The 72089-nt window shown below is 39.6% G+C and overlaps 1 long non-coding RNA gene across 1 annotated transcript; it reads right to left on the bottom strand.

Moving 5' to 3' along the window:
* Positions 1 to 17397: 17397 nt before the first annotated feature.
* Positions 17398 to 43811, bottom strand: LOC140697396 (uncharacterized). Its single transcript, XR_012074393.1, has 3 exons — positions 43623 to 43811; positions 18921 to 18971; positions 17398 to 17537 (listed from the first exon to the last, which is right to left on the bottom strand). It is a non-coding gene; the product is annotated as an uncharacterized lncRNA (long non-coding RNA).
* Between the last annotated feature and the right edge of the window lie 28278 nt (positions 43812 to 72089).

The raw sequence follows: 72089 nt of genomic DNA, 5'->3' as shown, positions 1-72089 counted from the left end.
AATATTTTTACATAGATTGAAAAATTGTGGAGAAGATCCAAGGAGACTAAAGAGTTCCCTGGTTATATCCTGAGGAACACAATTGCTACTTAATAGATCTCTCTATCCACTCCTTTTCAAAACCTTATGCCAAATCTATATTCTGTTTCATTCTAAGTCATTGTCTCAAAAGGAATATGCAAGATGCAAATTTTGATGCATCTAAGGGACAACTATGTGCCTAGAATAGTGATTGGTGCCCCCTGACTTCATGGGGAAATGAAAATCTTTGCTAACTAAGTACCTTTGTAATAAGGAAACATAATGATTTCTATTATGCGATTGAGTATGAGCATTTTTTTTCAATTATAAACTGCAGTTCTTCTTTGTTATGTGAAAGCAAAACTAATTTCATTTTCAGATCAACAGCTGGGGTTTTGAGTTAATAGATGTGAAATGTTGATATAGTATAAAATGGCACATTAGGCTGCTTGAGTTTGGGAGCATCTTTCTTATCAGACCACATGGCTATGGCCAAGTTGCATGAATCACAGTAGGCTGCTGCTCTGGAGTTTTCTGGATTGTAGAGACCTTCCTGATTGAAACAGGCCTCCTGAAAAATCACAATGGGACTTTGAATAAATGCTTTCATCTCTCAGGCTTATCTCATAAAATTGGTGTGGCTCTGAAATGTGTTTTCTCAAGGGGTATAATGTGTATTTGCTTTTTGCTGGGCAGGCTGAGCCAATAATGATTGCAATCAATAAGAAACTCTTTCATCACTAGAGTTTTATGATAGCGGCTTTAAGGGTCTCCTGACATGAGATGAACTCAGTTAAGTTTTATTGGTAATTTGCCAGCTATACTTCATGAAATCTACTCATAGGGGTTCAGAATTCATTTTCATTTGTAACTATTGAAAGCATCCAAATGTCGTAGGAGACTAAATCAGTTTCCTACCTGGCCAGCATCTGAGAGTGCTAGCCTACACAACCAGCACCCAACTGTCTGTATCAGTTTTCACAGGGACATTGGCTGGCACAGATTTTCTACCCCAGCTTTATTCCTCTCTTTTACCTGTCTTTCCTCTAACTGCCTCCCACCTATCCCTGCACACATACACATTCACATATCCTATCCAACTGCCCCTGGAAGCAGGAGATATTCCAGTTTTGATAGTGTCCTAAGCTCTAGCTGCCCTCATGAAGCTTTAAAGAATCATAAAACATTCCTAAATTATTTTTGAGTTGTAGTGATACCTTAGAGCTATAAGTTCATTTACTCCTTACAATGATATTTTGAGAATATAATAATTCTTTTATAGAGGAGGAAATTGAGGCTCAGTAAAGTTAAGCAACTTGCCAAAGTTCACACCAACTGTGATTTGGTGGTTGAAGGATACTGAATCTAGATTGAACTTGACTTTAAAGCCCATAACTTTGCCAGATACCATTTTGGCTTCCAGGGAGAACTAGGTAACTGAACACTTGCTTTAACCTTGTGTAGACAGGTAAGTAGGTGAAAAATCCATCCTCTATTTGCTCAAATGAAAGGTTGTGTTGATATGATTTATAAATGCACAAAGCACTATAGTAGTATCAGTGGTTATTATTAATATGTGGTGTGGTTATTTGTTATTTGTTTGGAGGTCAACAGAGACTCCTACAAAGGCCCAAGGATCTCCTGACATCCCTTTAGGGCTTCTAGAAATGTCTTTATCCTTACTTCTTTGGGTTGGTGGGTCTGGCCCACCTTGCTTCTTCTACCCTCACCTTCCTTGGCCAGGATTAATTTATCTATTAGGCACAATTGGCACAGTGCTTAGGTTCCATGGTACTTTTAGAGGCCTACAAAAATGTTTTAATTTCTTTAAAATCAGAAGAAAAAAATGGAATAAAATCTAGCTTGGATTATATTCATCTTTATGCTAACTCAGGCATAAAATATAATTTTTAGTACATGCAATATTTTATTTATATAAATATATAAATAAATATAAATATAAATAAATATAAATATATATATAAATATATAAAATAGAAGAAACAGCCCATGAATGCAAAAGTGCCTGGGATCCACGAAAGTCATAATGTGGTGCTGACCTCCCCCTGGCTGGGGCCACTGAAGCGTCCAGGTTGAAGCCTGCACTCGAGGCCGCAGTCCCCACTCTCCAGTGGGGTTTGGGGTTTAGTTTGGTTTCTGTGAGCCAGGGTTGAGTAGCCAGTTATAACCAGTCTCAGTTGGTTTGTGGGCTCTTGTGTGTATCCCTGCTTACCAGGTATGCCCTGAGACTTCTAGCCCAAACTATTTCCTCTGTCTGGAATGCTTTCACTCCTGATCTTTATCTGCTTAACTCCTGCTCAGCCTTTGAGATAGCTTAAATATCACTTCCTTAGAAAGTCTTCCTTGACAACCTCTTCCCAATCTAAATTTTGTACCCTTGGTGTAACCTAGAGCATCCTGATTCACTTGCTACATCCATTGCTGCATTTATTTGTGTGATTCCCACACTGGCTTAAGATCTGTCTTCCTCTGTTACATCTGTGCATTTTCACTGTATGTCTCTGGCACTGAGCACAGTGCCTGATGCTTGCTAGAAACTCGATAAATACTTGATGAGTGAATGAATGATTGGTGAAATGTCTTCATAGCCAATCGAGTCCTGTATCTAGTGGTCCAGGGCAAGCTCTGGGCCATATCTATACAACCCTTCCATGCCTTCCCAGTCCATGCAATGAAGTTCCAAGACATTGAGCTCTAGCTTGCTTGGTCACCTTGTATAGCACCCCAGATACCCTGAGATTGGGGCTCACCCTGTCCCCTAGTCAGAGGTTGGACTGACACTCCCACCTGGACCAGGCAGCCATACTGAAAGTTTGCCCAGTTTACTTCTGTGGTATAGTGTCAGATCTTTGACAAGCATGACTAGCACCCTCCCTGGCCCCTGAGTGTTCAATTCCCATCTGAATTCACCCCTGTGAGCTCTGCTCCCAGACTAGTCTGCTGCAGTGTGGTTTCTGCTTGATCTCGGATTCCTCTTTCTTTTCCATGGCTTTTATGTCTCTATAGGCTTCATGCTGTTGCCCATCCTAGGATAGAACAGAAGTTACTGAAAGCCTCAGCTGAAATGGGAGAAGTTTATACATTAAGCCATTATCAACCATTAACACCAAGTGATTTTCTTTTCTGAATTCTTGCAGTTCAGGTGAAGCTGAGGAAATATGAGAGGCGTGATCAATACTTATAAAATTTTTCATTATGAATCAGTGTATATTCATAGTTGAAATTTTGTAATATAAAAATAAGGGAAAGAAAATAAAAATCATTCAATAAATTTTTGCTCATCTATATTTTCAATTTTTAAGCATTGAATATGTATTATTTTTACACTAAGAAAAAAGTTGTTTTTAATTAGAATTCAGAAAGCTATACTCCAAAATGTTAATAGGTTTTTTTTCCTGGATGGTAGGATTGTGGGTAATTTAAAATTTCTTTTTTGAGCTTTTTTCTTCCTATTTTTTCTTTTCTTTTTTTCCTATTTTTATACAATGATAACTATGTCATTTCTGTGATTGAGGCAAAACAATTTCACAATAAATGTTATTAAAATTAATTCCACCACTCAGAAAAAAGTACTGCCAATATTTTGGTGTATATCATTTAAGTCTTCTTTCCTGTGTCTAGAAAGAGTTTTTAAAAAATGGTTACAGTCATTCTGTATTGAAACCTTATTTTTAAACTTACTTAAAAGATCTTAAGCACCTTTTTACATTGTTAATATTTTTGTCTACAAAATCAGTTTAAAAGACTGCCTAGTATTCCACTGTACAGCTATAATATAGCTTATTTAAACAATTCACTGTTCTTGGATATTTATGTTGTTTCATATTACCACCATTATTAATACTAATGATTGTTTCCTTTGAGCAAATTCCTAGAAGCAGAATTGCTTGATAATTTTTTTACATGCCTGTTTTTAAGGTTTTGTATTTGTATTGGAAATCCAAAGTATAAGGTTCTGTTGGTAGAGTCACGAAAGTGGGAACTTGAAAGAAGTGGGGACCTGAGAGAGAACAGGAGGAAAATAGCATAGTTCTGGAGACCACAAGTCTGGGTTGGGAACAAGGATTGTGGGAACTATGCCAAAGTAAATACAGGTAAAGTCATGACAGACAGGGTGAGGCAAAGATTATGTTCTTACTGTGGATGCCTATACCCATCATCCAAAATCCAGAATTTATTCTTGGCTTTGACTTTTTTGCCCAGACTCTTCACTTGAGCTCTCGTCTTACACTCAGTCTCGTCGCTGTGTTTACATTACTGTTTCACTCTTGCTTAGGGCTGCACTGCAGTTTGTTTAGGTTGAATACCATGCATTGTAGGAGACACCACTCATTGTAGTTTGTGAGTGTGCACCACACAAGTGCATAACTCCTTGCAGTGGCCTTGCCCCTGCCAGTCTCTTTGTTGTGGTTCTGCCCATTTGTTACATAGAAGAGCCCTTGATTCTCAATGTTTTGTCCAGATCCTAGACTAGCTTTTCACATAAACCCCAAATACTGTTCCCATTCACTTAGAAGGTTGATGCTATTAAGAATGTATTAGAGGGAATTTATACTCTGGATGAAAGTTTGGGTAAAACATTTCCCTGAAACTCTAACTATCTAGGTTTCCTACAAGTCTTTTTTTTCATTTACCTTGGGAACCAGCTGGAATCAGAAACATTAAATATAACTGATCTTAAAATACGTACAAGATAGGAAAAAAAAAAAGATCCAAGTACCTGGTGTGCAATCCAACCATCCCCAATACTAAAACTTTATGTTCATCCATAATATTTTCCTCTTAGAATAAAAACATCTGAATGTAATAGTAAAGCAGCAGGGACTTACCAAAGAGTGAAGTTATCACCTGCCTGCAGAAGAGGAGACATTTAAAAGCACTCTGTTCCTTGCGGGCCTCTCTATTTAAAAGTTTCATGATAAATCCATCCCCAGCTAATGCCTAGGGTGATTTAAATATATGGCAGCAGAGTCTCCAGTGGTCAATTGAGGGATAATGAGTTGTAGCACAACCAAAGTGGACAGAAAATCCTCTTAGTTCAAGCTTTTTGTTCTTTCTTTTTGAAGTGATGGACACATTAATTGCAAAGGAAAGGAACAGATGAAGAGGAAAGGGAGGCAGAGCGATTAAGGGAAAAGAATGTGAGACTAGGCTTTTGTGCTTACATCCAAATAAATAACAAGAAGCGTGCTAAAAATTCTCTACAACACACAGCATATTCCATGCTGAATGTCCAGGTGGAACACTTCTAACATCTTCCAGTGTTGTTCATAAACAAAAAATTGTATTTGGCCTAAAGAAATATTTGGGTGTATTTTGGGACAGGTTCAGTGCCTGTCCCATTGCACACACATGTACACTCACAATGATTATGACTTTCCACCTCTCTATACTTTTAAATATATTAGAGGCCTTGAGGTTGGAAATCTTTCTTCCCTTTCCTTTCAGATCTCCCTTCTCCTTCTGTGAGTACAATCACCAATTATAATCAGCTTCAGAACTCATTTCCCTTGAAAACACATTGACAATGACAAAAAATTAATTTTTCACTTGTGAAATTTTATCTATAAGTGATTTTAAACACTCACCTTGTTATATATTTAGGGGTACTTGGCAATAGGCATCCTCAAGAAAAGTAGAGTAGAAGTCTGAAAGCATGAATATTGAGTATTTTACACTAGTTTCTAAACCATAACAAATTCCTCCAAGGCAAAGAGAGTATCTGATTTGTGAAAAAATTATTTCTCTATCGTATATCCTTGGAAACCAAAGAACCAAGAGACCTTATATTCTTAAAAGAAAGACAGAGAGAGAGGGAGAGAGAAGAAGAAAGGGAGGACAAAGGAGGAAAAGTAACAAAATGAATAATCCCTTAAGCATTGGTACATAGTAGGTTCCCAATAAAAGTTTTTTATATTTACCACATTATCTGAATGATTTGAAGATTTTTCTCTTTATCTCTGTTTTTAATTATGACATGCCTTGCCGTTTTCTTTGAGTTTCTTATGCTTAGGTTTTATTGAGCGTCTTGGATCTGTGGATAAAGAAACTCGGAAAAATTTCATCCTCATTCCTGTACATATTTTTTCTGCCCCACTCTCTCCTTCAGGAACTCCAGTCACATGCTTATGAGGCCTCCTGAAATTATCACACAGTTCACAGATGCCCTTTTTCCCCCTCTCTCAGTGTTCCATTTCAAATAGTTTCTATTGCTCTGCCTTTAAGTCCATTAATTCTTTCTTCTGCAATATCTAATCTGCTCTTAATCCCATCCAGTGTACTTTACGTCTCAGACATGGTAGTTTTCATCTCTAGAAACTTGATTTAGATCTTCTTGGCACATGATGTTTTATGCTGTCATTTTTTAAAAAAACTTATTTTGAAATACAGGCAAGTTCAAAGGCAGTTAGGTCCCCTGGAATGAGATCCTTTTGATCCTTCCAGGTCTTGTTTTTAAGCTTTTTTAGATAAGATCAGAGCTTCAGCCTAGGGCTAATTTTACCCACTACTGAGGCAAAACACTTCTGAGTACTCTACCGAATGCCCCATGAATTGTGCGGTTCTCCACTCTGGCTGGCAGGAAGAGGAACAATTCTTGACCCTGAATGATTTCTGGAGGAAGATTATTTCCTCTAATCCAGGTGTTTCTTTTCCCAGCCTCAGGTGGTTTCCTCACCTGCAGGCCCTACTTAAGTACTTAGTGTGAGTACTTGTTCAAGGAAAACCCCTCTGCAAATCTGTGATGTTCCCTGTGCGGTTTTCTTCTCTGGCTCTCTAACCTGTGTACTCTGGCTGCCTTGGCCTCCCTGTATTCCCAGTTCTCCCCAGTGCAGGGAGAGCTTGGGGCTTTTCCTGGGTTTCCCTTCCCTATGCCAGAGCCTGGAATCTCATCAGGTAGTACTGTAGACTGAGGTGATTGCAGGGTTCACCTCATGCAGGGTTAACCATCTTACAGGGATCATTGTTCTTCATCGTCTTATGTCCAATGTCTTGAAAACTATATTTTGCATTTTTGTTTGTTTGTTTCAGGCATTCTTGTTTGTTTATTACCAAATTGTATCTTGGCCAGAGCACAAATCTCAGTAAATTTAATAAATATTTGTTGCATGAATGAATGAACCCTGTATCCTGTCCTGTGGTTGATATTCATTAAAACATTTTTGCTGAAGCATCGCACAGGGAACTATGTTCAATATCTTGTAGTAACTTATGGTTATAAAGGATATGAAAACAAATATATGTATGTTCCTATATGACTGAAGCATTGTGCTGTACACCAGAGATTGATACAACATTGTAAACTGACTATACTTCAATAAAAATGTATTTTAAAAAAAGAACAGCAAGTGCCTGGCTCTGCCATAAATAAATGTAAAAGGCAAATAACAACAACAACAATAAAAAAAAAACCCAAAACATTTTTGCTGATAATTGTTCTGTGCCTTGAAAAGCTAGAACAGGAAAGAACAGTAATTCCTAAGGGCAAGGAAGTTGGAACTATTTGACCTTTTTGTCAGGATACCTTGCTGTAACAGATGACCTAAAACCATTTTATTTTCCTGTTCTTGTGCCCCTCTAATAAAGATGAAAAATCCCAAGGGCCTGATGGGTCCAGCTTGGACCACATGCTGTTCTCTTGGTTGACAGTCCTATTGAAGCTGCTTATTACTTCCCCTTACTATGAGAAGGTAAGGCGCCAAAAGGAAGCAGGGATGCTCTATCCAAACAAAGGAGATGGATTCTGTGCAGCCAAACCAATAAATGTGTCCTGCCATTAGTCATTTGTGAAGAGATTTATTGGATTTTTTTTCAGTACTGAAATCTTATTGGCTTATGAAACCGTGAACTTGCAGGTAAATGACTGTTGATTGCTTTTCATTGTGTTCTAAAGCATTTCTAATGATACAGTTCTCAGATAATTAATGTTTCATCTTACTATCAGGAGAATTTAGACATCTATGCCCTGCTACATACACTTGGCTTCTATTCTGAACTTCTAAAACTGCCCTTACACCTAACATATTTTGGCAGCAGGATGTCTACAAGATAGGACAAGCTAGAGGCCTCTGATCTGGGAACCAGGCCAGGTTGGGGCAGGCAGAGAGCATGATGTGAGGGTAAGAGGTTAGGAGTGGGAAGGTTCAGAAAGAATAGTTGGAAAGGGGTGTGTGTGTGTGTGTGTGTGTGTGGTGTTGGAATCCAGAGAGGATGATTAAGATCTAGGCCTGGGGTGTCTGCGGTATCCAGATCGGCAGACTGACGAAGCACGCATGGGCAGAAACAGAGACTAGGCATACAGCTACAATCCCAACTGAGCTTAAAGGAATAAGCAGAGGACTTACTCTCTAAGTTCTGTAAGATGAGGGAACATAGCACATATCAGGACGCATGGGGAGGCATACACAGCACCTTACTTGCTTGTGACTTTTGAGGTTGGGCTATTTGTTCCCCAGTGCCTGGTGGTTAGAGCACTGATGCTCTGTGGGTTCCTAACAGTTTTAGCATCTGTCATTTCTAAGTAGCTTAGTTGGTCCTTAAATTTTTGCCTGTGGTGGGATATGTGGATGTCATGGTGCTCTTTATGAAATCTCATAAACCTCTGATATGACAAAATATGTAATTTTGTGCTAAATCAGATATCCCCTTATTTGGATTCTTGTACAGACATGTAGTGATATGTGTCAAAGATTTAAGAGGAATTTGAGATTAAAACTCAAAAAATAAGAAAAACTTACGCATTATCTAGGTTTTTGTTCTGTGAAAAATGGAAAAAATCATAATCTTTTCACTTCTCATTAGTGGAATACTTTTATTTAACTTATAAAATACTGGAGTTCTATGAGCAGACATCAAGAACACAGACAGAATGGTGTGTTCCTTTCTCTTAAAAATGACCTTTAAATGGCAATATAATATATTTACATATCATGTTATTAATAGTTAATATATACCCATAGTTTACCCCTTGCACTGTGTGGACCCAGGTATTGCTCAAACCCCCTTTAAGAAAGAACTCGTTGCCCAGTTGCAAGGTGTATGGTCAGCTGACAGCTTCTCGTTGTTAATTCCTTCAGCTCTTCCCTTTTTTGAGCTGAGGTTGCTTCTCAAGGTGGCCCCAGCCAATGACTGAGCAAGACTTTTTACAAAGCCTTAGTCATTTCTACCTACCGTGGAATTCCTCCAATGAGCGAATTTTGCTGTGGAGTTCCCCACGAGCTGGCAGATTCTTTGCCCGCTCTGCCTGATGGTTGGAGATTTCTTCCTGCCAGTCCTGCTTCTCCCCTGTTCCCTCACCATTACTCTCTAATAAATCTTTTGCATCCTCTCCATCTCTGCACCTGCTTCTGATCCAGCTGAGGGACAAGTGCACATATCACAAGTATACAGCTTGATGTACTTTTACAAACTGAACACACTCATACTAGGAATAGAGTCTGTTATGATGCACCTTATGGGTGAATCTAGGTAATTTCTTTGAGATCTGATCTGAGAGCAACAAGCCTTTAGTAGGGTTTAGTAGCAACATTTAATGAAATGTTCTTAGACTATAGAATCTTACTATTTTAGAACTAAAAATGACCTTAGAAATAATCTAAAGTAAGTGCTCCCCCCCCCGCCCCCCGCACACCTTCGCAGATGGGGAAGCTAACACGAAGAATGGGGAAATGACAGATCTGGCTAGACTGGACCATTGTTCTCCAGAGGTTGTCAGTGTATTGACCTCGAATTTACATATCGTCTAGAAGGAAATGACAGACATCCGAAGGTCATCTCATTTACTTCAACATTTGAGGTTATTCTAACTTATTCCAACACGTTTCTCTGTCAGTGTCCACAAACATGCATTCAAAAATTCATCCAACCAAACTGTACTGGATGAACCAGATCTAGGCCCTGCCTTCAGGGTGTGCAGGGTCAGGAGGAGATGACAAACTTCACAACACTGTGTGAGGAGTGTTATAATAGGGGAAGTTACCAAGGGACCCTTAACCCAAACTTGAAGGAGGCTTGGAAGACAGGAGAGGAGGAGGGCACTTCAAGGAACAGGGAGAGCTTGCCGTGTCCAAGTGTTCACACCTGTGAGTCTACAGGGAAGAGCATTTTTAGATTTACTATCAAGAAAGCCAGAAAGGAAAACAGTAGAAAATTGATAACTTGATCTAAGGTGAAGAACACCACTGGGCCCTGGATGGAAAGTCTGGAAACCCAGAGAGTCTTCTTGACTCTGCTGTAACTGGCGGTATGACCTGGGCCTGTCACATAACTTCTCTCAGCCCCAGATTCTTCATCTGAATGATGAGGAGTGAGGGATGATACCCAAAGTTCCTTAGACTCTAGCTTCTAAGGATTCTATGAGTCTAGGTAGCTTTATGCACTTAATGTTTACTACACAAGGAAATGTAATGAATGAGTTTTCAACAGGAGAAATCACGTGGTGTGCCTTTCTCACCTCTCTATTTTCTTGCTAATCCATCTGTCAAAAACCCTCTCCTGGTCACAGATATTGCTTTAGTTGGACCTGCTGTCAGGCCCTCATGGACTAAGATTGACGAAACATGCTCCCTTACAAGCAACAGTGATCCTCCCAAGTTCAAGAAAGAGGCAGTTTATGTAAGAATTAACATGAATCTTCATGGAATCTATGAGTACAGCTAAAACAGGGCCAGGCCCCACAAAGTCCAGAACTCTGGTATACTTCTGGATCCAAGGTGGCCCTTATGAACCAAGGACTGGGAGTCTAAGATCCTTACTCTGGTGTTCCGTCAGTGATGTGATTCGATTGACAATCTAGGCATCTGTTTCTCTTTGTCTCTGATTACAAGTAGCTCCAAAGCTCTTATTCTTTTCAGCTACTTTATTCTTTAAAAAATGTGTGGGTTTTTTTTCTCATCATTTTGGCTTATTCATAACTTCAGCTTGCCAACATCCCTCACAGCCTTTACTCTACTTGCCTCTTATAACCCCTACACTATACTTCATGGCTTCTTTTTATTCATTCTTTAAGTTGACATTCCTTCTCCTAGTTGCCTACATTTCTCCATGTTTCCCAAAGAAAATTCCCAAGGAACTGGCCCAGCTCATCTTTCATGTGAGTGCTGTGCATCTCCCCCAACCTCCAAGCACAACCAGATCAAAAGAGTAGGCACCTGATTCAGAGAAGACAATTCATTGGCTAATCAATGACTTATGACAGGGCTTGGAATGAAAATGTGAGTAGGGCCTATAATTCTTTGCCTGCAGGCTTTTTTTTTTTTTTATGGAGGAAGTCTATGGAAGTACACTCAATCTATTAACAGGCAAGCTGAAGGAATAAGAGAATTAATGCCCCCCAGAGCAGTGCTCAACCAAAGATGGATGGAAATTTGGCAGATACACTCCTGAGTTGCTCCTGTTAGGAAACTGAGCTGTGATCCACAGTACTCCCAGGGTTCCCCAGGAAGATTGAGATCCAGTAGCTGAGAGTGGTAACTGACTTGATAAAGGCCCCTTTCCTTTTCCTGCCCCTCATGTCCCCGCCCCCTATTGGTGGTTCCTGGGATCACCTCCTAAGTAAACTATTTGTACTTTAATTCTTGACTCAGGCTCTATTTCTGGTAGAAACCCAACCAAACCAAGACCCTCCTTCACATCAATGAATATCTAATAGGCCCTGAGAAATACTGATCTAAGGTACATAGAAACCAGGGAAATGACCTCTATTTTCCTGAGATTTGTTGATAGCAAAATGAATAGCTCAGGTATTTTTGATTCAAGGTGTTATTCATTGGAAGTAATTTGACATGTATGAGGATCCCTGGATCTTAGATGTGTAACCATTCCATTTTTATTTTACCTCTTTCTTACTCTCTCACTGAAACACAATTTACATTGTATTCCTTTCTATCTTCTACATTTCACTACTAAGGAAGCCATAGTTGAGCATATTTCTTAGCATGACTATAAATCCTGATTGTGTTTTTAAGCCCGAATCATTTTGGGTGTCATTCTGGGGACTCTATGAGTTACCCCAAACATATCTGTGATGTTGGCAAGACAGAGATACAGTTTGGTCTGTCAGTATAAGAATTTTCTCCATTGTAAGATTTAGAATCATAATGGTTTTCCAAGACTACCTTTATTATCCAAAGCTTTTAACTAATAGATTTCTAATCATTTCATTACTCTTATCTCCAACTTTTTAATCACTTGTTATTATTGAAATACTGAGATGATTTTATATTGGGTCCTTCAGGTGCTTTCAGATCTAGATAGAAGAGGATTCTCATTTGGGAAAATGAAGTCTACTTTTAAGGAAGCTGGAGTGCCTTACAAATATAATATCCTATACCAGTTAGATAATTTAAGTTCCATTCAACTGGTTACAGTAAAACTTTAAATGCCTTTGAATTGAGAAATGTATCTAACCTGTTCACTCATACAAATTTTGTCAGGAGAGGACTGGCTGCAAGTAATGGAAAAATTCCAAGTCAATTCTTGTTAATAATAAAGGCATTTTATTTTCTTGCATAATTAGATTCCTTGAGGCATAGTGGCTCAGGGTTGGTGAGGCCATCAACTCACTATCAAGGACCCACCCTCCTTCCATTTCTCTGTCATTCTCAGTAGGTTGGTTTCTTCCTTTGGCAGGCTCCCCTAATGGTCATGTGACAGGCTATTCCTTGAAAGAAGGGGAACATTTCTTGCTGAGCTTCTCTTTTTAAAATCAAGGAAACTGTCCAGGAAAGGCTCCTGGTAGACTTTCCTTTGAGTGTCATTGGCCAGAATTGTGTCACTTTCCTTTTCTTAAACCAGTCACTGAAAGGAGATGGCCTGGTCTGTTCAGGCTTTACCTGTGAATTGCATAGAAGGGTGATTCCCCAGACAAAACCAGGGTTCCCTCAGCAAGGAAAGGCAGTGGAGATAACTGTTGGTCGGACACTCCGTCAGGTCTGCAGTCCCCTCCACTATTTGTCTTGGGATGATCAGAGTAAATGAGCAGCAGTTCTTAAAGCACTTTCTTTTGTGACGTTTTGTGGGTAGAGAAACATAACCCATAAAAAGATTAGCAGTGATGAACTATCATGTTGTGACTTAAAGATGACTCCTGAGCATCCTGTGGCATTCAGGAGAGGAATAAATTTAGAGCTGGAAGACCTAAATTTGTTTCATGACATCAACAGTTACCAGTCTGGTGTTAGGTAATGAATCAGCTTTTCTGAGCCTTAATTTCATCATCTGTATATTGGAGGTATTATCTACCTTACTATGTACCTTAAAGCTTGCTGTGAGGATTAAATAAAATTTGATGCATGGGAGGGTGTTCTGTAAGCGAGTAAGATCTATACATGAGAGATGTTTTAAAAGATGAATAGTAAGTTGCCATTTATGTAAGTGAAAATATCCATGCCCGAGGAGTCTCTAAGGGAAAACACCTGGAAGAATTACAGTGTCTAAGTCAGTTTTCAATGAAACAAAGCTGATTTATTAACAATCCCAACAAAGCTAGTCTCTTAAAACTTTTTTTTTTTGTAAGTTAATACATTGAGGAGGGAGTTCAGATGTACAAATGTGCCACCTGTCCTTCCAACTTCTGGGCTTAAGCAGGAGTATATGGGCCTAAGACTAATTAAGGAGCATGTTGACTTGTATTTTAACATAGGTTTAGGCTGGGAACCAAAGGTTTTCGACCATTGCAGCATGCAAGTTCTCTTCATTATGACCAAGTTCACACAAGGTTCTGTTACCTCATGAGAAAGCTTGGTCACCTATTTAAGTTCTAGCTAGATCAAAGCGGTGCACATTTCCAAATGACCTGCCAGAAAAATATTTTTTTCCTTACTAAGAAGTTACAGTGATCTCAGTTTCTCTCCCTGCACTCTCATCCCTTCAGAGCCTGAATCTTTTATCTCCAGCTTTGGACCTGAACTCTAGCTGCTCGTATTAAAGGAGGCCCTGTTGACCTTGAGCTTGAGAATTTGTATATGTTGTAATACGAATGTCATTAAAATATAGCATTTACCCGCTGAGAACAACATTATACTATTTATGAAACCGTACAATTTCAATAACTAAACTCAGCAAGATTTTATTGCTCTCTCCACCTGTAATCACAGAAGTGCTGACTCATCATTCTAGACCCACTGCTTACAGATATGCAGCTTCACCAAAATCTGCAGTGAGTCTTGTTCTTTCATCATTTCTGTGTAACTTTTTTTTTGTAATTCAACAACCCCCTTCTAAAAGGTTATAATGAATTAAAGGCTCAAATTAACATCAGGAAAACTTTCATCTCACAAAATTCTTAGTGCCTCCGTGGTTAGAAAGAGCTGTATTTCTAATACCATCATGATAAATTAAAATTCATGAATGTCTTTTAAAACTTTATAGGTATTTTAACAGTCAATTTCACTTTCTCTGAAGATATACTAAAAGATGTCTTTGATATACTGAAGTAATGATGTACTGAAGTTATGTCTTATTTCCTTATTTCTCACTCTGGCTTTTAATTTAAGTAATTTAATTTTTTCATATTTAGAAAAAATATTTTATTTATTAATTATTGTATTATTTAATTATTTTATTTTGGTGGGGGTAGGCAGCAATGATTAGATTTGTTTATTTTTAGAGGAAGTACTGGGAATTGAACCCAGGACCTCAGGCATGCTAAGCATACTCTGCCTCTTGAGCTATACTCTCCCCCTCTGGCTTATTTATTTTAAGTTATACACAGACACACACACACATACACACACGCAATTTTCTTCTAAATATCAAGTCCCTTTATATTGAAATGTCTAAGTGATTTCATATTTCTCTTAAGGTCCTTTGATGACCATTAACATTGCATTACATCTTGATCCCCTCAAGAGGGAGTGGGAATAAAGACTGCCACATAGTAATGGACAAATAGTTCTCTCAATCCCATTTTCAGTTTGAACCACAATTGATATGAATATAGCTCAGGTGAGAGGAAGGTATGAGAACAGCAGAAAAAGTTAATTGCACACCAGATACCACTATATTTATATCTCACCAACTTATTGTTAGTATGCTGAGGGCATGTGAAATGTCTTCCTGACTTCAACTGTGGTATGAGTGTATATACAGAAATGCAAGTGTTGATAAAGTTAGCAGTTGCTAATACCATTCTGATCTGTAGAAATTTTACGTCATTTAAAATTTTTTACTAAGCTAGTCGCTTAAATCATATCCTGAAGCAGTTTTTTCCACAGGTTAATGATGTGTTATATAAAGAATGATTTCCTTTTTATACGCTTGGTGAATTTGCTTTTTAATTTCATTTAGCAACCATTTTTGTCTTCCATGATGGAATGGTATAGATTTAAATGAACTCTCCAAAGACTGATAAAAATTGATGTCTGTTCGCCACACTTTGAACTATACTTCAACCTTATAAGTGAAATTTGCTATTTTCTTTTAAAAGGGAGGATCATAAAGAATATTTGATTATTTTGGTAAAGACACTCTTCTCTTTGTAAAAAAGATGGTATATTATGGAATGACATTTATAACCTAATGTTATTTAGATAAAGTGGAAAGAAAAAAAACCCAGCAAGACCTCACTGAGGGAAGCAAATCTGGAAAATAAGGAAATCTGATAAAATATAAGGCAACCATTTTTATGTTGTTTTGTGGGACCTTGTCGTTACTTGCTAGGGAACTCTGGCAAGTCTGTTCAGACAGAGGCTGGCAAACGGATTTATTAATCATTTCAGGAAAGATGAAGAATGCCTTCAGAGACAACACCCTCTCCTTGGCTTCACAGAATCTTTTAAAGTTTTACTGTTAATAAGATTAAATAAGAGATGGGCAGTAAAGATATTGGAGCAGAGTTTATTATGAGAAAAAGTACACATTAAGAATCAGACTCCCCACCACTTAGTTTAGCACTCTGTACACATTCTTCCATTCAGATTTTTTTTATTGCTGTTTGCTTGGGGAAAAAAAGTCCCTGGTGAAAGAATGTAGGCATGAGTACATTAGCTGCCTCTCCAGTGCTCTGTCTGTTGTGCGGGGCCACATGCCCCTCCCAACTTTGCAGCTCTGCTGCTAAGGGCTGTAGGCCACCACTGGCCGCAACCCAATCTTCTCCTTGCAAATAAAGGAGTCATCTGCCAGCACTGTATTTGTTGGGCCTCTTCTGAGCCAATCAGGACTGCCCTGGATGGAGAGGATGAGGAGAAGTTTATAATAGGATAAGTTTTGTTTGCAATTTGTTTCTAATAGATGCCAATAAGCCAGTTAACTAGGCTCCAGTTAATGGATATTTTATTGTTTCTCCCCCCGCCTTGCACATGACCTTTCCTTAGAAGCATTTGCAATGCCCGAAAACACGTATCTGCTGCCTAGTAGCCGGAGGGCTCTCTCCGCTCTAGAAAACTTGTTTGCCAGCCCCAGGCTGCAGACCAGGCCAAAATACTTTGATCATCCTGTCAGTGGGAAATTTACAGCAACATTCGGGCTTTTGTTCCATGTGTATTTCTCCAAATATAATATCTCCCTCAAGAAATCAATGATAAGCTGTTAAACTAAAGAGCATGGTAACATCCACAGAGCAGTAAATTAATGGTCTTTTGTGGATAGATGGTTACAGATTTCATCATAAAAAATGGATAAAAGATTACATATCACACAGAGCGAAACTTTTAATAACTCAACATGACTTTTCTTAATGGGTTTTATTCATTTTAATCATTACAGTGTCAATGATGATTATAGCCTTATTAGATTGTAGTGATTGAGGGGACTGTTTATGAGATATTGAAAATCTCAGGCTGCTCAGAATAGCCCAGCAGCCTGTGTGGGTTTGATGTGTAACTTTATCTGGAGGAGTAGGGCTTGTCAGGAGAGTTTCAATTAATACTTTTACTAAATTGCTCCTGTCTTTAGTGACCTAGGTCACAGATGACTTAAGGATTCCACAACATCAGCTTTTCAAAACAGTTGAGCTGTAGCAGTGTAAATCAAGGGAGGTTCTGAGTGAACGTGTGTGTTTAAATAAGGTAGGGCCTGGAAGGTCCTCGGACAAAAGGAGCATAAGTCCCGCCACCTCTCTCTGCAGCCAGGAGAGTTCCCATTCTGCCTTATGGTGCCTCCCCAGAAAGGAGTTATTTTGATAACAGACTATAAAGTTGGCCACAAGAATCTTGAAGGTTAAATTCTCAGTTTTTCCCTTAATGTGTGGACACATGATTAAAATGAAAGCCAGGACTCTACTAGTGATTAATAAGGTGCTGTTGCAGAGAAATGCCCCAAGACACTGTCATCCTAAGAAAATTATTGTAACAAAAGTGTCAGTGCTATTCCTTAAAAAAGAAACAAAAAGAACCCTACAAGTGAGTACCTTCAATGGGACCAGGATCATAATATCATCCAGCTGATATCCTCTTGATTTAGTATTGATTCTTCAGAATGTCTACTTCCATTACAAACAATTCTGTCACCCAGCAATTATTCCAAATGTTTCACTATAATGGAAGTCATATATAATAGGCCTAGGAGAAACAATGCATCACAGTGTCATAGTAGGAGACCTGGTGTGCATTTGGGCTACCTCCTTTAGTAGTGGGGTTTGGGGAGCAGGTGCCTTGAACTGTCCTAATCTTCATTTCTTTGTCAGTAGAAATAGAAGTAAGAATAATACTTACTTTGCTTTTCTTCTTCACAAGATGATTAAGAGAATCAAATAAGCCCACACTTGTGCTTAAGAAATACTACGTTTTTCAAGTTCATCTTTAGAGCTCCATTAAGATCAAGGGGCCAGATGACCTCGCTTTTATACAGGGTTCAGCATTAGGTAGAAAATATCAAGCGATTTGATGAAATCTGAAGAACTCAAATTCAATCTGATATAAGTGGTTTAGCCCTACTTATTAAAAAAAAATTAAAGTCAAGAGGAATCTAGAAGAGCTTATCTTTCCTTCTCTGAAGAGAGGAGAGAGGTGGATATGTGAATTAAAAAGGACAGTATAAGCTAGTAGGAACGGCTTAGGAAGCACAAGTATGTATGAGTAGTCTTCATCTGTCAGATGGGTAGAGCTGAGAATCAGCCCCAGTCTAGACCTTACCAAAAGAGAAAGGAGCCAAGGCTTGCATAGGAGAACAGTTGACAAGCAGCAAGAGGGTGAAGACTATTGAATGTTCCAGTGAAAAGGGAACACACAGAAAGGAGGGAGTTGGTCTACTGTGGGAAAGAGCATGGGCCTTGGAATCAGACAACCCTAGTCCAATCCTTCTCCACCACCATAATGATGTCCACTGCACCCACCTCCAGCCATCAGCTCTACTCAATATCCACTCGCCTGCCAAGGGACTTATGTGGGGTGGGTCATGTTTACTTCTGCTAGGGGTAGATAGACTCTACTTAGTGGTTGGGTACCTTCAAATGGCCTCAGAATTCTCTTTGTCTGTAGACTTCTATTCTTGATCTATGCACTCTCCCTGGGAACTTCCATTCAAGCCCATGGCCTCCTTATACACCAGTCACTCCCAAATTTCTGTCTCTAGCCCCAACTTTCTTCTGGGATTCAGACATAACTTTCTGTCTTGCTGGCCATCTATTTTTAGGCATGTCCGTCTTAAATCTACCTTTTTTTCATCAAACCTGTTCTTCCTCCTGAATTCCATAACTTGGTTGATAACATTCCCACTGACCCAGAGGTTATGGATTGAATGTTTTTGTGTCCCCTCACCCCCAATTTATATGTTGAAACCCTAACCCCCAATGTGATTGTGTTAAGAGGCAGGGCCTTTGGGAGGTGATTAGGTCATGAGGATGGAGCCCTCATGAATGGAATTAGTGCCCTTATAAAAGAGACCCCAGAGAGCTCTTTTGTTTCTTCTGCCATGTGAGGACACAATGAGAAGTGGGCTCTTACCAGACACCAAATCTTCCAGCATCTTTGTCTTGGACTTCTCAGCCTCTAGAACTGTGAGAAATAAATGTTTGTTGTTTCAGCCACCCAGTCTATGGTATTTTTGTTATAGCAGCCCAAACAGACTAAGACACCAGGTGATTGATTTTGGAGTCATCCTGCACTCCTTATTCATCACTCCGCACAATCAGTCAGTCACTAAGCCCCGTCAATTCAAATTCCTTACTGTGGTGGTTTTAAAATAGATTCCCAAATTCTTTGACATTTCTCCCATTGACAGGTGAGTCTATGTCTCTTCCCCTTGAAACTAGACTTCTGTGACTGTTCTGACCAATAGAGTGGAGAAAGTGACACCATGTGACTTATGAGGCTAATCCACAGAAGTGACACAGCTTCCAACTCGCTTGTCAGAACTCATCAGCAAAAAGCCTGCACGTTGCGGGGAAGCCCAAACTAGCACATGTGGAAGACCTCATGGAGAGGCCCTGAGGCTACAGGAAGAGATGGGGAAGCCTGGCCAGCTCCCACCTCCTCTGCCTCTCTGCTTTTGAGGCTCCAACCACCATTTGACTGCAACTATGATAAGACCCTGCCTAGATAGAGTGCCTGGCAAGCCCTTCCCAAATTCTGACCCACAGAAAACATGAGAGATGGTAAAAATCATTGTTGTTATGTTTAGTCACAAAATTCGGGGGTAAACTGTAACACAGCAATAGTAACTGGAACATGGAACACTTACCATCATCTCCCTCTCCCTTCCCACAACTGCCACCCTGGATCAGGCCCTCATCGCCTTACCTGGCCCAGTGATTGGCACAGAGGGTTTTGGGCTGAAGGAAAGCCAACTCCATGAGAACAGGCTTTGTGAGCAAGATTAGGATCTTATATCTAGTTAGGCCAAAATTTTGAGACAATAGATTTCTCCCTTTACATTGTAAAACTATAGATCTATGATCCAGATCAATCTGAGCTAAGACAAGATACTTGCCTCCATCAGAAATGAACAAGGAAAGGGAAGAGAAAAAAAAAGAGTTTTGAAAATGAGTATTAAGTCCTATAAGAATGATTTGTTTAGAGTTGGCTCAGATCATTTTTTCTCCCCAATTTATTCTTTTTGTTATCTTATCAGTTGAAATCAGCCCAGTTACTTGAGTTTTTCTCCCACAAGGGCAAAACAAAGATTGCCATACGTTTTTCTTTTCATGCCAGCTGGTGCTCCCCAGTGTGGAGACATTAAGGTTTTTACTTCTGTTAATCCTTAGACAACACTAAAAGGATTCAGAGAGCTTCTGATTTACACAGTCAGTGAGAAACAGCCTTCTGATTCTTATTGCCTTTTACGTGTTCCATTTTTCAATTTTATCTATTGGAATGTAAAATTTCAGCTCTTTTATAAATTGCCTATTAATATTTAATTTCTTCTATCATTGTATTGTTACCGGATAACCACAATTGCTACATGGGACGATAACAGAAGATCCATTAACTATCAACAGATGAGGACCTAAATAGATAGCAAAGGTAATATACATGAAAAATAGTCTGTCAAGCAACGTCGGCCTCAATGAGCCTGAATTCACAGTCGTGTACAGTAGCCACAATGGCTCTCACTGTTGATTCATCCTCTGATTACTCTGTTTGCACTGTAGACAAAATGGTCTAAATGAAGACCAAGATAATAAGTGAACTATCTGTCATCTCTTTTATTTTTATTCCAAGCAAGGAGAATTGGCAGAAGGAGAATAGTAAATGGAGGTTCCTGCTGGTTCTGTTCTTTTAAAAACATGGAAGGTGCTGTGAATTATTTAAGACAGAGAACAGAAAGTAGGACTTTGCAATTTTCCCGAAGCTTTATGTCAAGTTCCTTACTCACACTCCAACCACTGTAATCTCAGGCTGTGGGTTTTTTGCTGTTCAAAAACTATCAGTACAAGAACGTTTGCTCTCAGTAAAAGGTAGAATGGCCAAGTCGGGAATTAATGGAAGAGTCAAAAATGGAAACAAATATTGCAGGTGCAGGTTGAGAACTCAGAGAAATATTTTCAGTTAATCAGAGAATCTCTGATTTTAGACCCTCTTTAAGTCATTTTTGTCTGCTTAACATCTCTACTTGAAAGTGCCACAGCATCTTAAATTCACCATATTTAAAATGAGACTTACTATTATGTTTTTCTCTAACCATTCTACAACACAACAAAACTAACCCTGTCCCTTTCGTCTTGATTTTCTTTCTCAGCTTAATGGCACCATAATTTTTCCACTTACTGCTGCTCATAACCTTACTTCCTGTTTCTCTACCCAATTAACAATATTCAGTCATTGCTGAAAGAGACGTTTACCAAGAAGCAGATGAAGCTTAAGTTCAGGGCTGCTCTTGTGCACAGGTCTCTTCCAGGGCTCTGGCAGCAGCCCAGCAATGTGTTTTGGTAAAGGCCACATGTTTTTGTAGAATTTGGAAAAAGAAGGTATTTCGGCTGATGTCTCTTTCCTTTCTGCCTTCTCCTCAGCCACACTTTCCCTCTTGTCAGGTGCCAGTTTGGAAACTGGGCAAAAGAGACGTTGAACTGAGTTAAAGGAGACATTTATCTGGATTTAATGGGATGCCTTTATGTGTTTTGGAGGCACTTCTGTTTATATTTAGTTAGTGCTAGTTGTCTCAGTGTAGGGGCCGCCTTCCAGTGTATGCCTGCTGCCCCCAGTGCTGGATCGCCTGGCCACATAAGGTCATGAAAAGTAAGACCAGGAGCGCATCATGCTGTGCAGGTGTGGGGAAGAAACATAAAGTGAATGGAATGTGTGGAGCCAGAAGCTGGTCTCTGAAAATTTCTCTCAGTTCCCAGGCATGTACAATTATAAGCAGAGAATTCACTCCTCCTCAACACCTGGTCAACATAATAGTTCTCTCCTATCAAGAATATACTTTAAAATGCAGTGTTTACAATTATGCATCCACCATCCACTTTTTTTCTTTTGTAATGGGAATAATGAAAAATAGAATTTATCAGCCTGTGTTTGGCACAAACCTGTAGCAGGACTATAAATAGTAATTATGTCTCTAACAACTCATGCATAAAAGAAAATGAAGTGTTTTTCAACTTTGAACAATCCTAAAAATTTACATGACTTCACCAATAATGAGTTGTGAGCCAAAAGGAACTTTTCTCAACTGTCAATAATAGAAAACAAATTTTGATCAACCATCTAGAGGAGAGACTGTGTTATCTTCCTATTCTCTCTATGGAAAATGGTATTATAAGATATTGGTCAAATGAAGAAGCAGTCAAGGAGTATATAGCCAAAATTGTACAAAACTAATTATAGAGGTTTGGCAGCTTATTTTTAAAAAATACGCTTTTTTGTGATGCTAGTTATATTTGTCAGGTTTCTCAATTTTGTAATTTGTAATGATCTCGTTTGTTATTTTAAATGAATATTCATTTTTATTCTTAATATTTTATTATTTTTCTTTAGAAAGGAATCATGTAAGCTTCTCAGTTGTATGAGCTTCATACCCACCAAACCCGGATTCGCCCTGGCCCAGCCCTATGAATTCTCTCTCTATGGTGTTTCTTGATTCTGCACCGTCTTTCCGTTTGCCATAGACATCACCTTTCTTCAGACACCATTCGTTTTTGTGTGTAGTCTAGCAGAGTAAGGGCCTAAAGTGGTTCTCTCTGCACTTCTCCTTACTCTCCTCCATGCTGCCTCCTCATATCAGATGACTGTTACTAATAATGACAAGTACAATTCACACAGTACCAGATACCAGGTACTTTGTATCTATTGTCTCAAATTTCCGCGGTCACCCTAAGAAGTAGCTATGCTCCCACTGCAGAGATCAAGAAAAATCAGGGCTCAAAATGCTTGAGTAACTTGCCCAATGCCACAAAGTTACCATGTGACGGAGGCAAGATTCAAACCTAGTTCCCCCAATTCTCAGTCTGCCCATGGCATGTGGCCTCCCTCTTTTCAGCTTCCCTCACTACTTCCAGAAGGAAACCTTCACCTTTAGCCCTCCACAGTGAGTTGCTGGCCTCTCCTGCCAGGCAAATGCTCTACAACGCAGCCACATTGAATCTTTGTCGGTGCCCAAATATGGCACTTCCATTCCTTGGCACTCAACTTTCCCCTCCACAGTAACCTCTTCCTGACATTCTGAAACCCCTGAAAGCAAGTTTCACAAGCTATTGTCACAGTCTCCCAAATGGGTGTTATAGCTCCTTCTCTTTAGTTCCCAAAATACTTTGGTTTTGCTAGAGATTAGAGATTATTAGCACTTACTCTACTTCCTTTGATTTATATAAGGAATATGGGCCCTTATCCACAGCTTGTTGCAGTCATCTCATTTCATAGTTTACTTAGTTTGCTGAATACCATAGACGTTTCCCATAGTTCTACATAGTCGATAATTTCCTGTTGAATGGCTACATGTTTTACTTTTTGACATGAGTTATTTAAATATTTCTCTACATGTAGATGTTTTTTGTTTCAGTTTTTGTTTGTGTTTTTATTGTTGTTGACATTTGTTATTGTTAAAGTCAGCGTTGGAAAGAACATCTTTGGAATGTAGATTTCTTTTCTCTATGCCATTATTTCCTCAGGATAAAATTCTAGACATGGTTTTACAGGCTCAAAGTGCATGGACATTTCATGACTCCAATTGCCCTGTTGCTTTTTCAAAGTTTTGCATAGTTTATGTTGTGATTGGTAGTACAGGATTGCACTAGTTTCACCGTATAGCATCAGGTGATATTTAATTCTCTGATTTTGCCACTGGTAGGTTGTTCCCTTTGATTTTTTTTTTTTTTTTTGAGATTGATTATCTTTTAAGATTGAAGTCAGAGAAAGGAGGGAAACCAGGTGAATGAAGTCAATAAAATTGCTTTAAAATTTTTAATTTTAAGATGAATGGTGGAGGAAGGAAAAAATTTGTGTCTAATTTGATACAAACAGTAAAAATAATTTGATACACAAACATTTCAAAGTCTTCCAATCTATAAAACTGTTACCTGATAATGAGGCTCAGTTGGCTGATTGGCTGACCATTTGCAGATGCAAATATGACTATGCCAGATGTGTAATCGGACAGCCACTGCCAGTTAAACACTGATGGGGCCTGGGAGGTAATTGATTCTCCAAATTAGTAACCCATTTGGTCAAAATTACAATACTTGTTGAAGTTACTTTAAATTATGCTCTAATAGTAATTAGGGGCTTTGCCTCATCTTCTATGAAATATTTCCCTTTGCTGATGAAGTACTAAGGGACTGGTAATTTAAGCAAATAAATGATGATTGCCTGATCAAAGTCGTTAAATTAATATAAAATGTAATGGTAGTAAATTCTCTGATAAAAGAAAATGGTTTAATATCTCTATAGGGAGGTAGCCAAAAATACATTCTGCAAATATTTGGATACATTTTTCATAAGGTCCAGCAGCCCATTCCATTTTGCAGGTTTTCTTGATAGGTTCATAGACCCATCTTTTTTCTTTTACTATGGCAATAAGTAATTGTGTCTATTCCACGCCGTTGTCATACCTAATTGCCACTTTATTGTTCCCGAAGGGCAACTGGACTAAGACTTTTAAAAAGCTGAATTTAAAATGAGTAATAAGAATTAAAAGAAGGGACCTAGAGACTGCAGAACCATCATAGCCTGATGCTGTTTCCTACAGTTAGATTTTAAGGTAGTTAATAATAATCACACACTCTTCAGAGAGTAACTGGGCTTCTCAAGATCTAAACATTAAGAACCATGTATTTACTCTTATTTGTGACATAGCATGTTCTGTCTCTCTCAGATACCTTTGGCCAGTCTTTCCTATCCAACACTGTCGTTTATTTGAAAAATAAAATTATCCTGATGTTGAGCAGGTTCCTCAAAGGAAAATGAATCTGAAATAGAAACGACTGCTTTTTCACATACTGAGAACTCCACTTAATAGGCAGCAGTTAGAGTGTGATGGGCTTTCCGGTGTCTTCTTAATGGTGGCTCCTGGTTGCTTTATAGAAAAGAAGACTATGGCCCAGTCTGTGCACCCCAGAACAGAGGAATCTGGAGAACACTCACGTTTTCACTGAAAAGAAAAACTGTAAGTACCCACTGATTGCAAGACCGAGTTCTGCAGCAGTGATGCTTTTGTACAGATGAAGTATTCTGCCATCCTGAACAAACGTTATAGTCAAAATTCTTCCTGGGACTCTTGAATGTGTAACTGTAACCTGAAAGTATAACCCTCTACTGCTGCAAAAGCAGTGTAAAAATTGAACATGATTTTTGGAATCTTTTTCCACAAAGCAAGTTTCTCCTGGATCTCAGGTAAGTGCATTAGGAAGGAGGCTGCATTTTCTGTGTTAAGAACTTACTAAGAGTTAGTGAACTGAACCTTAATCATTGCAATTCCAGTTGGTCTGCCCCAAGTAAAACACAAAATCATGTTTTAAAGGGGTGAGTAGATGCTTTAAAAATGTTTTCAAAATAAATGTTCTGAATGTCAGTTTGGTCTCTGGGTTAAATTGCCTCTAAATTATCCAGTTCTAAAATCGCATTTCAAAGCTTCGGGAAACCCTGTCTGGGGCCTGTCTAGACCTCAGAATTGGCCTGGTTTGTTTTAAGGTTTCAACAAGGCCCTGGCCTGCTGGGTTGCCTAATGCCAGGGGAGAGACATGTGTGAGACGTGAGGCAGATTTCTAAGGTACTGTTGTGGTTTTTTTCTTTTTTTCCATTATACTCTGTGTGGAAAAATAATTTAAAATATGATATCATGGTATATTTCTGGAATTGCATCATCCCTTGGCTTCAGAGCTTCTTAAGTGAAGAAGGGCAAATTGGTGGATCACAACCAACAAAGTGAGATCAGGGACCTCACTTCTAGTCTGCCGCCATCACTAGCCCACTAGGACTTCGGGGAAGTCACTTAATCTCTCTGTGCTTCATTTCTAAAGTGAGCACATTTGGCATATAAATTCTCTACAGTCTCTTTGGTTCTATGCTTCTATGATATTACAAAAAGTGCTGACAGGTTTTCTAAATTTTATTGTATGTTATATGTTTTTACTGGAAAACAAACCAACAATTCAGCCTTAATTATATACCAGGCAAATCTAAACCTTAGAATGGACTCAGCAGCTGGGCAGTCATGAGTTAGTAAATAGGGGTTTATGGAGCCTCAGAAGCTCATGCAACCAGGGCACCAAGCCAGTTGGGGTTCTGCATCTGTCACAATTGGTGGGACAAAAGAGTCAAACTGAATATACACTTTTAAAACATAGACAAGCTCTAGCTATTTTTTAAAAAGTTTTGGAGAGAACTAGAAACATTGATCAAATCAATTAGCTCATACCTTAGCAGTGCTGCTTTGCGTGCATTTGACAGGGTGGACCATTCATAAGTAGGTATATTTAAGGCCTCATCAGGGCTGGATTGTGTAATAGTCTGGCATGTGTGACTTCTACATTTCTTTACGGCCTCATGCAGCACCTGCATTACAAGTCAAGCACTGTGGGTCTAGTGAGCCTATCTTACACCAAAGGGATGAAGGGTATCACCCATGTCTTTTGCCTGACCCTTTGAAGTTGGACAAAGTAAGTGGGTCAGTCATTGGAGGATGGACCACTGGGCATCATACTGGGCCCTGTCATTCCAGCTAACAGAGGTGTTCCCTCAACAGCCAAAGTTATTCACATATGAGCTTTGAGCAAGGAAACTCAGCACACCACGGCGCTCCTACATCTGGCATCTCCATCCTAATTTACGTGGTTCTTGCTTGTGAGAAAACCTCATCTGGGGAGAGACATATTCACAGTCTTTACCTAGGGAAGATGAGATGATGTCTTTTCGGGTAATTGAGAAGAACCACTCTTCTGTCTTAGATGAGACCTATTGAACAGACTCATTGGCTAATTGTTAAACTCTCTTCCTATCGATTCATTTGATGATGTCCCTGAAATTCTGTCTCCTAAGAAAATTGGCTATCAAATGAAAAATGAACAATATCTGTGAGAACAGTGTTTTACTTTTTGAAGAAATTGAGGTGCAATTCACATAACATGCCACTAACCATTCTAAGGCATACAATCCAGTGGCACTCAGTGCATTCATGATGTTGTACAATCACCACCTCTCTCTAGTTTTCAAAATGTTTTCATTCATCCCCAAAAGAACACCCCACACCCATTAAGTAATAACTCCGCATTTCCTCTTCCCCCACTCCTGGCAACCACTAATCTGCTTTCTGACTTTGTGGATTTGCGTCTTCTGAATGTATTTTAGGTCTTGAGGAGCTACTTTTATTCCAAGGTACTCAGCTCCAAAAGATAGGGAGGAAGAACACGTGGATCTGAAAAAAAAAGATGGTTCCTGTGATTTTTAACTGTTTACCTGTCAGGGCCTCCAGCCTCCCTCCCCCTGAAGTGCAACCACCTTCAGAACACAACAGGCTGCCCACCAGCCAGAGGGAAGAATGATGTCCATTTAGAGTTCCAGGAAAGGCAGAAATAGGGCCGAATAAAATGATTTTAGTTGGAATTTGGCCACATTCAAGGGCTAATTAATGAGGATTGTGAACAAAGTGAGGAATGTGCTCCCGGCTGCCACCAAGTTATCAATGTGGTAAAGTACAGCCTGTGAGTTTCATAAACTCCGGAGAAGGATGCCCTTGTGCTCCATTCAACATATTGAATCTGTTAAGTGCTGAAGAAAACTGGACTCTCGGAGAGGGATGTGTAGTCTTTTATTCACTCACTGAGAGGTTGGTGCTTAAATCCTCGGGAACCTGGACGTTCACTCTTCTGAACTTAAATCTCAGAGGGAAGTGGTTTGGTGAGCAGGCTCTGCAAGAAGTCATTCTGAAGCTTCAGAAAGCAAACCAAGAGATCATCTACCTTTTCCCCCTCCTAACTCAGACAGTTACCAATTCCTACAGCTGAACTGAAAATAGTTCTATACAGGTGCAAAATAAGAAAAAAAAATTTCATGGACCAACAAGAGCAGCTCTGTGGTCTTGTTTTTTCATTAAGTATTTTATAAACCTAGGGAACTCTAGGAATGCTAGGCTGGGAAGAGAAAGGGAAATGAAGAAAATAACAAAAAAATGGAAAAAGGTCTTTTTTTCCCTCAGGCATCATTCTTCAGTGAGTGAAAAAAGTTTCCAAATACCTGCCTGTGTTCCAGGAATATTTAAGAAGTCTTAATAAACTCACTCCCATTTCCTTATTATTCCACGGCCTAGTCACTTTTTCCCCTCTGGAGTTAAGTACCAAGTTGCACTGGATATGGAAATGCATGGGTTTCATCCAAAACCTGTGATTTTTCTTAGGTGAGCCCTTTCGTTCCTCACATAAAGTAGCATTGTACATAAAAATTTCAAAATTTCCAGCCCATGATTTTTTAAAAGTAACTTGCCTTCCTCCCAAAAGTTCTGCCCAGGTAATACAATAAATGTAAATGCTTATTTTTTGCCACTTAGCTTTTAAAATTTGTCAACAGTGAACATTTACTGAAATTTTTGTACTGCTTGGGGCACAAACACTGTTTTAAGAGAAGAGGTGCAAGGAAATGGGAATGTAGTTTGTTTTCCTACTTTTGAATGGAAAGAAGAGCTATATTGCATTTCCTCAAAATCTAGAAGTAAGAGGGACAGGTTGGGATGGGAGTGTGCAGGGCAAGAAGATGAGGAGGAGGCGAAGGAGGAGGAGGGTGAAGGCTGTCCACAACAATTTCCCTAAGCAGGGCAGGCAGTGAGTATCTGAATAGGGAGGGGCTTATGGGAGGTTTGTGACTACCTCCCCGCCCACAGCCTGGGAATCCCTCCCAGGTAGGGGTTTGGGGGAAGGCATAGCTGGCATCATTGTCGTGGGTATGTAGCTTGTGCAGTGGCACAAAGCTGGGGCTCAGAGGCCCGCACTTGTTTAAGGCTCTCCTGTCAACATCTTGAAATTCTTAATGATTTTATTTTTGAACTTGTGTCTTGTGTATTAATCTGATGGGACATGGAGTATGCACGTGAGCATCCCCTCAAAATTCGCCATTCGTTCTTCCTTACACCCCATTTGCATAGAGGACTCGTGATGCTTCATGAGCACAAGATTCTGGTGGATGCGTGCAAGTTCAACCAGACTCAGATCAAGTACTGAGGTGAGCATGTTATGCCTGCCACTGAGTTGGGGGACCTGAAAGCCCCAAGAGGACAGGCTTTTAAAACTTGCTTTCCAACATTGGCATTGAACGCAAAAGGAAGTGGAGTTCTAGGAAACACAGATGACCAAGGGACCCTATCGTATCCTTTCTTACCGCTGTCAGTTCCTTGTCAGAGTCACCACTTATCCTGAAAGTGATAATGTAAAAGGAAAGGGAAAGACAGGGCAAACCATAATTCCTTTTCTGTTCAGTCCTACCCTCCTCATCAGTCAGCCAGAGCCAAAAGTGGAGCATTGGTAGAACATGCACTTATCAAGAAAGGAAAAAAAGGCCAGTTGAATTCATTTTGTGCAGCGTTTTCACTGTTCTGGTAAGAACAAAATACATATGCATGAAGTGTGAAATAGGAATTGTGTCATTTTGGTGATTCCACGTATAAGTTCAACGCTCTTATATTTTCATTTAAAACTGGCATTGCACTATATAAAGATGAACAATAAAATTCATGCCAATAATTTAAATTTTTAATTTTTCTTTATTTAGTACAGCATGTGGCAAATAAGAACACACCACGACCAGTGAAAAGACTGAGAAAAGCAGGGAAAAGCACTATAATTTAGTACCTGTAGCTCCTCCTGATTTTTGAACAAGGAGGGCCACACTTTTATTTGTGTAGCTGGCTTAAAGGAAGGTGGGCAGGTGCAGTGCTGGGGCCAAGGGATACAGCCAAAACTGTGAAGCTCATCTAATTATAATTTTAAAAATGATTTTGAGTTCTTTGACAATTCCTTCTTTTCTTCCTAATAATTTCTCTTAATACTAAATACTGTGTTTCTCCTTCAAAGCACTTTGCCCTGCTCTATTTCTACGAGATGTGCCCATTTTTCAAATGAGAGCATAAACTCTGAGGAGTGGCTTGTACTTGATGTCTCCTAGGGCTGCCGTCAGGGCTGAGCGCTCAGGCCCCTCTGTTCTTTCCCCAGAGCTGGGCTGGTTCCTATGAACTTCATGTTCAAGTTTATTTTATGGGCCATTTAAAAACTTTTTATAAAAATTTTTGAAAGAACAATAATAGTGTAAAATTCCTTTAAAAAAGGTAATGTAAAGAGGTAAAAAAAAGACATTTGGGTGACTTTTTTCCCAAAGGCCTAAAACCACAATCAAATATTATTATAATTTGGAGCATCATTAATCATAGCTTGCATTTGTTTTCATATTTGTAACTGTGGGACCTTCTCATCTCAGAGCTATAATACTTTTTATGACTGTAAATGGAAGCTGTTCCCTAGGTTTGATGTGTTAGTCTTCTCTTTTGCTGTTAATTTATTGGTTGGTTTTACATATTTTACAAAATTCAGCCCTTGAAAAACAAGCCTTGGCAAGTTAGCTCCATATACACTTTAACACTTAAGAAATGGCTAGATGTGTTTCATTTATATTCTTTATTATTCATTTGACTCACAAAGTATATAGGCATGGAAATTGCCTGTCAGTTTTACTACTGAAAGCTCCAGCTACTCTTACTTAAGATTAAAGTCATTCTTTTTATAATCACTCATTTTCCTCCAGGAAAATTCTGTGTGGGGGGATATCTTCAGTGGAGAAGGATTCTATGTGGACTTCCAACCCTTTAACCTAGATTATAGTAGGATGTTAAGTCAGGAAATGACATATCAGGGCAGGAATCAGTTGTGCTCCCTCCCAAGTCTATTTTAAAGCACTTTCCATTTTAAATATAGCAATAAAATATCAGCCTCGAAATGTCTGATAAGGATAAAAGCAATAGATCCAAATCCAATCTAAATCTGACACTGCCAGGAACAAGAATTCACATTGGTAAGTCAGGACTCATTTATGGGGCCATAAATGGGTGGGCCAGCTATAATTTGGGTATTAAACTTGTAAAATATATTGATGGTATGTAAGAGCTAAATAAATAATTTACTACAAGAAAATTGGAAATCTTTACATGGTACTTAATTGACCAGTTTTGGTCTCCTGGATTCTCAATGTCTCCTTGTTTTGCATTTGTGTATTTTTCACAGGCTAGATTTTTCTTTTCCTCACTTCAGTTTAATTTCCCTCTGCTGTGAATGATCACAAGTTAGTGCATTTCTGAAAACACACACAATTTCCATTTAAAATTCTGCCAATCTATTACATGCCTTTGACAATTTCATTTACCTTTTAGGAGGATGAATGTACTACACACTCTGTTCTGGGATTAGACAAATTTCTTTCTGGCCCCCCAAAAAGTGCTACCCCTCAGATTTCTGCTTTGTGCACAGAACAGGAAGGGTTTCAAGGAGATGCTTTAAAGAATTTACTGTATTCTTTTGCTTGGTATTTTGGGAAAATGCTGAATAGGGAGGAAAAAGGATGTTGGAAATCTCTGTCACTGCCTTCCACACATCTGTGAGATGCTACATGCAATTAGGAAAGGAAAAGAGAAAGAAATGGGGAAACTGAAATTAAGACACTGTTATTTGTATATGTGTATCCAGAACAACAAGTGGATTACTTGGACACATTATAAACTTACTAACCCTAAGAGCAACAGGATCTCTTATGTATGTAATAATGACATGTTTCAAAGGGCTTTTGATTCTTTGATCTCTTCAACCCTGGTGATATTTCCCCAAAGTAAACAGGATATGTATTTTGATGTCCAATTTTACTAGATGGGAAAACTAAGGTTTGGGGACATTGGGACTTGCACAAAATAATTTGTACAGTAAATTATTAGGCTGGAGCCTAGTGCCCAATTCTTCCAAATCCCAGACTGGCTCTTGTTTGAAGGGTCATTTTGTGCTTTCAGCTTCAAGCAATAGAAAGGCTAACTCAAACAAACTTAAATGATACAGAGTTACTTTAGCTCACATAATGGTTCCATCCAGGTTTTGACTCTATTTCTCTGTAGTCCTTTCTCCTTGGTGCTCTCCTGGATGCTGACTTTGGCATCTGGCTGGCTTTCCTCATGGCTGCACAATGGTGATCAGTATGACTTGGGGCAGCCTGCTCCCTGGTTCACTCCTAGCACGCAACAGGGTCTGATTCCCCCAGTATTATTTCTTAAAAGCAAGGTAGGACTTTCCTAGAAACTTCCAGAAACCTTTTTCCTTCTCCAGAACTGGAGCACATCACATTCTCCATCAATGATGGAAAAAGGGCCATGGGATGACTATGACTGGCTTAGTCTAATCAAAGAAATCCTGAGCCACATGGAATATTCAGGGGAATGTACCCAAACAAATCAGGGTTCTTGCAGGAAGGAAGAAGAGGGAAAGGATGCTGAGTAGACAGCCACAGAATTCTTCACACTTACTTATGTGATTCTGGAAGCCAACGGATTTGAGAATATCTGTGTGTTTGTCATGGACCAAGGTAGCAAAGAGATTTTTCTGTTTGGTCAGAGGTACTGGCCAAAAACTTAATTCTGTTGTTTCACTGTCTCTTATGTTTTCCTTTATTTTATTTCCCCAGCAACATCCCTGATATCCCCCATGGTTTCTGCTTGTCCATGTCAAGATCTTGGACTTCTCACAGGCACAATGATTGTGCACCACTCTTAGGAAACTCACTGGTTTGGCAGAAGCATCCACTCCCCCAGAGGCCAAACTTAATTCTATACTAGACCCCATTTAAAAAGGGAAAACACACAAGGAAGTTATTCATATGGAATCCTATGCAATTCCAAGAGGGAAGGCAGATGAGATTTTGTTGTTTTTTTCTAAGTGCTGCACAGCAGTCCAAAATATTCCCAAATGTGCTGAAAGTTAGTTTACCAGTGATGTGTTTTTCTTATACCAAACCATTGTCCCAGCTCATGCATTCAAGACAGTATGGCCAGACAGTGAGCATAATCCTATCTAGCCTACCTGAAAATGACCTTATCTAACAGTACATACAATGGAGCTTTTACTTGGAAGAATATGGAAGAATTCCCAGTGTTCTAAATATGCAAAGCCTTCCTTACAGTGGGCACCTGCCTCTCTCCCTGAAGGTTGGAAATACTGATTAGCTGTAAGACCAGGCTGGGTTACACCCATGGGGGCCCAAGGAACCAGACTCCACAGTACAGAGAAAACACACTCAGAGACCGATGTTTCCAATGGTGCTCATTGGAGATGCTGAGGACGAGAAGGCCAGATAGACATTGATAACGTTGCGTGTTTACCCCTGGAGGAGTCACTGAAGCAAGGGAAAGTACTTTCTCTATAGGCATCAGATCCAAGTAAGTAATAAAAAGCAAAGAACATAAGTCTAAACCCCGAGCACTATGACTTTTATATTAGGCTCGAGGCTAAGTTACTCACATGTGACTAGCAGGACTGGTGACATAATTTGCAGGGCCCTGTGCAAAATGAAAATGTGGGCTCCTTGTTGAAAAATTATTATGAATTGCAAGACAGTGACAGGAGAGCATTAAGTCAAGCATAGACCCATTTTAAGTGTGGCCCCTGTGTGCCCACACAGGTTTCAGGCCAAATGGCCATTCGTGGGGACTAAACTGTTTCAAGTGTTAGAACAGATTTTTCGGTTACCATTTACTGTATGTACTTCTTAGATTTAAATAGTAATTTTCTTCCAAAAAGCTCAGAACACAGAAAACTAAATTGCTTGGATATTAAGAATTGCTATAATTGAAGGGGCAGAGCTGAGAGGGAGATTTAAGAGAAGCGGAGATTGCATCAATAAAACCATTGTTTTTGTTCTGGAGTGAGTCTTGGTTTGCTAGAGTCAAACCTGGCTGGAGTCTGCTTTAATCCCTGAATGGTCTTATGTAAATCGCCTAGGTCTCAATGTCTTAGTCTCATTTTCTGTAAACTCAGAAGAATTCTAGTACCTACCTTATTGGGCTGCTGTAGGGATTAAATGTAATATTGAAAGTAAAGCGCTTAGCATAATGCCTGGCTCAGAGTAATTGCTCAATAAATATTTGCAGTTGCTGGAATAATGATTCCCAGTTTCAGAGAGAAGGGATGGTTGAGGACTGAGAATCCTGCAAAGATGTCTGAGGGTTAGCAGGCTCAAGCTGTGTTGCCTTTCCTGAGCCTATTACCACCAGAAAATTTTTGTTAATTTTTTTCTAATGGTATGCTCCTTCATTGTAGAAAGTTTTAGAAAAAAAATTTTTAATGACATTTACTCATGGATTGATCATTCAGAGATAACAGCTGTATTTAATATAGTTTCCTCAAAATTTGTTATTACATGTATTTATAAAAGTTAAATCCTAATGTATCATAGCTTTCTATTCTGTTCTTCACCCCCTGACTCACTGTGAACATCATCTCATGTTATTAAGTGGCCTTCAAACTTTTTTTATGACAGTTTAATTCTATAATGGGGAAGTGTTCCGTAATTTATTTTTCCTATCTCTTGAACTTTTAAGTTGTTTCCAGTTTTTCAGTATTATACATTATGCTGCTATAAATGACCGTGTGCATATACCCGACCACCTCTCTGATATACCTCCTTAAAGAAGTATTCTCTCTTAGAGAAGCATAAGAAATGGGAACTAATTTAAGCCTCTTGATATGTACTTCCAAAAAGATTATGCCAGTTTCTCTTCATTGGGTGTGGATGGGGGGAGGGGGTTCTATCTCCTGAAACTCTTGCCAGCATCAAGTATTACATATGCAAACATTTTACCATTTTATAGACAAAAAATTTATTGTTATGTTTATAGTAATTTGTTTGCTTTGATCAATAGTGAGATTGGGTGTGTTTTCATCTTTGAGTATTTGTCTTAGTTTCTGTGAATTTTAAGTTCATGGCTGTCAATTTTTCTACTGGAGAGTTTGATCTGTGCCCTATATTATTTTTAATAATGTATGCCAAATTCTTGCATCTTCCTCGAATAATGCATTTCATACACCAGGTAGTTTCCTTAGGAATGTATTTTTACTTCTAAAAACATATAAGACCAGAGCAGAGTATGGAATAGTAATGATAAGATGGTAAGGAATTGACAAATGCAGCTACAGACAGCTCCTTCTGCCATCGTGGTCATGTTAGATGAAACTTGTCTTTCAAAAGAATCACAGCAACCCAAATAGAGAGCAGTTCTTCCATATTTTACATGATCTTGAGAAGCCAAGGGGTTATCATTAAAATGTTAATGATAATTTCTCTCTGCGTGATGGAACAAGAGGTGCTTATTTTATTTTGTACCTTATTTTTTCCAAAAATTTCTAACCTGAACACATAAGAATTTTTGTTATCTTTTATGAAAGTAGACAATGAAACAAAACCAAAGACATAGTGATAATTAGAATAAGTCTATAATATTTTTGCTCTATATAATTTAGGAGAACTAAAATTTCATGTCAATTAATAATTTGACAAATTACGAATGAGGTATTTAAGCCTGTTACCTTTTTCATCTTTGTGTAATCAGGTCTTAGAGTTGCCTGCCAGCAAAGCACTCCCATGGAAGGGTGTATTTCCCCAACAGGCTTTGGTGTCAGTAGATATAAGGTCAAATCCACATGGCCTCATATTGGTTGTATGGCCCTGGACATTAGTGTCTTTAAAATGGGGACATTAATATCTTCCTAATAAGGCTGTTATGAGAAGCAGATGTGATAGTACAAGTGGTGCCAAGCTGACTTGGATGAATAAATTGGATTCAGCAACAGCACTGTAAGTCAAGTCTGCAGAGATCTTATTTTATGCTTCTTATGCCTTCACTCTAGTGAGTGATTTCAAGTGACAAAGTTCACTGTGATCACATCCCCCTACCTAACTGGGTCTTGTGGAAGAGTGGGAACGGCAGACCACCGTTCTCAAGAAGAGGTCCGATGTGGCTGAGGACCTGTGGACAGGCATCTCTCTCTTTCTCCAGTCCTCTCCCTGGCTAACCCTCTCTGTCTTGTCTCTCTCACACACCACACACTCTTTCATCTCAACAAGTTGTGCATGGTGGTTAGAATACATTAGTTTATTACTTTCAACCGATCTTCATTTTTCAACACCTGGTTGTAACCACAAATATGATTAAGATAACTAATTGGAAGATGATTGGAGACAATCAATGACAAGTTTAAATTAAAGAATGTGTTCCCTTTAAATGCAAATATATTACTTTTAAGCATATTTTATGACTGGAATTAAGCACTAGAAGGCAGCGGTCCTGTTGGGCCTTTTTGAACCAACAGGTGGACTCAGTGATTAAGACAGAAGCCCAGAATTGCAGCCAGGAAGAGTCCTTAAAACAGTTCTTTCTCCCAAGTACGTGGGCAGGACCTATCAGTCTTAAACTCAATGCTGCCTGTCAAATTGGCAAAGAATGAGAATGACTCTAATACTAGTAAGAAGAAACAGGCATTCTCATATTCCACTGGTGAAGTGTAAATTGAGACTATCATCTGGAGGGTATCAAACCCACTGTGTATCAGTGAAGATACTTTCAATGCAAATAATAGGAAACCTAGACAAAAATGACTTAAATAAGAAGGAAATTCATTATTTCACACACAGAGGAGAGAGAGTTCCAGGGCTAGTTAATTGAGTCACTCATGGTCATCAGGGTCCCATGTCCTATCTACCTTTCTGCTCTGCCATCCCCAACATGATAGGATTGTCCTCATAATTAAGTCCTCAAGGTTGCAGGATGGCTGCAACAGCGCCAAGCATCACAGACTCATTTAACAATGTATAAAAGCTGGAAGAAAGAATGTTCCTTTCTTATGACTCTACTTAAAAGGAAGAAAATTTCCAGAAGCTCTTCTATCTGCCCCACTCTGAAATTTTCCCTCACATGTTTCATTGGCTAGAGTCATATCACATGCCTATTCTGAACCCTATCATTATCAAGGAGAATGAAATTACACAAATGGCTTGGAGCTGGGGAGAGACTCGGCTTCCTCTTAAGCGCAGACCCTCTCAATATCTGAATCAGATGTAAGGTCAATTAACAAGGAAGAATTTGGTGAATTCTTACTGTCTATGCATTAATAGGTTCTGCCACCTTTGCTAAGGCAGTACTTTCCAGTGATTTTCACACATAGCACACATAGAAAGTTATAATACTTGCATGGTACACAAATAAATTGGAGGGGGCTGGGGAGCTTCTGTTGGGCTTGGTGAAAATAATTACTATTTTATGTTATATAATTACTGTAAGAAAAAAATTAAAAGTACTAAGAAAGATATTAAACACCAACTTTGTGTAACACTTCCAAATAAAACCTTTTCAAATTTTAAGATGAGAAACTGGAGCTTCCTTCTCTAGAAAAATTTTTTTCTACATCAGGTTTCATATTTGAAATGGTTACATTGAACTCCTCATCAAAACTTTGAATGATGATCTCTTCAAACTCCTTATAGTCACCAGAGTAAAATTTTATTCTCAGAGTAGGTGTTAAAGATTTTTTAAACCATTTTTTACAACTACTTAGAAATTTCTACAGTTGCAAATCTATTAAAAATTTAATAGGTCTTCCTTTTCTTTCACTGATAAATATAACATTGTAATTTCTTTTATTAATGTAATTGAGTTTCAAATTCATTTGAACTTTTTCATAGCAAGTCTCTTTCAAAGTGATGACAAAGTGATGTGCACATGTGATGTTAGAGCAGACATCCGTACCTAGCCTAGAAACTAGGGCATCTCAGCTGCAAACAACAGAATTATATGGTATATGCAAAGATTGAAGGTATCCTTTCCTGTGCAAAAAGTTTTTTAAGTGTAATTAGGTCTCATTTGTTTATTTTTGCTTTTATTTCTTTTGCCTTAGGAGACAGATCTAAAAAATATTGCTACAATTTATGTCAAAAGGTGTTCTGCCTATGTTCTCTTCTAGGAGTTTTATGGTTTCAAGTGTTACATTTAGGTCTTTAATCCATTTTGAATTTATTTTTTGTATATGGTGTTAGAGAATGTTCTAATTTCATTCTTTTATATGTAGTTGTCCAGTTTTCCCAGCACCATGTATTGAAGAGACTGTCTTTCCCCCATTGTTTATTCTTGCTTCCTTTGTTGAAGATTAATTGACCATAGGTGTGTGGGTTTATTTCTGGGCTATTTTGTTCCAGTGATCCATGTGTCTGTTTTTGTACCAGCACCTTGCTGTTTTCATTACTGTCACTTTGTAGTATAGTCTGAAGTCTAGGAGGGTGATACCTCCAGCCTTGTTCTTTTAGAAAATTCTTTTTTATTTAGACTAACATCCTTTCTTTGTAATTAAGCCCATTTTTTTCTTGTTCTTTCCTGGTAAATAAAAAGTGAGGCTTAATAATAGCTAAATTTATTGAGCATTGCTACATCCCAGGCATGCTTACATGTCTGTTGTCATTTAATCCTCACCCCAACTCCATGAGATAACTATTAGCCTCAATTTTTGGATAAGGAAAATTGAGGCACAAGGTATTAAGTAACTGTCCTAAGATAAAAATGACTGATATGTGGTTAAACAGGGATGTTAAGCCCAGGGGATATAACTCTAGAATCAATGGGCCCAACTCCAATACCATGTTGACTTTAAATAAATAGCTCCCTGATAGCCTACTTTGGTTTTTGGGTTTTTTGTTTTGTTTTGTTTTGTTTTGTTTTGTTTTTTTGCACTTGGTATACTTCCTTTATTCTATCTCTCCAAATAAATCCAGCTGCTTTTGTAGTTTTTCCCAGGTCTTACCATCCAGCTCATCTCTTTTCCCCCTGTTAGCCAGACTTCAGCAATAAACACAATCAGGAGCCTATTTCTACACTGTTGAACTCCTGAGTCATTTCTTGCACTGTGGTGGAACTGTTATACCTAATTTGGGTGTAGACCTCCCTCAGGAAGTCTTTCCAGCTTCTACCTCTTCAAGACTAGTAGGCATGTCCCTCCTATACTCTGCTCCTATTCCCTCCAGGCAACACACTTCTACTCAGAAGTTCACATTAGATAAAGAGTCTGCTAATCATTATTCTTGAAGCTGCTATAAAATTTCCTAGTATAATGAGTAGAAAAGATATTCCATTATTTTGAATAATTTTCAAGTTAATTGACATGGTCGAATCAAAATAAATAACATCAAACTAAAGTTAAAACTGTCAACTGAATCTATTTCAAAAAACTTGGAATTCAAAGAGGCTGCAAGGAATGGGATTAAGCCCATCAGACTGTAAGTCTAAGAAAAAGTGCTTTCATCATTATTTCTAAAACTCCAGAGCGGTTCTGGGCATGAGACTGGGAAACAGACACACAGGGATTGCCCCCATCCAACGGACACTTGTTTCCTTAGAATGAAACTTTTTCCTAATTTGTTTTGAACTGTCCCTAGGTATCATCATTGTCTGTGTCCACTTAGACATTTCCTCCTCTCTGGGGAGCCTTCCCTGATGCCCCCAAATTCAGATTAGGTGTCCCTTTGTGCCTCTCCCACTATCTCATAGCTGCCCATTCTGCCTAACACATGGCCTCCACCCTTGTCCAGATTGCAGGTCCTTGCGGGCAATGACCTGGTCTTGCCCTTCATTAGATCCTAGTCCTACCTAGTAAAAAGACTCATTCATACACGCTTAATAAATACTGAGTAAATGAATGAGTGAGACTCTGTTCATTGGAGACACTGTTTTGTGCTTACTTTTTCATTTCTATAAAAAGGCAACCTGACTTTCCTAGGTTGGTGAACATAATTAGAGTGGGTTTTTACCCCCTGACTTCTCTCCTTCAATTACATAGATCATGAAAAATCACAAAATACTATTAAAAATGAACTCGTTCGAGATTAGTGGTTGCAGGGGTTAGGAACTGGATGAGAAGGGATGGAGAGAGGAGATGGATGTGACTGTAAGAGAGTAGCAATGGGGATGCTTGTGGTGATGGAGCAGGTCTGCATCTTGATTACAGAGTTGATATATAAATCCACATATGATAAAATTGCATAGAACTTTAGACACATACAAGTGCATATAACACTGGTAAAAATCAGAGTAAGGTTTGTAGATTGTACCAATGTCAATTTCCTGGTTTTATTATCGTTATTAAGACATTACCACCTTTGGGGGAAATTGGGTGAAGAGTACACAGGGCCTCTTTGTACTTATTTTTAAACTTACTGTCGATCTATAATTATTTCAAAATAAAACAATAATAAAATTTTTTTTTAATAAACTGGTTCAGAACATCCCTCCCATTATTAGCAGCTCCCAAGGATTCTAGAGAGCAATTTCGCGGTGTTCCCTTCCCTCATGGATGTTTCCAGAGCCTGGGCCTGGAAGAATGTGGAGGAGAGAGGACCAGCTGCTCTTTGAACCCCGGCTTCCAGCCAGGCCTTTCTCTCCTACAGTTTCCCGGTGATCCAGCCGGGGTCTGCTTCCTGCCCCCTGCTAGGCTGGCCCCGGGCTGGGGGTGAGGGGCTGATGGTTTTACTGTTCTTTAGTAATCATGCAGATTAACGGCTGTGCGTTCAGTAGCTCGAGGCTTCCCTTAAATTGAGAGGGCTGGGGCCACACATTCCACAGCGGTTGGAAATGTCTCCACCTTGGCTTCCTTATTATAAGAATGTGACTGTGGCTCTGGGCTAGACGAGGAATAAAGCAACGGTTTTGATGTCTTTTGTTTCACGCAGCCCATAAAAAAGCAGCACTGCATCCCAGTACGCTTGGTTTGGGCAGGTAGACCCTCAGCCGGGAACCCCTGACTTTCGCTCTCACTGCCCTCACGGTTTCCTGCACTCAGGTGTCTTGCGTGTCTTGTTTTCACTTAATGTGCTGGGTAGCACCTTCACAACGCCCACCCCTAGTCACTAGCTCAGAGACCCTGACTCAGGCCACTAAACAGTGTTGTCTCCATTTGGTCTTTTTTTAGAACTGTTCACCCGCTTGCTACAGCCTTCCTCTCATTAAATAGCTGCAGCTGAATTTTGTGATATTTTTTCTTTTCTACTTCTGAAGTGATTTTAGGGAATCTGTGGAAATCAAAATCTCCTGCTGGTCGACAGGCAAGAACTGGGTATCAGAGGCCTTGCAGTTGATAGGGTATTTGATTCTTTTTCGTTTTGATTAAGCCCCTGGAGGCTCATAGTCCAAGCATGAGGGACAAATGGATTTTAAATTAGTTCTTCGGATCCAAAAACTCTGGCTGCAAGTACAAAGAGGTTAATGGTCTTGTAGGCATTTTTACTTGCATCTCAGTTTTACAGCTTTGAATTCTGTGAGCTTCTCTTTGGCTAGAGATGTGAGAGAACTAGACTGAGGAATAATATAGTTTAAGGAAAGACAGGTAACCTGCAGAAAGACCATAGGCTGTTTTGACTTCTTTCCATCAGAGCAGGCTCACCCTGGAGGAGGCAGAGGAGGGTGTGTGAAAGCCCCCATCTTAAGTCTATCAGCGTCTAGACAGCACAGAATCAAGGGCACTGTGTCAACCTTCCTCAGCATTCTCCGGTATCCACCTGTGGGGAGTGGCCGTGTTGCTTTTTTCTTTCCTGAACCGTGGACATTTGTTAAATAAGGAAAAAGTCTGTTTGCAGATCTTTGTGCAGGATACAATTACTCATTCAGTGCTGGAAATGGTAGAAGTCACATGCACACAGCCTATCTTACCAGATAAGCATGAGAGGTACAATTTCCTCAACTAGCACAAGGGAAAGTGAGAAAATACCAGATACTTGATGAAAAGAAACTCAGATGAAGAAGGTAGATAACCAAAGCTGAAGTTGCAGCGGTCTCCTCTGTACGTCATCGTCAGTCCTGCAGCTCAAATGAAGGCTTGAACGTACGGCTGGGGAAATATTTTCTGATTCCAAAATTGAAAGCCAATTTTCAAGTGCAGGGATGAAATCTCCTGCAATAATATGTAATATAATAGCTCCAATCATGATTGCAGAGGTTATCAAAGATCTGTTGCTGTTTTTAATGGCAGTGTGTTTTAATGGCAGCGTGCTTTTATCTCTGGTGGAAAAATGGCCCTAAATAGGCCTAAAATAGCCCTACTGAGCACATTTTACACCTCTGCACAAGGTACTTGAGATTTCTACTGGAAGAGTTCGCTCCCTTGGGTTGAAAGAGACTTGATTTGGAAAGGGTAGAGACTGTGGAAGGTGGGAGGTACTTCCATTCAGTTAAGGCCCCAGGTAGCTGTTGTCCCTCTGCCACCTTCCTCTGGGTCATGTGGGCAACAGTGGGTTAAGGGTGTTGTTGAATTGGCAGAAGAAAAGAGAAAATAAAGTCTGCGAAGTCAAAGACTGAGTGCTAAGTGGGAAAGTTTTACTACCAAGCAGGGAATCTGTGTCTATGCTGTGGGGGATGAGGTGTGAGGGGTGGGGAGAAGTGGGGTAGGTCCTTCAAAGCCAAAACACCACAGACTACTCTGTGTTACATTAGAAAGCCACGTCTCTGAGTGTTGCTGGTGGACTGTTCATGCAGGAGCCAGTCAATGGGCTGGCCGGAGGTGGTCAGCTGCATATGCGGGTCCTCCATTTTGGAGTATGGAGACATGGGTTATGAGATACGGTGTCCAGCTGCCCCCACTGTGCACTTGACACCCGGGTCAGGATGAATGTGGCCCTGTCAGCCCTGCACCAGTATCAGCAAGCTCATGGCCAGGTCAGGGTTTATCAGTGACCAAAGTAGTGGGAGATGAAGAGAAGGTCCTTCTCACATGTCCCCTTTGTTTATGATACTACCTTGGCTTTTTCTACATTTAGTCACATAGGAATCAGGAACAAGCTGTTTGATCTGGGCCGTTTGCTTAGCTTCTCTGAGCCTCAGCTTGCTTCCTGTGATGACTCTCCCCTCCCTTTACCCCCGCCCCCAACCTGCAACCTCACAGAGTGATTCCTTATTCTTGCATTTCTTCCCAGATAGGACTAACTCCTCCAAGCAAGCACTGAATAACTCATTAAACTGATTAATTTAAAAGATGATCAACTGAAAAAATCAAACTGTGGATTAGGGAGCTAGGTTCCCCCTAGCAGCCTCCAAAGTGGTTAGTGTCTTCATATTAGGGGAAAAAAAACATTTATCCTTTACAGCAGAGAGAATAATGCATTAAACTGTGTGATCTAGAACATTTATAATGCATCTGACTCCAAACTGCAAAACCCACTGAAAACAACATTTAAATCTCACAGCACCCTGAAATTCAACCAACACCAGTGAGGAATATAGCTAAGAGACTGTGTTTTATCTTTTTTTTTTTTTTTTTTTGCAGGGAGGTAATTAGGTTTATTTGTTTATTTTTTTAATGAAGGTACTGGGATTGAACCCAGGACCTCGTGCATGCTAAGCACACATTCTGCCACTGAGCTATACCCTCCTCCCAATTGTGTTTTATCTTTGACTTGAGCTTTTTTTTTCTTTTAAATATGGTCTTGATAAATGATTTCTCATGTACTGCCTTCCTTTCTCTGTTGCCTGTAACCTTGAAACTTGATTTGCTATCCAGCAAGCAATACTGATTTGCAACTGGACTAGATGGGATGGGGGGGAGGGATCTGCAGCCACGAAACACCCTGCCTTCCCCATTTCAGGGCCCAGAGAGAGGGGATCTCTGAGTGGGGCTTTGCTAGATGCTTCTCAAGGTAAGGATGTTGTGGGCAGTGGTCCCAGTTCCCAACTGAGTGACTTACCCCAGTGCACCTTAGGCAGCACATTTCTGATGCAGACAGGTGGGTCTGCTCTGCAGAGTGGTGGTAATGCTTTTGGGGCTCTGGCAGGAGTGTTGAATCATTGGATGAGGAAGCTGGACAGAGTGGCTTTCAGTGCTCCTGGGTAGAATACAGGCCAGTTCTCTTTGGACTTATCCATGGTAAACTCAAAGAAATGCCTTTAAAGAAGCACAAGAGAGACTTACTAACTTTTTCATAGAGGATGGTTTTTTCCTAGTGCTAAAAACACATTATTCTTTGTCATCTTTTTGTTTCTATAATAACTTATCATTGCCCTTCTCCATCATTTCCTCTTTCTTGTATTTCTACCTCCAGTTCTCCGTGCGGGCATCCTGAGACAAAGTTGTGGTGCAGGCGCAGCTTGCCCGTGGCAGCTCCAGGACCCTGTTTGTGCTGCCCTTCACCCCCCCTGCCCCCCACCCCCAGTGCCCAGGAAACGCCCTCAGTGACTTGCTCTCCAGGAGGCTGCAGAGCACAGCCAGGGTGGACCACCAGCCTCCACTCTGACTTCTGTCCTTTACAGCAGTGTCTCTAATAACCACTCTGTGCCTCAGTCTCTCCATACACGTAAAGTGACAATAGTCCTCACTCTATCAATAGGGTGTTTTCATCAACAAATAATAGAAAATCCAAGTCAAATTATCTTCAGCATTCAGAATGTTTACTGACTCCCAGGCAGGATGTCCAGGGTTAGGGAGGGGTTAGCCTAGTGGTTCTGGCTTCCTTTCTCAGCATCTCCTGCCCTCCTTCCTGCATCAGCCATATCCTTCAGCTAACTGGAAAATGGGGGCTGCAATCCCCAGCCTGACGTGGGGGCCTGGAAGCACCCAGAGGAGAAAGACAAGCTCTCTGGAAGCTGCTCTGGAAGAGTAAGTTTGACAAAAAATTTGCCCAGCAGCCTGGAAAACCTGTTCTTGAATCTCAGTAGCTTGAAATGAGCTGCAGGGGAGTGAAGTCACCCTTAGACCAACGAGGCTCTCTTCTGGAGCTGGGGAGGTCAGTTTTCCCGAGGGCAGAAGGGCTCCAAAGGGAAGGGGAGGTGCCGCAATAATATCTCAACTCCCACTAGAAAGGGGAGGGGAGAAAGGAGGCCAGGGCAGCATCTGACATCATCTGCTACGTGTGCTTCTCTGGACTGTCTGAGGTCCAAAAGAAAAAGGAGAAAAGGGATGACTACATGCATGGAGCCTGAAAACATTAAGTTAATATAAGGACATTTAAAAACTTAATCCTGCCAGGCTTTAGGTGATTTCATTTAGGGGAATATCCATCCTAATAGGAGATTTTGACCAGTCTTTAATGATGAGATTTAGTGCCCTATAGTCCCTGGCATATATTCGAGAGGTGTAAGGTGGACTTCCGTTACCTGCTATCACAGCTTGCGTGAGAACCTAGGGCCAGCCTGGCTTCCCTTGGCATTCTGCAGTATACCCACACCAGAGCACAGGAGCTGGAATGGCCGTGCCTTCCGCGGGATAACCAGTGTCACCAAATGCTGCTCATCTTAGGGGAGACAGGTGCTCATGTGCTCAGTTCACACCCAGAGCTGAAGAGGCACCTTGAGGCTGGACTTTTAAAACTTGTCCAGAGATGACAGGTTGTGTCACATTGGGGTCTCTTGGAGGAAAGGATGCAGAGCAAGCCAGTGCTCACTCCTGTAGGTGGGTGGTCTTCTGGCTACAGATTGCTGGGCCACACCTCAGGAATTTCTGACCCAGGAAGTCTGGGAAATTTGCACCTGGAACAAGTTTCCGGGTGATGCTGATGCTCTTGGCCCAAGAACCACACTTTGCAAACCACGAACAATGGACTGTGATTTGCAGCAAGGGAAAACACCAGCTGTCCAGACTCAGTTGGCATCCTCCCCACTCTGGCTTTGTTTATTTATTCTCAGTATGTTCCCTCATGTATTAAAGTGTCCTAGGTCATTCATTCACAGAAGGAACCCCATTTTTACTCTACAGGCTGGAGCTCCTTGTGGGAGACTGGTAAGGTTTGTAGTTTGTCAGCTCTGAGGAGCTCAAGATTTTGCCTCCAATGGCTGTTTATAATGTACAAGAGAAGAACTAAGTTCCCAGAGGTGCTGCTCTCTCTGCGCTGATATTCATCCCTGGAAAGCACAAGGAAGTCCCAAACAGAAACCCTACACAGTGGCTCTGGAGAACTTTTAACTAATGGGCACTTGTAAATCTAATAGGATTTCCTACCGGTGTGAATGCCTTGGGTAAATGCTCATTAAACTGTCAGCCAGCAGAGAGGTGTTGCTCCTGGGAAGAGGTCACAGCATCCTGGGGTGGAAAGTAGCCTCCCCAGGCCACCAGGGTCCTCCCCTCCCCCAGTCACTCATACCCAAGACTCAAACCCTCTTTCCAAAGCCCTTCAGAGGATTTTACAACTCTGCTCCAGCTCCATCAGGAAATTATTCATTTTCTCCAATCCAAAATATATGTTCATTTTAACTTTGCCATTTCCTCTTCTATGGAAATTGAGAATGGCTAGCCACTGTCCATGGTAGAACAGTAAAATCCCTAATAAAATCATTTTGTTTCAACACTGAAAATGTTAGCATTCATTTTCACTCAAAATTCACTTGCACATGGTAAAAAAAAAATTTATATTGCACAAAATGATGTACAATGAAAAGTGAGTTTCCCTTCCATCTCTGGCCCCTGGGCTGATTCCCTAGAATTAACCTCCAACACCACTTTAAAGTGTACCTACCAAAAGTTTCCCAAACATATTATTTGTGAACACACCCACACTCACACACATTTTTTTTTACCTTAATGACACATCTTGGAATTTATTCACATTATCACATACACTTCTTTGTAAGAATATACTATAAATTATTTAACCAGTTCTCTATTTATGATCTTTGGCTGTTTCCAGTTTTGAACTTCCAGACAATGTTGTAGATGCATTTTTTATTAATCTTATATAAATATAAGATTTTCTAAAGCAGAGTTGCTGGGTCAAAAGTTTTGTGTATTTTTAATTTTGGCAGATTTGGTAAAGGTTACACCAATTTTTATTGCCTTCAACAATAGTTCAAAAGTATCAGTGTTTTGCTATATGCTAGACGTGTTAACAAACTTAAAAATTTTTGCCTGATAGGCAAAAAGAAGGCTATTTCAGATCTATAGTTCACATCTCTCTCATTATGAGTGTCAGTGAACACCTTTTCATATGTGTAAGAGCCATTTGTATTTTTTTCTTTGAAGTTTGTTTATATTTTTTAACCTATTTTTCTATTAGTGGTTGGAATTTTTCCTGTAGTTTTGTAGGCTATCTTTATATATCAGGAATTGGACTTCGTTTGTCATACATATTGTAAATTCTGTCATACAAAATTTTAAGTATTTTTCCCCCAATTTATCATTTCTCTTTTGATTAAATTTTTATTTAGTTTAAAGTGTTGTATGCTATGGAGCATTTTCTTATTTTCATGGAGTTAAATGTAGTCATATTTTTTACTAGTGACTTCTGGGTTTTATGGGATGCTTAAAAAAGGAAGAGATTCCCCAATCCAAGATGATTATTTTTCTTATTTCTTCCTTGTTTTTTTCTAGTAATTTCATGGTTTATGGTATTGTGGCTTCTTTTTAATATTTATTTTGGTATAAGGAGAGAAGTATGGAACCAACTTTATTTTGCTTCCCGATAGCTCCCACTTGTTCCAACACTACTTACTGAAAAATCCATTTTTTCTTTATTGATATGCAATGTCACTATGATAATAACCTAAATCCCCATTTGAACCTGAGAATCTTATTTGTTCAATCTATATTTATTCCATTGATCAAGATATTCATTTGCCACAATCTCATTATAAGAAATAGTGAGACTTTATAATGCATTTTAATATCTGGTAGGACTAGTATCCCCCATTACTCTTCTTTTTCAGAATTTTCTAGCTATACTTACATATTCACTTTTTCAAAGAAACTTAAAAATTTGTCTGTCTGAAATGGAATATTATCTTGTTGGTATTTCTATTGAGACTGTATTAAATTTACAGATTAATTTAGAGAGATTTTAAGTCTTCCCATCCAATAAAAGAGTTTGCATTTACATTGTTCAAGTTTTCTTTTGTATCCCTTTAACTTATATTCATATATAACTTGAACATTTTTTTGTTAAGTTCACTCCTAGATATTTTTTGGTTCTTTATTGTAATTGGATATTATTTTCCATTTTGTTTTCTAAGTCATGTATACTTTGTATCTTATTTTCATATCCGTCAATTTTGACTTCTTTTAGTCTATAATCATTTTTCAATTATCTTTTGTATAATCTGCAAATAATAATTTTACTTACTCTTTCCCTATATTTTCACTTTTTATTTCTCCTGTTCTGTTGTGTACATCTAGAACACTGTCAGATTTCAGTGGGGTTACTGGATATTCTGGTCTTCTGATTTGAATAGGAAGGCTTCTAGGATTTCCCCATTCAATATAATTCAGGCTTTGATTAATGATCTTGCTATTTTACTGAGTTAAGACATTAGGGACCCACCCATCAATAATATTTTGTTAAAGTTGTATAAAGATAAAAAAATGGATGTAAGGTAATTCCATGAATTTCAGCATCTATTATGATATTTCTCTTTTGATCTATTAATATGGTGAATTATAGGAATAGCTTCTTCCACTGTTGAATAATAGCTAGTGTTTATTCAGTATTTACTATGTGCCAGGCACTGTTCTAAGCCCTTTGCATATGTTAATTCATTGAATCCTCTTAATACACTACTGTTAATGAGAAAACTGAGGCATAGAGAAGTTATACCTGATGATTAACAGAGCTGGGAACTGAACATAGGCAGTTTGGCTCCTGGATCTATGTTCTCGCCAGCTATTCTTATGAGCCATCTTAGAATTTCTAAGGAGGTAGCATTCTCTTAATGTACTGCTGGAATCTGCCTGCTAAAATTTTATTTGGTTTTTTTTGCCTTTATATTTGTGGATTAGTTTGAACTATAGTTTTTCTTTTTTATGGGCAATTTATCTTTGTCAGGTTTTGAAACTGATATCTAGCTAGCTTCAAAAGCGAATTTGGAGGTTTTTCTTCTTTTGCTGTGGCCTGAAATTATCTTTCCTGTAAAGATTTGGTAGAAAACATTCTTCACACCTGTGAAAGTGTCTGATTCTGGTTCTAGGGGAGGGATGGATTTTTGATAATTTGTTCTATTTTTTTAATGATAATTAGTCACTTAAATTTCTTACAACTCCCATGGTTGGTTTTAGTCATTTATATGTTTCTGAAAACCATCCATTTCATCCAGATATTCAGCTTTATTTCAGTAGATCTGAGCAAAGGACTATCTCAGAATTTTAAAAATTTTAAAAAAATTTTGTGTATGTCTATTAATTCCCCACTTACTGTTTTCATTTTGTATTGTTTATTCACTTTTTTCCTTAATTGTATTAAGCAATAGATTTATTGTTTTGTTTTGTTTTCGGAGAACTATGTCTTAGATTTATTTGTTGGTTCTCTGTTATATTGTAACTGTCCCCTCTTTATCTGTGATTACGTCTAATTTTGTATAATTTTGTTCCACGTTTCTACCTGACTAGTCTAATGATTTGTTTTTCTATTTTATTGTTTTGTTTGCTTTATTTTTATTTCCCCCAAGAACCATCTCTTGGATCTATTTATTAGTTCCACTATTCTTCAAATTAGTTTATTCTGCCTTATTTAGGTATATTTTATTATTTTTTAAACTTTGCCTGCCTGATTGACTCCTTGTATTGTTTATTTTCATTCTTTCCAGGTTAGCAATACTGCAAGTAGAACTATGCTATGAGAGGAGGTATCTGAAAGGTTCTGATCATAGTTCTTGTATTATCAATATTTTCTAGATACTATATTTTTTATTTCCTCTTTAGACCAAGAGTTAAGAAAGGGTTTCTCAATTTTCAGGTGGTTAAGGTTTTTTTGTCTTTGTTTTAGAAATTAATTTCCAACTCAGTTGCACTGAGATCAGAAATTGTGATATGTAATATTTCTATTTTTTAAAGTATATTCAGATTTTTCTCTGTGGCTCAGCTTTTAGAAATGTGACTGTTTTTACTGATTAGATAATAGGCATATTTTTTGTATTCAGGGTTTAGCAGTATTTATGGTTAACAGATGTGGATGTAGATGCACACACACACACACACACTCTATTCAGACTTTCAAAAGCCTTACTTACCTTTCTGTCTATTTGATCTGGCATTGACTGAGGAAAGTGATTTAAATTTTCCCACTGCAATTGCCTTTTTGTATATTTCTCTTTTTATTTACTGCAGTTTTTCTTTTATGCATTTTGAAGCAATGTGATACGCTGCATGAAAATTCACTAAATTGTATGTTTATCCTCACAAAATGTCTATTGTTTTTTAGAGTGTTGTCTTGAATTTAACTTTGGCTGGTATTATCATGATTCTTGTTGCTTTTTGCTTGCACTGAATTTCTACCTCTTACTTATCCTTTTACTTTCAACCCTGCCAAGTAATTTTATTACAGATGTATTTTTTGAATGTGTTATATGGCTGAGTTATCATTTTTATCCAACTTGAGAGTCTTTTTCTTTTAAATAGAAGAGTTTTCTTATTTACTGATGAACTCTTTTTGATCTTGGTTCTATCATCTTATTTCATGATTTATTATTTTACTCTTCCTTTTTTACCTTTTCCTAGGTGGCCTAGGTTTTCTTACTTTATGCTTTATTCTGAATGAATGTACTTGCCTTCTAGTAATTTTGAAGACTGACATTCTGATTTTTGATATTCTAATGATACCCCCGTAACTTTTAATAATATATTGAAAACTCTTTTTTATTTGTCAACTTCAAACAATATTTTGGCAGCCTGCTGTAAAAGTTAGCAAGACTTCCTCCTGCCCTCCGTACCTTCCTGCCCTTGAGTATTATTAGCTCCCTTCCTCCATTATGCACCATCACTACCATTAGTTAGTTCTTCTTGGCACTTATCACGATGTGTAATTACCCTATTTATTTAATTGTTTTTTCCACAACTCCCCCAGTGGACTATAAAATGCTTGAGGCCAATGGCTTTTTATATTTTTGTGTGATCCAGAAGAGGTGACATAATTACAGAATAAGAGCCAGTATTATAAGTGCCCTTTGGGATCACCTCACCCAACCCTCTCACTTTACAAGTGAAGAAACCAAGCCCCAGAGGGTGGAGACACTCACCCTACATCATAGAGCTAGTGTGTGACAGGAGCTGGTCTAGAACTTAGATCTGCTCACCCAAGCTTATTCCAAAACTCCAGGCTACTGTGAAATGCATCACACAAAGTTTACATCCTAACACCAAGGGAAGGTTCATACTTAACATGGAACCAATGTGGAAACTACTTTTTCATTATTGCAACTACTATCATTCAGTGCCTTCTAAATGACATATTTGGAAATGGCCTCACTGTAATGAACAATTTAAAAGGGTTGCCATTTCACGTGGCCACGGTAACCTCATAACTCCACAGATATATTCTGATCTCCAGACATGTCTTCATTGAGGAAACTGGAGAGGGAGACTAACCTCACTGTAAGTTGGGAATCAAGATTCTAATAAGTGGCACACTCGAAGACACTTAGAATGGCAAGAATTGATTCCAGAAAAGAATCTTTGTTTCCTGGCAACCAGCTCAGTACTCCCTGAAGGGCACTTTGAAGGAAAGTTCAATCAATGGAAGGGTCAAATGTTTTCTTTTTCAAACGTCCATTTTGCATATAATGGCTGCTCTGTGCAGACTTTACGGGGTGTTCTTCTCTTGTGCAGGAGATCCAAGGTCCTTCTGCGTAAATACATGTACTATGTGTGAGAAATTACTTCAGCTTAGTTTATTGGCATTTCTTAGAGCATATGCGTTCAAAGAAAATTATTACAGGTAAGAGCTCTGTCCATTGAAACACCACTGTATAGATTACATAGTGATATATTCAGTCAAAGAGACATCCAAGAAAAGCTCAGTACAGAGCTTGCCAGGTCTAAAGATCAGCCTTTACAACGGGTAGGTAAATCTTTCTCCTGACCCTAAAGCCACCTGCTTGGTCCTGAGTATTTTTCCTATCTGCCTGAAATCTCACTAGTGGAAACGAATGGCGTATAGCAAGGGTGCTCTATGTAGTCAGATAGTCCTTGGTTTGAACCCTGGCTTCTCCATGGCCCCAAGGAAGGCACTTAACTTTGCCAAGCCTTGATTTCTCTAGATGTGGACAGAGTGGAATAACACTACTTTAGAAGGTTGATGTGATACTTCAGTAGGATTATATGAAGGAATCTGCCACTTGGTACGTATTTCACTTGACCACAATACCTTTCTAGTTGTCAAAGATGAGTGTGGAGATGTGGACCAAATGGAAAACGGAGTTGACTAATGCTGTATTGTTATTTGTGCTCAGTTAGAAACATGTCAGTGCCTCTGTCGGCTCTCAAAACTATATTAAGCATATACATGATTATCCCTTAGGACTTGGAAAAATGGATTTCCATTCAACAAAAGGACAAGTGGGGTCAGCAAGAAGGAAGGCAATAAATGTCAATCCACATGAGTCACGGTCAGCTCTGTGGATGAGCTGCTCTGAGCCAGGGTACTGTGATGCCTTGGGGGCTCCCACTGTGAGTGTGGAGAGGGTACCACAGATCCCTGGCGCCTTGGTGCTCTGGTGAGCTCCATGTTTCTGACGGACATGACACATTTCCCAAGACAGCCCCTTGCCACACTGCAGACATGCACCCCCTGAGCCATAGCCATTATTACTCTGTATGCTAGTTAGAGAGACCAGCATGGCCTTTCAGAAGGCAGGCCCAGGAGGAATAACCCCAAATAGAAATAATTACCATTTCTTACTCACTCAACTAATGTGGCGCATTTACACGGTGTGCTAGACATTGTGAGTGCTAGGTGTGAGGGACACACAGATGAAAGGGACCCAAACTGTTCAAGCGTAGAGCTGCAGAGAACTAGAAAAGACTGTGTGGTGTTAACCTTGGCCAAGTTCACCTGGATCTCAGTTTCTAAATAAAAGGAGGCCTGGACTTGGTGGGTCCCCAAGATGGTTTTACTTCTCTGATTCATATTTATAGGAAGCTTTACCCTAAGTTCCTTAAAACAAAACAAACAAAAAACAAACCCTACAGGATAGAGGGATATAACAAGAAGCAAAAACATCTTAAATGTTTTTACAACATCCTAAATTTCCTTTCTAAATAGATTAGACTGAGCTAATAATGATGGCTTCATCCAAGAAGCCAGTTTTAGGTTATGGTGGAAGAGTCCCAAGGGTCTCAGCTGTCTTTCCTTTTTTTTTTTTTTCTTTTTTTTTTCTTTTTGCTCCTTCAAAGTTTTCCATGTAGATTTTTTTCCTCCTCTTGCCGCCGGCTGTTTCTTCCTTATTGTTTACTGCCTGTGTTAATTCACTTTTATTTGACCCCGCACATCATTCATCAAATTCTCACATGGCCGTTAGCATATCACTGTTTTAGTGGGGGCTCAGTGGCTTCCATCAATCTCTGGACAAAATTCCTGTAACTCTTGCTGCTCTTTCCTCTTCCTTCCTCATCTGGCTTTAGTTCTTTATGGGTGATATTAGCCTTTAGAGGTCTCCCCTATCCTCTCCCAGCTTTCTCCCCTCAAAATCTCAGCTTTCAAAAATGAACAGAGCAATAATGCAGTAGACACTCTTATGCTAGGAAAACTGGGATTTTGCTTATTAAAGAAGTGAGGTTTCAAGTCATAATGGTTTTGAGCCTTTCTTTGGAGAACATTATGTTCAATTAAGTTGTGTGTGAGCTAGGCTCGCTGCCTATGGTTTATATTGTTATAAACTATAGATGAAATAAGGATTATAAAACACACTGAAGAGGAAAATACAACTTGAGAATATGACAGAAGTATTAATTCAAGACATTTAAAGTTTCTCTCATTAGCCTCTTTGTAATTAAAAGCACAAGCTAAAAAAAAATAAGAACATAAATACAAAACAGAAACAGACTCATAGACATAGAATACAAACTTGTGGTTGCCAAGGGGGCAGGGTTTGGGAAGGGACAGACTGGGACTTCAAAATGTAGAATAGATAAACAAGATTGTACTGTGTAGCACAGGGAAATATATACAAGATCTTGTGGTAACTCACAGCGAAAAAAAATGTGACAATGAATATATGTATGTGCTCTATGCTGGAATTTGACACAACATTGTAAAATGACTATAACTCAAAAAAGTGTTTAAAAAATTTCCTTGACCATCAAAAATAAAATAAAATAAAAACACAAGCTAAATGAAACTAAAGAATAGGATAAAAGGAGGAGGATATTCTAAAAAACCCAATTTAATGTAATTATCAGACATTCCCAGTCTTGCCCAAACTCATCTCCGTCCATCTGTCCATCTGTCCCTTCACCAGCCAGGCACTGGAGGGGTGGGGCTGTGCAGCAGACAGCAAACACATTAGATGTTGTCTCTTCTATGGAGCTTTTCTTCTAATGGTGAAGACCAAATAAAAAAAACAAATTAACAAAAGAACATTGTAATTTCAAAATGTGGTAAGTTCTGTGAAAAATGGTGGAGGGGAAGAGGGTGGAGAAAACTTGGGGAGTCCTTTCGGAAACTAATGTCTGAGTAGGTGGCACTGAGAGGAAGCTGAATGATGAGAAAGAGCTAACAGTACAGGTATTTGAACAGAGGGTTCTGAGGTGGAAATATTAATGGTCTTTAAAGGGAAAATGAACTCACACCCCAGAAGCATATTTTCTGAAAGGGCTTTAAGAAGATGAGGAGAGAAGTGACCTATCAGGAGACAGTTCGATAAACTGGACTCTAGCTGAGGGAATGTAAGTCCTCACAGAGACAGTTTCCAAAGCCAGAGGAGCTTTGGGCCTGACCCCTACCTGTGCCCTCTGATCTCCTTTTCTCCCTGCTTTCTCTACTCCGCCACCCTAACGTCCTTGCTTGTCCCTGAACATTCCAGACCACCTCAGGGCCATCAGACATGCTCTTCCTCTATCAGAAATGCTTTTCCCTCAGAGTCATAAATCTTGCTCTCTCATTCCTTTGGGCCTTTGGTCAAATATCACCTTTTCACCGAGGCCTTCTATGACCATTCTATTTATTTATTTTTTTATTTGTTTATTTGAAGTATAGTTGATTTACAATGTTGTGTTAATTTCTGGTGTACAGCATTATGATTCAGTTTTATATATATATGTGTGATATATATATGTGTGTATATATATATATATTCCTTTTCATATTCTTTTTTCATTATAGGTTACTATAAGATATTGAATATAGTTCCCTGTGCTATACAGTAGGACCTTGTTGTTTATCTATTTTACATATAGTAGTTAGTACCTACAAATCCCAAACTCCCAATTTATCTGTCCCCCTCCCTTTTCCCTGGTAACCATAAATTTATTTTCTATGTCTGTGAGTCTGTTTCTGTTTTATAAATAAGTTCATTTGTGTCATTGTTTTAGATTCCACATATAAATGATATCATATGGTATTTGTCTTTCTCTGTCTGATTTACTTCATTTAGTATGATCATCTCTAAGTCCATCCATGTTGCTGCAAATGGCATTATTTCATTCTTTTTTAAGGCTGAGTAGTATTTCATTGTATACATATACCATATCTCCTTTATCTAATCATCTTCCAGTGGACATTTAGGTTGCTTCCATGTTGTGGCTATTGTGGCCATCCTATTTAAACGTGAACACCTTGTTCCCACCTGGCTTTTTTTCCCCCATAAAACATCATTATATGATGATATATATGTTATTAATTATTTTGTTTATTGTCCAGTTTTCCCCCCATTAGAATGTCGGCTCCGTGAGGGTAGTGAATTTTGTCAGCTTTGTTGGGTGCTGTGTCCTCAGGGCCTTTCTAAGAATAAGGCCTGGCAACATGGTAGGCATTATCTATATTTGTTAAATAAACAAAAGAATAAATGAATAGTCATATTTGCAGAACTAAGTCTCTGGTATTGTAGAAGGAAATTATTATACTTCAGGCTAAGTATGGTAAATGGAACATATGTGTTTGTCTCTGTTCCCTCCAGAAACTGCTCTAAAAGAACATAAAAGGCATAAACTCACAAGAACTAAGAGAATAAGAGAGGACAGTAGCAGAAAAGAAATTTCAACAAAATTTTCCTGGCTGATAGTTTTAACTATTTTGCCAGGCTGGGAAAACTGGAAACATAAGCCTGCAGGGGAGAAACCAATGAGAAAGAAGCTGTTTGTGCCACGGGTCCTTAGACAGTTTCAGGGTTTGGAGGCATCTTGTACCTGCCATGTACCTTTCTCAAGAAGCTACCAGAGGATGTACTCCACAAAAACAAGGGAGAAACTGATAAAGAAAAACCTGAGATTGAGGAAGGAGGGATCTACCACAGGAGAGAGGTAAAGGAAATTTGCAGGATGAGAATGAAGGGAGGTCCCAACCTGACAGATGCTCAGCAGGCCTGGGGAGCATCCAGTCCAGGCTGTAGCAGGAAGACAAAACTCTCCAAGATTGATGCCTTTAAAAAAGAGAAGAAACTGGTAGACAACCTGGTGTATTTGAACACACTAAAGGAGACTTTACAGTTCTATTGGAGGATTTAAGTAAGATTCAATTTGTTATATTCATTTGACATTAAAAATGAAACAGATGAGAAAAGCAAAGATTAACTCCAGGGAAGGAAAAAAAAAGCTGTACAAAAAAAAAAAAGAAATGGAATTGTAGTCTACTACTATGGTTCAGCTGTGAATAATATATATTTATTTATCACAATACTACAACTGAGAGGCTAGAGAGGTGGGGAAGTGCATGATGTGTGTGGGGAAGTGATAGTGTAAGAAGGAAATACTCAGTCTCTTCCATAGTTGAGAGTCAGTAGATACTATCTAAAACTTAAAAAAAAAAGTAGAAACATATTATTTAGAAAGATGGAGATTAAAAACAAAAAAAGTCTAAAAATGGAAAATGACCTCTGGAAAGCGGGCTTAAGGGTAAGTGAGAAGTGAGACAGGCACTGTAGGTTTTTGTTAGAAGCCCTGTAAGCCTTGACTTTCTAAGCAACATGCATATTATATTCTGTATAAATAAAATTAAGTTAACAAGGGGAATTTACTCTTTCTTATTAATCTTAAGGGAAAGATCTCAAAGTAAGACATGTTCATCTTGAAATACCCCTGCACTGAAGATATAGAAGATATTTGTTAAATGATGAGTGAATGAATGCATGAATGAATGAGAGCTGTCATGAGCTTATTTAGAGTCTAGAACATATCACTGACAGCAGGTAGAATGATGAGAGGCCCTGCACTGGAAAACAATTTAAGGGAGCCCAGAAAAGATGTGTACTCGTGTACCCCACTACAATGGAGCCCCGGGGTTTCTGCTCAGTTTAACCTATTACACAGTGTAAGGCTGGCAAAAATTGCTCATTTCCATAGAGCTGACTTTGCAGATTTAAAAAGTCCTGAATGGGAAATAAATATGCTGCTCTTAATAAATGTCTAGTTAAGGTAGAGTTAATATAGTTAAATGTGAAAGTGTATAAATGATATATTTTAATAGCATTCAGAGCACATTTCAGCATTGAGATAAATGCAAACTTGAAAAAAAGAACCCTAACATCCTCAAAACACATTGCCTTATCATAGCAAATGATAAATTACTAAAGAAAAATGTTATTCTGCAATGTTTTGAAGATTAAGTAGAGTATGAGTGAAATTAACATTGTGTGTAAGTGAAGCTGTGACTATATCATGTCAAGGTGGTAATAAAATTGCAAAGGGGAGAGAATTAGAGTTTTATGCCACAGAAATGGAAGTAGTTTTCATTTTAATTGTTTTTCTTTAAATGGATTGTTTCTGTAATATACTGTATTCTTTCCAGTTCACAGATGTTCAGGAGGGATAAAAGAGTTATAAAATATTCTAATGTGAGCTTTTAAAATAGCTTTTTTGGAACAGAAAAAGAACAGCTTAAAGAATTCAGAATCTTTAAAGTACAATAAAGCATTCATATTGCAAATTTAGTGATTCGCATTTTGTGATATGGAAAAACAAATGGCCTTTTAACATTTATGCCACGGCTGGCCTTTTAGTCAAATAAATCAGTTTCATCTATGATACTCCATTTTAAAAGTCAGGTATTGCTGCAATTCAATTTCTTTCTTCCTCATCTCATCTCCTGCTAGCAGGTCTTTATTCCTAGCATAAGAAAAGTCCCCCTTTTCTCTATCAGATAGATGTGGTTATGGGCTTTCCCTGAGCTGACTCTGCTGGACGGATTTGTTATACCAATGTCAGAGGCTCCCAGCTGTCCCTCTGCCTCCCTCAGAGTCCTTTGTCCCCTCCCTCATCCTGCAGCCCCTACCAGGGGCTACTCTGAAGCTCAGCTACGTCCACCCCCCCAGGGGTGCCGTGTTCCTCACCACTTCTACACATGGCGTTTCTCTTCTCTTCCTTCTCATCTTTATATATTTTTTTTAGAAAGCCATTATTTTACCAGGATTCTAAAAGCTATTGGTGTCCTTTGTGCTGTGTACAAAGGCTCCTGTTTATCCCGATGGTCCTGATTTTCTTTTACTGTCAGAGTTGCCTTTTCCCTCCTGAGCACATGGTCAGAGCCTCATATATGTGTCCCGAGAGGTGGGACCGACTGCCCCAAGTGGGTTAGAGTTCTGTGGGAGATTAGCGTCAGGGTAAAAATGCCACTTTATTCCCTTATTTATTTAACAACAAAAACAAATACTGAGTGCCTACTATGTAGCAAGTACTGAGCTAGGTTTATAATTCTGAACAAGATAGAATGGGCTTATAGCCTGGTGAACAAACTATGCAGTAAACATACAATTGAAATGAACTAATCAGTGAATTATGAATTCCAAGTAAAATGAGTGCCAGGAGAAAGAAGTAACAGGGTGCTATGTGTGCATATGACTGGGGTATTTGACCTAATTTGGGAGGTTAGGAAATGTTTCCTTGCCCAAATGACATTTAAATAAAGAGCTGAAGGATAAGTAGGAGCCAGCCAGGGGAGGAGTAGAATACTGTTGGTAAAAGAAGCCTGAGGGGCAAAGGCCCTGGGGCAGGGGTGACAGCAGTGGGGGTGGGGGGATGTTTGAGAAACTGAGGGAAGGATGGTGAGGCACACAGGCAAAGAGAGGGTCCAGGGATGAGGCAGGAGTTGGTGGAAGTTGTAGATCACGTAGGCTGGTACCCGCAGGGCAATGGGGAGCTTAAATGAAGAGTGAAGGGGTCAGATTTGCACTTTGGCAAGATTGATGTTGTACCAAGTGGACTGGAGGGGCATGAATGTGGAAGGGGGATATTTACTCCAGTTCCCTTCTGTGTCTTAGATAAATTAGTGCTCCAGGATTCACTGGGTTTATCCTGGGGCTTCCCATGGTCCTGCTGTTCTGTTGCTCATAGGGGTGGGGGAGTTAGGGTGCAGAGTGGCTCACACCCTCCTTGAGAAGCACAGATGCCCTGACTAGGTGTTGTCACCTAATAGGCATACAGCTCTTAGGAGACTGTCTGGATTTTTCTTTGGGCATTGCCCTCATTTCTCAATGCCCAATCAACAATCGTTTTAAGCTTGCCTCGGCTTTCCTCCTCTGACCCTCCAACACACCTTGTGAGTGGAACATTAAACACCAAAGTAGCAAAGAACTGGGAGCTCGCCCTTGTTTTGTGTGAAGGTCATCGCATCATCCACAGAAGGAAGATACCCTTGAAGCAGGGAAACGTATGCAATTTTGAATGGAAAAATCTAGTCATTCGCTACATTGTCAAAATTATTGACTAGAAAAAGACCAATGACAGATTAGACATTAAAGAACAACACAAATACCAAAATTTCCATCTGCATAACTAGAGAGCTGTATTTTCTTTGGTTTCAAAATTCCATCAGTCCAGCCAAAAGTTTAAAATGACCTTCCCCTCCTACCTTCCTCTGCACAGCCCGATGAAAACATACTCACTGTGGGAAGCAGCACTATTTGGCCATATTTTATTTTCTATTTTATTTTGATTTTAGAAAAATAAGGTATTTTACTCATCATTTCATTTTCAGCAGAGTATTTTCTAATGTTTTCCGTGTAATTCAGCACTTGGTTTCACCAGGCAAACATGCTTTCTGAGTATAGGAGCAAATTCCTTCCTCCTTTTCTCCCTCCCTCTGTCCCTCCCTCCTATCCTTTCCTCCTTCTCTTCCTTTTCATTCTTTTCCCCTCCTTCCATCAATAAGTATTGTTTTTGACATTTAAAGCATTGACTACACTTCAAGGTCAAATCTGTGTGAAATGAACAGTTTTGACAATAATCCCAGCATTGTTCTGAAATGGCCCAACACTGCCTGGCCATGTAGATTCTGAAACTACAAATCCTGTCTAGCATGTTTATTTTGGTTCACCTGGGCCTTCCCTACACATGTGCCTTTGGAGGTGTGAGAGAAAAGGCTGAATGTTTCAGTGGTGGGGGAGAGTCTATTCTGTAAAAAGAGGGGGAAAGAAAGTGACAATACAGCTGTACACAGCAGAACTCAGGGAAAACGTAGGCCCCTGAGTGAGAGCCAGCAAGCGCTGCAGAGAGTGAAGCAGGTACTAGCAGGCAAGTGACAGGGGAGATTTGTCAGGGAGCGAAGTTGGGAGGATCAGGAAGCTTGGGGGCATGGGCTTCTCCCACCCTCCATTGTGCTGGACGAGGACAATGCTGCCTCCCTGACCAGCCAGTGGAGGTGCTGAGACATCACACAGTTTCCTCGGGCTCTGTTCATTTGCATATCTGTTCACTTGTCCCGGGCTCAGCAGACATTTATTGAGCACCTCATATGCATATGCCCTGGAGATGATCACATATCTTTTCATTCCTCAAGGAGCGTAAAGTCTGGTAGGAGGGAAATAGAGTGGCTAAAGAAAGTGCTCTAACGTGGAAACAACCTAAATGTCCATCAACAGATGACTGGATAAAGAATGGAATACTACTCAGCTATAAAAAAGAATAAAATAATAGCATTTGCTGCAACATGGATGGACCTGGAGGTCATCATTCTAAGTGAAGTAAGCCAGAAAGAGAAAGAATAATACCATATGATATCACTAGATGTGGAATCTAAAAAAAAAAAAAAAAAGAGACAAATGAACTTGTATACAAAACAGAAACAGACTTACAGACATAGAAAACAATCCTTTGGTTACCAGTGGGAAGGCAGTGGGAAGGAATAAGGTGGGAGTTCAAGATTTGCACATACTAACTACTATATGTAAAATAAAAAATACGTTTACTGTATAGCACAGGGAACTATATTCAGTATCTTATAGTAACCTATAATGAAAAAGAATTTGAAAATGAATATATGTATGTATATATATATGAAATGTTATGCTGTACACCAGAAATTGATACAACGTTGTAAACTGACTATACTTCAATTTAAAAAAAAAGAAAGTGCTCTAACTGAGGGACATTGGAAGGGGTGCAGAGACAAAGGAAGATGTCATTCTGGTTGAGTTTGAGGTTTAAACACGGTAATGCCATGCTTAGCCATGAGACAAGGTCATGAAATACGAGACTGTAACATACACATGAATTATTTGATACGTCTTCATATCAAAAAAGACTAATGTATGAAAATTTAATCTTAGAAAACTTAGGTAGGACTATTACATTATAAATAGGTGCTTTACTTTACAAAAAAATTACTTAAGTAACAAATGTGTCTTATGTTACTATAATATTAACTAATAGAGGGCATTGACTTAGATAAAAGACTAGAAATGTTAATAAGTCTGTGTAAAAATATGGTTCAAGCTACAAATGTGTCATTGCACATGACTTTTTATAATATTTCTGTTGCAAAAACCAAATATACCTGTAGTTGTGATCACAAATTACAACTAATAATTTATAAACATAGTCATGCTCATTAGAATATATCCAACCAACTGAAAATAGGTAGGATGGTAGGTAGTCAAGCCTGCATCCATTTGCCAAGAGGCTCCCACTGTAGGTTACTTGGCAAAAGGCCATTGGCATGGATTCTGAAAATTTTCTTCTTTTAGTTCTTTCTCCTGGCTGCATATTAAAATTACATAAGATGCTTTTTAAAAATCACAGAGCCCAGGACACACCATCAGAATCTCTTAGGAGTAAGACCCAAGCATCAGTAGTTTTTTAAGCTCCCTCAATAATTCTGGTCTGTGGCAAAAACTGAGAACCATTGCTTTGGGGAGATGCTTCTCAAATTTTAATGTGCCTGGGATCTTGTTAAATGCAGGTGCTGATTTCAGTAGGTCTAGAGTGGGGCCTGAGTTTCCGTACTTCTAACAAGCTCCCAGGTGGTGGTGATGCTGCCAGCCCAAGGACCACACAGTGGCAATGACATTAGATTTAAATCTTGGGCACCAGTGCATCTAGGGGAGCATCTGATTTGACAGTGGGGACTTGATTTCTCCAAGTCTCCTTATCCTGGAGTACAAATGGAATTACGTAACAACAACCCAAATTCCACTAGCTCTTGTTTAAACTAGTTCTCACAGGTGTACAGCACCTCTGCCCCCTCCCATGGAAAGAGCCCCCCATAACTATGTCCAATAGTCCTGTGATAATTCTTGGAAGAGTCTTCAGGGGATCTCACATGGGTTCACAATTATCTCACCCCTTCTCTTCTCACCCCTTTTCTTTGTTTTTACTGAAACGCTATCTCCTGCCCCAACCACAGTGATTCCAATGGGGGCTCCAGCCAGCAGACAATTCTAGGTTAAACACCACTCTGGCTTTAGACTCACTTGTCTTTAGACTCACTTGTCTTTAACTACTCTGGACAGCTCCAGGGGTCAGAGTCCTTCCTTTAAAATGACTTCTCTCCCCATTGCCTACTGCCACTGTCCTGTCTGAATTCCTGCTCATTTTCAAGTAGGAACCAGGGACAAACCAATTCTGTTTTCTTGCTATAAAGAACAGGTCCAATTGAAAAAAAACAAAAAGAGTGTGGAGATGGGAGGGAAAGAGTTCTTGGGAGGAGTTGATGCCAAGGAGCACTGTAGGCACAATCTCCATAGCAACAGGAACACTTCCTGTGATCGCAACCCAATGCGCTATGCTGTGTCAGGAGGGCTGGACTCCCTGGTGGTGTCAGTACAGGGACTTAACTTCTTTCCACAGACTGGCTGGCTCATCCTAGACTTGGCCTTACGTGACTGGGCAGTGGGCGGGTGGGGTTCCTCATCAGTGAAGAGTTCTGTGGTTAGGGAAGCACCTCTCCCTCCGTCTGTGATTCAACAACTTCTCTGTGACCCCTTCTCACCATTTTTCCACGTTCTATTTTTTATCTCCATGTGCCCTATTCCCATCTTGGATGTGTATAACATATGTGTTTACACCCTATGCTACTGTTAAACACACAATTCTCTTTTCCTTTACCAAAGTGCACATTTCTTTTGGTTATCTTAGGGGTGATTAGCCAGGCAAAGTGACCCTTGTGATGATTTTAAATGTCCCCTAGCAACAATTTACAACCTTCAGGAAATACTGGCGCAGTGTCTATTAACATTGCAGTACAAAATAGTAAATCCTAGGAAAATTCAATGAGGCCCAGATTTCCAAGCCATTCTGCTGACATTTATACCAAGTGGGTCTATGACATTATATGCCCTACTCTTCTGTGCATACTTCTATTGTTTTTTTAAATAAAACTCTCTTGAATAACATCATCTACTTTCTAAGTGGAATGGAGGTGCCAAGATGGTCACATCCCCTAAAGTTTCGTCTTACCAAGGCAAGTAGCTTGAGTGACTCTACGTTCAACTATTTTAGTACAGTTTAGAGGTAAGAAAGCAGAAATGTGCCTTACTGCAAATCACCACCTCCACCACTGCTGATGTGTGAAAACCTAAGCTTTCCAAACATACAAACTAAATTAATCCTGGACCCTTCATTTTATGAAATTTATCTTAAATTGTGGGTTTCTAGAATGCATTCACAGCAAGGCAGCTTTTCAGAAGTGAATCTCACACACAATATGAAGCGTGCATGCCTTTTCTGCATGAAACATTTCAACTAATTTTTAATTGTGCAGTCTGGATTTCAATGCTTGTTTCAAGGAGAAAAAAAAAGCCACATGTTTTCACATTTGTAATCAGAGGTTAGAACAAGATCAAAAATCACCTTTGAAGACAAGAAAATTTAGTCCTGGAGAGCAAACAAAAGCATACAATGATCATCAATGTTCCAGCACCCCTGGCGGAGCTGTGAAGCCAACAGGCTCTTGGTTCAGGCTACATCCAGGGGCTGCTTGAGCACGCGGGTCCCACTCTTGCTGGGGCTTCCTGAAGGATGACAAGGGGGTTGCTGGAGGTGGCCCACAATCAAGTTCACTGTGTGGGCAGACATCACCAGGTATCTGCTCACCACTCACTAGGACTTTCTGCAGACCTGGTAGACTTGTCCAAACAGGCCTCACCAGGTGATTGACGGGGGATTTCTAAACTGGAGGAGTCTTAGGGAAAACCATGTAGTTCAATCCCCTCATTTATTATGGATGGAAAGGCAAAGAACTGGCCCAGAATCCTAACACACCTGAAGGCTGGAGTTAAGACTGCAGGTTAGTGCTCTTGGCTTCTAGCCCAAGACTCTCTCTACCTGTTACCATAACTCTCCACCTCTTCACCTCCAAAATGGAGTACTCTCTATAGTTAACCTGCCAGTTAACCTGTTAATACTGACCATGGAAAAAACTCTGCGCCCTAAGCTTCTACAGCCATAGCTTGGGTTCATCAGCTGGGTGACATAACAAACCTCAGGCCTCTACAGACTCACCTGCTCCCAAGTCCCTCTTCCTGGGCCCTTAGCCGAGGTCTCAGCCCTCTTTAATTCTCTCCCAGTAGAAACCTTAACCTGATACTTTCAGCTCCTGCATATACAGCTACAGTGGGGCATTAACGCTGCCTTGATTTCCTCTAGGAACAAGCAGTAGCTCATGGAGTGTTTTCTATTGGCTCCACATGGTTTCAAATCACTGCCCATGGCCAGGAGAGCTGCCAGCTTCCTCCACAAAATTGGGAACTTTGTGGACCCCACGAGAGGCCTTATTTATTACCTCTCCCAGAGAAAGCAGACTGGGGCAATAATCGTCAAAGTAATATTTACCCCTTAATAACTGCCTATTTTTATACCGGTGTTAGAGGTTAATAGCAGTGTTATTTACTCCTCTGCCAAAAAGAACTGAAGGATGTGAAATGTAGCAGTCAATAAAGCTGAACAGTCAGATAAATAACATTCATATTATTTCCCGACAAATCCTTCTGCAACCCAGGGATATAAATAACCCTAAGAAAGCAGTTCCTGCATTACAAGTTTACTGGTGTGTAAAATGTAATTTTAAAAAGAGCTTCAAACCCTAGAAGCATGGGATTCTATAACTATATACACCAACCGACAGCCCTCGTGATGCGTGCACACGTGCGTGTGAGTCCTCTGGGAACATACATGCACGTCATGGGTCCCTGTGAATGGGGTGTCAGTGTGTGTAGTTATTGCCTCTTGTTTCCTCTCCACTCCTGTGACATGCACTTCTCTGCTTTTCTTCCTACCTCACTGATGGCTCTTTCCCAGTCTCCTCCTCTTGTGTTCTTCACTTGGAGCACACGAGGGCTCTGTCCCTGTCCCAGGCTTTCTGCTCTTACCTTTTCCTAGGTGAGCCCATCCAGTCTCAGGGCCGACACACAAATGTGTATCTCTGGTCCTCCATCCCCAGAGCCCTAACTCTGATATGAGCAGCCTCCATGACATTGCTACTTGGATGTATAATAGACATGTCAGTCATGATCTGTCCACAGTGTAGCTCTGTATTCCACCCCCAAACTGCTTCCCACTGCCCTGCTCCCTGCTGTGTTCCCCAAATTAGCAAGTGGTACCCCTTCCCTTGCAGTCGTTTAATTTAAGAACCTAGTGCCTTTTTAACCCCTCTCTGATATTCACCCACCCTCCACCTAGTATCTGATCCACAAACAAGTCCTATAAACTTTTTCTTCAAAATATGTCTGGAATCCATCCATCCATCTTCTTTTTCTGTCTCCACCACTCCCCGTCATCCAAGTGCACCATCTTTCTGACTGCTTTCCCAGCTTCCCCTCCAGCCCCCTCATTCATTCTCCTCCCAGCAGAGAAAGCTTTTAAAATACGAATCCAAACATCTTTCCTTGGCCTGCAGACCCCATGTGGCCAGGCTGTGTTCTTCCCTGACCTCCTCTCCTGCCCATCTCCCCTCCCTCATTGTCCTCTAACCACAGTGTCCACCTCTTTGATCCTCTGACAGATGAAGCACATTCCTCCGGCCTGGGATTCTCTGAAGCTGGTGTTCCTATGCTGGCTCCCTCTTGTCATTCCATGAGCAGGTCCTCCCTGGCTAAATAGATGCACCACCCCCCACATCACAACCTGCATATCATCGTTACTGTTTTCTTCTGAGCAGCTACCAGTTCTCGAAATTATGTTGTTCATAGATTTGCTTCCATGTTCATTACTTATCTCCACTAGAATATAAGCTCCATAAAAGCAGGGCCCCTGTCTGTCATCTTCACCTCTGTAGGTCCAGTGCCTGGAAATAACCAGGCACACAGTAGGCATCTGCACTAGTGCCCTGAAGCAGAGTACCACAGACCTGGTGACTTAAACAACAGAAATTTATCTTCTCAGGAGTCTGGAGGCTCAAGATCAGGGTTTTGACAGGATTGGTTTCTTCTGAGGTCTTTCTGCTTGCCCTGTAGACGGCCGCCTTCTCCCTGTGTCTTCACATGGTCTTCCCTCTGTCCATGTCTGTGTCCAAATTTCTTCCTCTTACAAGGACACCAATCATATTGGATTATGGGCCACCCTAATGACCTCATTTTAACTTACAAGGCCCTCTTTAAAGGCCCTTTCTCCAAATGTAGTCACATTCTGAGGTATTGGGGGGTTAGGACTTTAGCATATGAATTTTGGGGAGGGATACAGTTCAGTCCTTAAAAGCATCTAATAAAAAATAATAGTGATGATCATGAAAGCTAGTATCATTGAGACTGAGACATAATGTACTGGATATTGTTTTAAGTACTTTTCCTTTATTATCTTCATCTTCACTCTTAAGATTAAGAATTAAGAATGTCACTCTTATCAGTCCCATTTTCAGATAAGAAAACTGAGACACACAGAAATTAGGTGACCTGCTGGAAATTAGGTTAAAAGTGGTGGAGCCTGTTTGATTCTGGGACCTGTGTCCTCTCCCACTGCCCCACATTGTTCCCCTGTGTTTGTAAATCTCTGTTGAATGAGTGGATGAAGGGGAGGCATGCAAGGTATTCCACAAGCTGTAAGTGCACGGACTTTAGCCAAGAGCAGCACAATGCCAAAGAATTGCACATTAGCAAAGTCAGCACATTAGCCAAGAATACCTTATTTATATCTTAAGCTCCCTTCTAAATATGATTTGAAGCAAAATATCTTAAAAAGCATCTAGCCCTACGATGTATGCATGTATGTTTATATGCAAACTTGTAAGCACATCTATGAATAGAGTTGTGGAGATTAAATCTCAGTTTTGGCTCTGAGCTTCCTTAGTTCTTTCATTCAGAAACAAAGGCTACAAATTCCCTAGAAAGATGAAAATTATCCTGGAGTTAAAGTCTAAATACATGTCTCATGCAAGCCCTGATGGTATAGGAATCACTAAGTGAAATACTAGAAAATGGTCTTTCATCAAACTCGGGGGAAAGAACAGCTGAATTTTACTGTATAAGGTGCTCCAATTACATTGTCCTGAAAGGATCTACATTCTTTTTTCTGGCCATCAGTGGCATTTTGCAACTGGGCTCATTCTTAGTTTACTAATCCATTCTGAGTTAGGCTCAGCAATTCCGCAGAGCCCTCACTGACTTTCCTACCAATTAGGTGGAAGAGCTCGGCTGCTCCTCCAGCAGAAAGCCTCAGAGGGCATTTATCCGTTTACCTTGGTGCTGAAATGTTAACCACAGGGAAATAACATCCCCGTTTCAAAGAAGAGGGTTGCATGTATGCAAAAGAATGAACGTATCTTTTTCTTTTCTTTTTTAAATTAAGGTGGGAGCGGAGAGTTGGGAGGCGAGGAGGGGGTGGAATGAGCTTCTCTTTTAAAAAACAATTCCCCAAAGAAATTACTCAGATACAACCTTCAGCAGCAAATCAGAATTTGACAATGGACATTATCTGTAAAACACCCAACACAGGACCTCACGTGTAGTAGTGCTCAGTGAGTACTAATTATTGTATTAGCGGCTTAAGAGAAGTGTTTGGAACTCCTCAGGAGTTTTGATAAGGTTTCCTCCCTAGTATCTTTAATAATGTGGACATAGAATAGGTGTTTATTAAACTGTGGAATTTCTGGTACAGAATAAATTGGAAGAACATTTCCAGAGGCATTTTAAAAAATATATGAATCTATAGCTTTAACAATGGTCATAAGGCCCCATCTAAGCATGAAGTAGTAGCATGCAAGACGTGTAAAAAGATTATGAACAAAGATGTTCATTATGGAATTATTTAGAATAAAACAAAAGTTAAGGGATTAACTTTAGGTAAATCCATAAATGATGGATCAAAGATTGGGAAGCCCTGAATAATACTGTACACATTGTTGTGCAACTTATTTTTTTCGCTTGATCTATCTTCATTTTCATAACATCATCTTATCAGTCTACTGTATGCTCTCCCTCCTGCCCAACTTCCTCTCATGAAAGTTTTCTAATAAACAGAAACATTTAAAGATTCATGCAGTGAACATCTGTGTATTCACCTTCTCAATTCTACAATTACCACATTATTTTTAAAAGGCTGTAGAGCAGCCCATCTAAGGACAAGCTAACTTATTCCTTACTGATGCACATTTATGCTTTTTTTCAGTTTTTGTTGTCACACAGCAATCAGTGATCATCTTTGTGTATACAAACAGATCTGTAGTATAAATTCTTGGAGATGGGAACTGATAAGTCTAAAAATATATGGATTCCAGAAGTTGATATATACAGTTGACCCTTTAACAACATGGTTTTGAACTGTACAAGTCTGCTTACACACAGATATTTTCCAAACATATGTACTGTAGTACTACCTGAGCCACAGATGCAGAACTGTGGCTATGCTGGGCCAACAATAAAGTCGTACTCAGATTTTTGACTGTGCAGCAGTCGGCACCCCTAACCACTCACCGCATGTTATTCAAGGGTCAACTGTCTGGCCATGTGGCTTACCAAAATGGTGACAGTAAGAGAGTAGGGGAGTATTTATTTCACTTCACATTTGTCAACATTGGGTATCATCAAACATTTAAAATGGTTTACAACCTTGCAGATGAAAATGGTATCTCTCTTAATCTCCATGGGCCACCATAACCAAGCATCACAGACTGGATGGCTTAAGCAACAGAAATTTATTTCTCACAGTTTGGGAGGCTGAAAGTCCTAGATCAGGGTACCAGCATAGTTGGATTCTAGTGAGGGCTCTCTGATTTGCAGGCAGCTGCCTTCTCCCTACATCCTCACATGGCATGGGTGCGGGTGGAGGGTGGGAGGGGTGGGAGGGGAAGGGGGCGTTTTGGTACCTCTTTGTGTAAGAGTAATCATCCTCTCACGAAGGCCCCACTCTTATGACCTCATCTAAAACTAATTATCTCCCAAAGGCCCCATCTCCAAATGCCACGACACTGGGAGTTAGAGCTGCAATATATGAATTTGGGAGGGATACATTCAGTCCATAACAATACTTCATTGTTTTTATTTGTCAATCTTTTACATGTTTATTTGCCATTTATATATGTTTTTTCACTAACTTCTTGATTATCTTCCTTATCCATTTCCCTACCCTACTGATTAATAAGAAATTTTTACGTTTAGGTAAATTAATTCTTTGTTGTCGATATTGCAAATATTTTTCTGAACTAGCCATTTGTCTTCTGATTTAGTTTATATGGCTTTTTGTGCAGAAATTCTACATTTTTATATAATCAGATTGTCAGTCTTTTTCTTCATGATTTCTTGTCTTGTTTAGAAAGGTCTTTCCTTCTTCAAGTTTTCCAAATTTGGGATAGCTTTTTCTCCCCAATTTTGAGGCATAAATTGTTACTTAAATAGGTCACAAGAATAATTCTTTTTAGGATGACTTAACCAATGTTTTTCTTAATCTACAACCCCAGGAATTTTTTTACCTTTAATACAAGGGTGGAAGAAACTGGAAATTTTGTTGTTTCTAAACCTTCACCTGAGCTTCTCCTCCAAAAAGCTCTCTTCTCGTGTTGTATTAGACACTTGGTAAGCAGGGAAGGCATGAAGGCAAGTGCACCTGTGTGTGTGTGTGTGTGTGTGTGTGTTAAGTGTGTGAACACACATGCACAAGGGGGAGATGGAAGAGGCCGGCAGTTGGGGGAGAGAGAGAGGAAAGAGGAGTGGGGGCAGGGTGTTTATGGAGATATGATGACTACTCCCCTCTCTGCTTGGAGTCCCTAAAAATCCTGGCAGATAGAATGATTAAGCAGATTACGGAAAGAGAGGGAAGAAAATAAAAAGCTGCTACAAGGAACGGATATGAGCAGGCTGACTTGGAGACTGACCCAGTAGGACTTGGAACTCTTAGTTTTAAACATTATAGTCTTTAAAAAAAAAATACCACTGAAATATTCTTGGTATGGCATGTCCCATTCTAGAAATTTCAGGCAGCTACACTGGCATCATGTAGCACAGCATCACTGTCTCTTCTGCAAATTTCTGAGAATAAAAAGAATTGGCTGAAAAAACTAACATCTCCATCAGTTTGTAATCAGTGAATACAGTAAGTGCAGGGGGTTGATGACTGTTTGCAGAGTATGTAATTTTATATATCTTGTGGGAGAGGTTGAGAGGATTCTGTTTAAAAAGTCTGCCCTAATAAATGATTTACCAGGGCAGCCAGAGATCAAAGAAATTGCTCAGAAATTGCATCTCAGGGCACCTAAAATTGTAAGTTTATGGAAGTCCTCAGAACCCCAAACATTTTATGACTTTTATATTAGCTAACCACTAAATTTTCAAAGCAGTGTGACTGCCATGGGTTTTAATAAGAGCTGCATGCTCAACCCCTCCTCCCTTTAATAAACGTAAGGGTGATGTTACAGAGAGACATTTTGAAAATATGGTGAAATGTCATGGAAATAGAACATGGAACAAGGCTCAGGCTGGGTAGTGGAAATGTTAAATTCTGATGAGAAAATAATTTACCCCAAACAAATTCCACAGACCTTATAAGAAAATGATAGGAATTCTGCCTTGAATGCCGTCTCTTAGCTGGAGTCTGCCCTGTGAGGAGGCTGTCACTCAGGAGACCGGAAACTGAATTCAGTGATGTCAAGCAGACTGAGCACTGATCACTCCTACTCACTGTTTGACAATTAGAAAAGTTCCTGAGCACCCTTAGGACTTCAGAGTGTTTTCCCAGAGCTAACTGGTATTCCTCATCCCAGACAAGCCACAGTCCAGTCTGAAAATGAAGAACCAAAAATATGTAGGATAGTGTTTTTCAAAGTGGGTTCCAGGGACTCTGTGGGGGTGGTCCCTGAAACCCTTCCAGGTGGTATATAAGGTCAAAACTATTTTCATAATAATATTCAGGTACTATTTGTCTATTTCATTCTCATTCACACATGAGTGACCACCAAGAGGGCTGAAGGAAAAACCACCCAGCTGAACACTGTTCAGATTGCAGAATCAGAAGCAAATAAAATGGTTGTTTTAAACCACTAAGTTTTGAGCTGGCTTGTTTTGCAGTCATAGATAGTTGGAATAGGCATGTCAGAGATGCATATTGATGCTGGTAGTATTGGTGAAATTGATCAGGGATCACTTCAATTTTTTTCAGCCATCTAGGACTGAGTCTGGGTGTCACTTAGAGGGAACTGCTGAAAGGATTACCCACAAGGACAGAGATCAGAATGACTGATTCCCTGACATGCTGGTAGCTCAAATCAGAAAGTGAGGCAATAAGCTCAGGCATGGTTTCCCCCTTGTGAACAGAGTAAAGGTGGTTACTGACACTTGGAGGAGATTTCTTCTGACGAATTACTTTGAGGAAATTCATATGATGATGACGGCAGAGATATGACGAGGGGAAGGATGTGATGGTGATAAGGACGATGAGGATGATGGTGATGATGGCATTGATGACTGTGTAGTGAAGATGGAACTTGGTCCTGGGATGCCAGTCCTGACGCAAGAGGAATGACTCCTGAGGATAACATGTTGTCACGGAGAGGGTGCAGGCTTTAGTGTCAGAAGACCCATTCCAGGTCCTGCCTTCATAATCTTGAATAAGTAATGCCTCCCATCTGAAGATCAGTTTCCTAACTGCTAACATGGGAATAGCTGTACTCCCTGCTCTT

Source organism: Vicugna pacos, chromosome 7, assembly GCF_048564905.1.
Source record: "Vicugna pacos chromosome 7, VicPac4, whole genome shotgun sequence".
Taxonomy (NCBI): domain Eukaryota; kingdom Metazoa; phylum Chordata; class Mammalia; order Artiodactyla; family Camelidae; genus Vicugna; species Vicugna pacos.
This window is presented reverse-complemented; position numbering and strand designations above follow the sequence as displayed.